This window comes from Dipteris shenzhenensis, chromosome 29 (assembly GCF_047967505.1).
Source record: "Dipteris shenzhenensis isolate YYH24624 ecotype China chromosome 29, Dip_SZ_1.0, whole genome shotgun sequence".
In the NCBI taxonomy this organism is placed as follows: domain Eukaryota; kingdom Viridiplantae; phylum Streptophyta; class Polypodiopsida; order Gleicheniales; family Dipteridaceae; genus Dipteris; species Dipteris shenzhenensis.
The window spans coordinates 49,438,255-49,510,343 of record NC_141624.1 but is presented as its reverse complement, the minus strand read 5'-3'; the positions used below and the strand labels follow the sequence as shown (position 1 = coordinate 49,510,343).

General features: G+C 44.5%; 1 protein-coding gene across 5 annotated transcripts; it reads right to left on the bottom strand.

Annotated features, from left to right (window-relative positions):
- Positions 1-12,542: 12,542 nt before the first annotated feature.
- On the bottom strand, positions 12,543-67,116 carry EMB976 (Tetratricopeptide repeat (TPR)-like superfamily protein). Of its 5 annotated transcripts, none has more exons than XM_087400554.1 (12): positions 66,535-67,116; positions 40,017-41,415; positions 39,619-39,933; positions 27,004-27,108; positions 26,815-26,902; positions 26,611-26,732; positions 26,054-26,118; positions 18,927-19,648; positions 18,696-18,757; positions 18,287-18,477; positions 17,983-18,157; positions 12,543-12,822 (listed from the first exon to the last, which is right to left on the bottom strand). In XM_087400554.1, exons 1-8 carry the CDS (start codon positions 67,105-67,107, stop codon positions 19,040-19,042), a joined length of 3,276 nt encoding a protein of 1,091 aa, XP_087256680.1. In that variant the 5' UTR covers positions 67,108-67,116; the 3' UTR covers positions 12,543-12,822; positions 17,983-18,157; positions 18,287-18,477; positions 18,696-18,757; positions 18,927-19,039. The 5 variants fall into 5 exon arrangements, with proteins under 5 accessions (XP_087256680.1, XP_087256679.1, XP_087256681.1 ...); XM_087400553.1 differs by having other exon boundaries at positions 18,287-18,471; XM_087400555.1 differs by having other exon boundaries at positions 18,287-18,471; positions 18,696-18,728.
- Between the last annotated feature and the right edge of the window lie 4,973 nt (positions 67,117-72,089).

The following is a 72,089-nucleotide window of genomic DNA, read 5'->3' as shown; positions in this document are numbered from 1 at the left end:
GTGTTAGAGAAGGTTCTCAATGGAGGGAGGGAGAATACATTGGGGATGAGCTAGCTTGCCCAAAAAAGAAAATCAAAATAAGGAATGGAATAGTGTTCTAATATGTGCATAGAGCAACATGTGTTGAAGATAGAAGATGCACACGCTTGAGCATTTCCATCAATTTGAAGAACATGAGCTATCTCAAAACTGGTGGGAGCATTGTTGGTAGCAATAGTAGGGCATTTGAGTGACTACTAAGCTTGTATCCTCCAAACTTTAGATTGAACTAGAGAGTGAAAACTCTCCTTATGTCCCTAGGAGTAATACACCCAAGATAGTATACTTTGTAACTTGAGCGATGGCTTGAGCAATGTGAAATGGATACACAACTTATATCAGCTAGATGCACAAAGAGGGCATCATTAGCTATATTGCTTTCCTCTTAAAAAAATAGAATAGGGCTTGGATGCACAACATTGAAAATGTTATCGATTACAAGGAACTCCAATGATTGACAATGATTATTTTGGTACAATAATATTAGGTTTCCTTCATATAAGAAAGGCTTCTATAGGCTATGGATAGAATGTGCTTAGTAGCACAATCATACACATGCTTAACACAACACAAATCAAGCGTCCAGTTCAAGTTCCCTACTGCTTCTTTTTTTTGTCCTCCAAAACATTGTTAGTTTCTCTTTTGTTTTCATTATTGTGAACCTAGAGAGAGAGAGAGAGAGAGGCCCGCAGGCAGGGGGGCATAGGGAGCAATTGCACATTGTTAAGGTAATGCAACAAATGCTAAAAACAATATGACTCTAATAATAAAGCCCATTAGGAACCATTTGAGCATAAAAAGGACCGCATAAGGATCCCTAATTTCATGGGATTAAGACTAATTATCATACGATTAGCCTGACAAAGCTCATAAAGAGGCCCACCTGTGGGCCTTAAGGAGAGGTCCCCACAGCTTCAAAGCTCAAATTTCTTCCTAGTATTCTCTTTCTTGCTTTTAAAACCATTGTCAGCATTAACATCCTCGAAATATATAAAGATTTGCTATCTCTTGTTTTCTCTCATTATCTCCTCTCTTTTCACCAAGCTCTTTACTCCCATTGCAAAATTCCTGCCATTTTTTCGATTTCATTAAAATTTTTCAAAAAATCTGCCCTCATCTCCTCTCCCATTAGGGAAAAAGGGAACTCATTTTGGGGCCCTGTAAGAAATTCACTATTTTTTGATTTATTTCTCTCCTAAAAGACCTCAAAAATAGTAAAATACGAAAACGTGGCTCAGAACTGTCAGTAAGGACTACAAAACTGTCAATTCAAAAAGGAATAAGATAATCTTTTGTTTGACTAACACGATTTTGCATTAAATATCTCCTTAGATTTTTTTTTATATACCAAAGATTCCGCATCTCTTTTGCCGACATGTGCAGGCCTTTCATAAAGAATCCATCACTGAACTTGGTGATTGCAAGTTTTCAAAATATTCACATGGATACCACCACACTTCCACGATTCATGTTACAAAATGACTATGAGATTGACAAACAAACTTCGCAACCTCAGAAGCATAAAAAATGGCCGATACTAGTGAGTCACTATCTTAGAAGAAGCGATTACACCATCTTCACATCGACTTAGAAGAACAATATGCTCCAGCACAAAAAAGACGAAAGGATACGGTGCTGAATGCTCAACAGCGGGAAAATATGAGAAGAGAAGGGCTTCAACATATTGACTTATCCCACCACATTACTGAGGTTTGCCGGCAATGGACAAAATGGACTTCTTGGTTATATTTCAGCGCAGTCTACATTTGCGGAAACGTATAAAATGATGTACCTACATGAAATTGGAGCCAAGATGGAGGAGATAGCCATTCGTGCAAAATTGGAGTAGCAGTTGCAGAATGAAATTGAGGAGCATTCAAAGAGTAAAAAAGAGTTGACAAGAGCAAGAAAGAAGAGAACCGTGCTTGGAGATAGACTACGTAGTAGGAAGATTAAAAACATTGCAAATTTGAAGGCTCGGACTGGTGGATGCACGCAACGAATTCAGGAAGCAAGGTTAGATTGAAATTTATCATTTTGTATACTCAAAAAGGCTCTCAAATGACTATCTATTTCGTCCCTTACCACAAAACAAGAATGGAGGTGCTGAATGATATAGGCATATTGTGTTGTTACTATAGGAAATTATTGGAGCCTACAAAAGAAAATATGGATCCGAACCTTCTTCCTATTAAACAAATGAAAGGATTGCTTTCTTGTGGTGTAGCAAAAGGTTTGATTGAGGAAAAAAAATACAAAACAGTCAAACGCAATGTTGTAGAGGACTTTGTATCCAGTAATCAAGTTGATGGCACTATAATCCAAGAGGCTCTTGATGTTAGTGGAGTTAGCAGGAAGGGATATAATTCGATTTTCCATGCGATATCCTCAACTTTGAAAGGTCAAAGGATTAAACAAGTTTTACTGCCAAATCCAGCAACCATGTGGAGGATAAGAGGTCATTTGAATGAAAGTATAGATGAATTTATTGGGCAATATATCCATATTGAGGAAATATTTCATGGTGGTAAAGGAACCACTGTGTATGATCCTTGGAACAATATATTTGTAGATCTACAACAACTTCAAAGAAGAATGGTTGAGTTTTATGGAATAACACTTGAGGAGTGCAAAGGCATTTTGAAATTTGTTATCAAACTGGATGAGTGTGAGGTTGTAAAGGAAAAGAAAATGGAAAGAGTTATATTACATTGATGAATGGAGCAATTGATGTCAGAGAAACACATATGGTGGTTAGGCTCGTTCCAGGTATGATCATTTTTTGTTTTGTACTTGATCTTGGTCATTGTTTTCAAATCTGTTATAGTAAGACCTTTGTTTTCTATAATCTGGCAGGTGAAGACAGAAGACCATGAAACACTAGATTGGGTGTTTCACCACACGGAAATACCAAGAATAATCAAAAGACAAGTGCAAGGCGAGAATCTCCATGTTGCAGGAAAAGGTGATTTTCAAGTAGAGTGGCACATGGCCGGGGATCTTAAAACACTTAAGTGCATGTATAACCTTAGTAAAGGAGGCAACTCAAAGTCTCCTTGTCTTTACTGCAAAGAATCAGCTCAAGTAATGGATTCAAAATGGTGGAAGAGAGCACCTAATAGAGATAAAGTTGACCCTAACTTCAAGGCCATTCTGGACATTCCACTATGTAATGTTCACATCTGCACATTGCATGGTCTATGTCGAATTATTGAGAAATTGGTATTTTTATATATTGGATTTGCTTGGAAACTCCATCCCGAAAAAAATAGAAAGGATGCTCTTCAAGCATTGGAAAAAAGTGTTATCCGATATAGGTCTGCATGGAGGAGATGTTCAAATCACAAAGGACTTTAAAAAGTCTACCAATGGCAAGGAGGTACCAATCAAGCCCTCTATTGGTGGTGTTAAGGCAAGAAGATTCTTGTCTCGACCCAAACACAGTAAGCAAGTAAGGCAAGGTAGAACAATTTCAAAGATTAATTATGGATTGTGGAAGCAAGTCCATAATGCTGTGAAAGATCATGAGGCAGATGGGGAAGCACGAAATAGGAAGGCAGAGGTGTGGAGGTCTCTTGATCAACTCTTCATGTTCTGTGACAAAGCAACATGGACAAAGAGTGATTACAAGAACTGAGGAGGCAATTAAACATTTTGGGAAGTCAATGAAAGACGTGTGGACAGCCTGCAATATAACTCACTACATGGTAAGGTTCTATCTTCTTCTTTTACTTAAGTGTGATCCTCTTTTTTTTATTACTTACTATGCATTCTTATGTCTTACAGCATATCATCTACAACCACCTTCCCTATTTTGTCAAAAAATATGGATGCCCAGCAATTTGGTCTACCCAAGGCATGGAGAAGTCTCACTACATGGCACGTAATGCATTTTTCAGACACACACAACACTATGGAGGGAGTCAGAAGGCAAATAGTCTGAAGGAAGTCTTCCAATGGTTTTACCAAGGCATACTATAGAGGCTGCATGCTAAAAGAAAAGTTGCTAGCTCCAAAATCAAGCTTGCTTTTCTTTAAGCCCAAAAGCAAAGACGAAGACAAACTCTAGACAATTCAATGGCAGCAGAGAGACATAGACAATGGAGGGAATCGAAGATATTTAGAAACCATAAATGGACAAGTAAACATGAATAGAACTCATTTGTAACTTATTGGTGTTATGTCCACATGTTTTCAAACTCAATTAATAGAATTTTTTTTTGTGGAACAAGTGACTCTTGGTGTTATGCATCAATAGTATTTCTTTTGTGAAACATATGATCTAAACGTAATACAATTTGTTCACAATTTCAATATATTATTTGTTTAATATTTAATGACACCACTCTATCTAAATGTACAAATCATTTCATCTTCAACTTATTGTTCATTTATACAAGATCATACCAGACATCAAAGACTTTGTACAAATCAGTTCAACTTCAATATATTGTTTGTGCTATATTTGATGACTAAATCCTCTTTCTCCTAGGGCCTGCTGATTGGAACTCTCTTTTTGATCTTGATTGGAGTCTTTTTCTTCTTTATTGGCTTGATGTCGACTGTCTGTTTATCAATGCTTGCCTCTGTTGCTTGTCTGGGAGGGGTATCCTTTTCTTCAGCTGTCTCCACCTGTTCTTCTTCTTGGATTGTGTGGCCTGATGCAATCATGGGTGGCTCTCGAAACCTTATGAGCTTGTGTTTTCCATAGCCCTCCAGACATTTGGGCTCCTTAACACCACATGCTAATGCATAAGAAGTGTAAGATAAAAAGTAAGCGGCCCTAGAAGCCTGCTTATTCACATAATCTCCAAATATATCTATGGCAGACAACCTCTCTATCAAAATGATCTTTTCCTTTTGCCATGAAAGATCATGTCCACCTAAAACCCTGGACAAACATTTTAAGAAGTAAACAATGGCTTCTCCATTGTTGCTCAATTGCCTATGGTAAATCAAGATCTTAGCACTGCCTAGATCATGAATATAATGAGCTAGGCCTGACATTTTGCAAAACCCAACCGGCCTGCTTCCACTTGATCTCTGGAGGAATGTGTCATCCTCAATTTGTAGCTGCCACATATCAAAAGATTGGAGTGAGACAATACACAACCTACAAAACAAAGTTAAGCAGAAGACAAAGTATTTGATTTGAAGTACCTTCTCATTTTCATCAGCAACAAGCAGTTCATCTTTCCAAAGATTTATTCCTCTCCCCTCTTGTCCAGCCTCTTCTTTAAGCTTTTCTGTGTATAGTGCTGAGAGATTCATAGCTTCCTGTGTGAGCTGGAAGGCAGCTTCATCTGGCTCTTGGAACTTTTCAGCCTCTTTGAAACAAAAAGTAAGGGCCTCTGCAAGATCAAAAATTGTTTCCAAAGCCAGTAGTGAATGGTCATCCTCTATGCCAACCTCCTTGTCAAGCCTTGAAGCCTGGGCAATAAGGGAAATGGCATAGTCCTCCCTCAAATTGAACATACACTCTATATCATGGAGGAAAACATAATCTTTTCCACCAATCAAGACACCTGGAAGCATGGGCACTGCATAGTTGCTGCTCTGAACATCAAAATCTTCAACTGGCTCTGCTCCCCTAAGAGTTTTTGTCCTCAGTTGAACAAGGTCAAGAGCAGCCACTTGCAGCCCCTCATCCTTAAGGTTGATATCTTCTTCTTGCTCTTCCATTTCTGTTACCAAAGAAACATCCTCTTTTTCCTCTGCTTCAGATGTGTCTTCTTCTTCAGTCTCCTGCCCTTGTTCATCCAAAGACTCCTGACTGAAGACAATGTACATAAGGAATGCCATGGTTTCCTCAAGCACTCTGCACTTTCTGGTGTGCAAGTTATAGTTGAATTTAGGATCAGGCAGGCTGTCAAATCTTCTGTTCACATGGTACCTCAGCCTGTCAATGGAGACAATATGATTTATATGCACAAAAACCTTTTCTTCTTCCACAATTCTTCCTGCCTCTGTCAGTTCTTTGAAGGTATCCCAATGGTTTAAAAGAAAATCTTTGTGATGCTCCAGTATAGAGCTCATTGTGAACTCCATGTTGAAAATACTGTGGTATATGTGGAAGTTACTCTGAGCCTTGCATTTGTGAAGAAACTCAAATAGGAGCAAATCTGGAGACTTGTCCTCTTCTAGTTCCTTTTGTTTTGTGATGGAAGAATCAACATTCTGCTCCAGTCTCTTCCTTTTGCCTGTTCAAAAATTTATATACTTTGAATTCTATATGCTGACATATGCAATCAGTGAATGCATAGGATATCACCAGATAATTCCTTCATGAGCTCTCATGACTCACCTGGTCATTGCTGTGGTCCACCTCCCCCCCTCCCTCCCTCGCAAATTGTAGTTGCTCACCTGGAATTCGCATCTCTCTCACACCTTCAGTTGTCGCACCTTGATCAACGAATCCAAGACCCCTCTTCTTGACGATGACAGACTTCGCGAGGACGGTACCCCTTCTTGGTCTCTATTGGGGCACCTTTTATGCTCCCTTGTCCCCGTCGAAGCTGGTGCTTCTCAGGTTGATTCTGCAAGCTTACAACTTTGGGTCCCTGCCTGGGTTTGCAATTCGGAGGATTTGGTTGATTATGGTCTGCTTCCTCACAATTACACTTTCAGTGCGGCTATACAGTCCACTCCATCGCCCAGGCAAAAGCAAGAAGATCCAAAGAAAAAGGATTATTATGTCAATGTAGGATACATGATACGAACTTTGAGAGAGGAATTGCCCACCATGTTTTACAAGGAACTCACCTACGATATTTATTGGTGCATCTCCATATTGCACATCTTCATTTTTTATTGCATCCACTCTTCCTCTTCCATCTCCCTCTTCCTCGTCCCTCTTCCATCTCCCTCTTCCTCAGCCTTGGCCTCGCTCGCTCTGCACCCCCCCTCCCACTGCTTCCACGTCATCGCTTGCGACCGTTTCGACCTCTCTCCTCGCCCCCTCTCGTCTTCGAGCTCTATGATTTTAGCCTCCGCAGCTGGGTCCCCTTGCCATAGCCTCCTCCATCCTCACTGCATCAGACAAAACTTCATTAGGTGGAGTGCACAAATCGAATGGCCGTGGAAGAATGTAAGCATAGCTCTAGCCATAGGCATGATAATGTTATTCCCAAGAGCTTAATCCTCCTCTAATTCTAATCCTCACCTTTCGTCGGTTTGTGAACTTAGATGCTGGGCTGGACGGAACATTGGACCGGATGGAACATTGATAGGGGATCCTTACGTAAGCCTTAGCAATAGTTTCAACTGATCTGTAGGTGCCAATTGCGAAAGGATTGTATGTAACGGTTGTCATCTATGGCTACTTTGACTAGGGTCCTGTCTCTCTAAGATGCATCTACAACTGTCCCTGGGCACTCCCCAAGATGTGCAGTGGATGGCAGATCGCTACGGCAAGGAGCAGTTCTTACGAACCCCCATTATTATAACAGAAAATGGTAACATCTTAGCCGGCGCTATAGAGATCCTTACCTCTGATCTGATTTTTATTCTTCCTTTTGCAGTTATATCTCGCGATGCTATCTAAATTTTTGGCCTATCGGCAATCTTGTTACAGGAATTATGGATATGGAAGTTGATTTACCCTTGGAGGAATCCTTGAATGATTTGTCGCGCATCTAATATCAAGATGACACAATGTCACATTTATCTACGGCTATAAGGTCGTGTCTCATTTTCCTGTAGCAGATGGTGTAAGCACTCAATTTATCTACGGCTATAAGGTCGTGTCTCATTTTCCTTCACATGAGTGTCTCGCAAGGAGAGATTAATTACACCCAAAAAAATCTATTGTATTACATGCTTTCTAAGACGCCTTCAGCTTATAGATAAGATAGAGAATCTCCTAACATCTAGTTTTCCTTTTATTACAAATCATCGTGTGGTTTCTTCTTCATTACAGTTCAATCTATATCAATTTCTATTGATTACAATATGCGATTTGCAAAATACATTATGCGATTTGTAAAATACATTATGCAATTTGCAAAATACACAATGTAAGATCCCAAGGAATGCACATACATTATGCAATTTGCAAAATACACGATACAACATCCCAAGGAAAGGCACATTCCTTGGTCTTATAAATTTTTGAGAGAAAGTGTGCCAACTCTCCCCCCACATGAACGTGTAGTTACACAAACATGTGGTTATATATAATGTGAAATTTGTGCCCAAATGATCATGTTTTCACATCATTATATGATTATATATACTGCCAACTTTCTATCCACATGCCAACTCTCTATCCACATCAATGTGTGGATATATACAAGATGTGAACAATGCTATGTAATTATGCATAACAATAAAACAAAGATTTGTCATGCGAATAAGAAAGCATTTCAAGTGTGGTTCATTTCTTGTATACCTTCATGACACATCTTTTTACATTTGCAATACTTCTCGAGTTCTTCACTATCACAATCTCGGATCTAGTTAGATTATGTCGTCTGAAGTATGGTGTCATTCACAAAGGGTCATATATACAAGATGTGAACAATGCTATGTAATTATGCATAACAATAAAACAAAGATTTGTCATGCGAATAAGAAAGCATTTCAAGTGTGGTTCATTTCTTGTATACCTTCATGACACATCTTTTTACATTTGCAATACTTCTCGAGTTCTTCACTATCACAATCTCGGATCTAGTTAGATCATGTCGTCTGAAATATGCTGTCATTCACAAAGGGTCAAATGAGCTGTAGCAACCGATGTTGGGTTCAAACTACTTTTTGTCAACAAGAAAGGATATACCGCCACACCCGTCGCTCTCCAAAGAAGTCTTACACAGGACATCTTTCCATTTCATAATCCGGTCTCTTGAGGGAAATTCATAGACAGAAATTAAGCCTGTTAGACACAGTAAAAGTCGCAAGCGCATCTCGCAAACCGAATCTGGGACAGAAAATAGAGAAGTGTGTCAAGATAACCGGGACCTATCCTTACCCGCAGAGGTGCACCAACCGAAATCCTTCCTGGTGCACATACATTGAGGTGATAAGCCTTGTGTGTCGCATCCGGGGCAAAGTTGCTACAAGAAAATTATGTTCTCGTGTTGAGAGTTGGAAGCGAGTTTTCAATTCATCAAGATTACGCCAACGGACGTTGACGCGGGGACCTATCTGGACAGGCCATATTGTTGACAAAGGGCCACCTATTAATCCAGGTATTAAGACCTAGCGAGCCCTCACGTCCAATTCTCCGAGCGCCGACAATCAATTTAGAGAACCGGTTCAGAGTGTTGAATCTTAAGAGGAAATTGAGATAAGAGAATCTCTTGCCACTTCGCGCTACCTCGGGAAATTCAAACACCTCGCCTTGAATGATGCATTGAAGAATAATCCATCTGCCTTGATTGTCATTTAAAGCAATAACTGGCTGAAGCTCATGCTTGATCAGAAAGACTACACCTGAGAAAGAGTGCTCCCCAGCATAGAAGATATCATATCCACAGTAATGAGAAATAAAAGAACCCTATATGTGGGTCTCAAACCAAACTCAACTAACTAAGGTGGCATACTAACTGAGCCACAAACTAGAGTAGATAAGGATAGCTGTCATCCGGCTATTATTCGTGGGCGGTGTACCAACCGCATCTCCAGCTAACAAGTCAGTGACATAAATGCATTTCCCGAGGTAGCGCGAAGTGGCAAGAGATTCTCTTATCTCAATTTCCTCTTAAGATTCAACCGGTTCTCTAAATTGATTTGCCCACATAAATCTCCAAATCATGCAGAGGCAATTCTGATAAATTGGTCGAATGGACGACACATAGACTAATATAGGCACTAAAATGTGCTCGAGTACAGTGAACCTTCCATGGATTTTTTGCAAACCCCACGGTAAGTTTTGTTTCATGGTGATTTCCAAGCCGTGAGGCCACCAAAATACCTGAACGTATATGCTTGAACTAAAAATGAGAGCGCCGTTCCGAAGGCGATCCCCAGCCCGAATAGAAGGCTGTTGTCTTAAAGACATTAATGCAGTAACCAAAAACGCTAGCAAAGGCAGACACTATTTCCATAAAGTGATCAATGTTGTTGCGTTGTGCTAGCAAAGTGCTAGTGTTGTTATCTGCGGAAATTGGGAAGCGCAATGAGAAGCGTTGGGGAGTAAAAGAACCCATAAAGAACCCCACGCACAAGCCATTCAGTGAATATGGAAGAGAACCAACGTGCCAACGAGCACCCTTGTCGTACTAATCTCTGCAAAGGAAAACTTTCATGGAAGGAACCATTTATTGAAATGGTCACTATGCATTAGAAAATAATGCCTTAGTCATGTTGAGAAGCCTTGGCCAAATCCCAGCTTAAGCATGACCTTAATTATGAACGCCCAGCTAACTCTACTATCATTGGGAAGGTTGAGATGTAAAAAGCGTTGATTTTGGGTTAAAAACAAAACAATCAGCCCAATCCATTCAAATACCAACTTTGCCATTGTCAAGCGGTAAGCTCTATTGATTGGATGCATTGCAACAAGTGGACAAATTTCAAGGCTTCTAATTTGAACTTTATTTGTGATTAGAACTATAGGCATCCACTCTCTTTGGACTAAGGCCTCATACTAAAGATACATTTATATAATGAGTTCTTTCTTTGTTTGTAAAATATAGATCAAGAAACTTGTGATGATTCTCTCAAACCTACAAATTCAGCCAAACATTTAACTAATGTATGCACATTATTTATCAATCTATTTAGTATCTCCAAGAACATCGAATTGCTATGTTGCATATTTTGGCCCAATTCAAAGCATCTCAATCTTGTGTGCCAACATGTGTTTATAAAGGCTCCAATGTTTCATTGTGAACGTTGAATATCCAAGTTTCTTGCACTATCCCCAATTGATTATTGTCCATATATTTTATGATGTTGATAAATTTGAAAAATCAATGGATATGTACTATAGCCGCAATCTTCAACAGTGAAGTCTACAATTTGTTTCACCAATTTAACGTGAAACTTTTAATATATCATAGCTTTGCATACCATTGAGAAAACACATCTAGTTTTTCTTTTGAGGTACTCATAAAAAGTTATGTGAAAATAAGCATACAAAGTACAAAAAAATTGTGTGTCGATAATGTTATGTGCCTCTTTGTCAATAACGTCCATGAGTAGGGCGGATGTTTTCTTTGGGTTGAGAGCACTTTAATGTTTGATAGAATAAATGCGTGCCAATCCTTATACTATCTAGAGAAGCAAGAAAACTTTACATGAGCAAACACCACCTGCTCTTTTTTTAAAAAATAAAAAAATAGAAAAGTACAAAAAGTTCACACACACACTACTTGAATGAAATTAGTGTGTTTCTTATAATTGGTGGCATCAAATAGCAACCATTGCACTGAAACAAGTTTCAAAGTCTTTCAAAGTAAATATCGATTTGTTTGTGGGTGTGCTAATTGGATATGGAAGTCTGGCCACTTTGCAAATGGCATATCTTTGCCCTCAATGTGTCATTCTCAATGGCTGCAAATTATGCAATTGGGTTGTCTACTCATGTACGTTCTTCCAATCAAATTTCAACTTAGCACGTTTTTTTCTAAATCTATTTTTTCAAATATGCTTGTCGCCATGTTGAATTTTGGAACACTAGAAAGGTAGGTTTGAGAGTGGTGGATCCCTTGTGAATTATAGAATTTTTTTGTTGCATTGATGAACTTTATTGTTTTAAACGTTATGAGCTCTTGCGAACTCCATTGAGCATGAGTCGATTGTGGAGGGCTTTTGGTACAAAGGATTCAGTGAATTGTACAAAGGAGATCCTGAAGTCCAATAAGTTATAGCAGACTCATACCATGTTAGCAAGTGTTTAATTGATGGAGTTTCACTAATTTCAATAGCATAAGGGCATCCGAGGGCAGATAGAAACAATGTAAACAAATCCAAGCATAGCAAGGGAAACATCATAAATCACATCATATCAATAATGAAAGTTATCATCTCATGGGCATCCAACCGTTGCATGACACACATATTCGTACGATAAGCTAGTTTCATTGAGCATCAATATGGTTATATCCAAGAAAGATAAATACAGTTAGCACCTGCAAGGTGAAGGCAAAAGCAGATACCATTTTTGGTAAAATGAAGTTTGAGCATATCTAGAGTTTGCCTCAAGAATTGTCTGCATTGGTCTTGACAATCACAATAGCAAATGAGATTAATACGTTGGTAGGGAATGCCATTTACAAAAACTCCCTCAATAGTCTTTGTAAAAACAAAAGCAACATGAAAACATTAAGAATTGCAAAGCATCTTAAGAAACAATCCAGTAAATCTGTCATCAGCACGAAACCATAGCCTTTCAACTATGAATTAAACAGGGGCAAAAGTCTAGTTCATTGATATTTTCTAGCAATTTGTACAATTGACAATGAGCATGAGAATTGATTCAATGTGGAAGGGAAATTTTCATTATCAATATTTAATACCACTAAAGACACATAAATCTTAAAAAAGTGCAACCACCAAGATTGTATAGAACAAGCTGAAAGGAATCACAGAATTCAAAACAATGACAATAGTGTAAAAGGATTGATCCCATTTATTGCAATGCCAGCACCTGCCGCCTAATTCTGCAAAAGTTGCAGAAATGCACCAATTGCAGGCTTCCGGGGATCTGCTTCTTCTTGAACTCCCAAGATTTGTGGTCTGTAGAACAATCATATATTTGGCATTCGTAAGATCACCCCCAAAAAGTAGATACCTCTCTTATGCAAATATAAAACAGACTTTGTCCAGGCTAGTCATCTGCAGGATGAAACACATTTAGAAAGGAAGTTAGCAAATGGTGTCTTCATTGACTAAGAATGTCAGAACAAGCTCGACTTGAGACACTCGGAAAACAATTTTGATGTCAAACGTTTCTCTGTCCATGTTTGCAGATCCTCGGGACAAAAAGGGTAGACACCACATATCATTAAAAACTACTTCATCCAAGAGCAGGAAACTTCTCTATGGGCAGCTTTTCTGCCTCCGGGGTTGATGAGAAATCCACAAAATAATAAGAATCAATGATGATTTTACGACATTCGCATGCAAATATGAAGTGTTCTTGCTCCGCCACCATGTTGCCACCACAGAACTTAGCAGACTGAGGTCTACACCAGGACCTCAAGACTTCCTAGTGCTCATAACCCAAGTTGCAAGTAGCAGCGGCAGTTAATGAAAAAGAGAAGGTCCAAAACATAAGAAGCTCAGCATCTGAGTAAATGCCAAGGTTTGGTCCTTCTCAATGGACACAGTGACCAAGTGTCTTTATTCTTATAAAATTTAAAAAGGTTGGTGACCTTAAATTAAGCTACCTTGAAGTCCCAAACAGGACAAAACATGACCAAAAAATGTTGTTATTGGCATACTTGCGACCACCTTTGATAATCTTATTGATATCATAGATTTTGACATCTTGGGTAGTAGCACTGCTGAGAATTAAACAGCAAGAAGAGCCTCTAACTCAGATCAATTTCGCTGCAAACTGTATCAATCATACAAAGCTTCATTACCTAAATGGCAAAGCAGGCACATTCAGAGAAAACAATGCGAGGCCCACCATTGACACCAATAATGTACACTGATCGACCTGAGAAAGCTCAATTCTTGATTCCACTTGCTCATTTTGAGCGACCAACTTCCAAGCGACTTTACAAAACCTTCTTTCTTTCTCCATTTTTTCACCATCCATAGCTTCTTGAGCTTTAAATGAGATTTCGCGATCTGAAATAGACACCTTTACACGACTCTAACTGGTAAGGTGTTGGAGATATCATCGTCAAAGAGTGTGTTGGTGTGGAGTGTTGGTGTGTAGTATTAGGTGATCTAGTACTAGTCTATGTATGTGAGTCTTGTGTGAGTGCCACGTGTCATCATGGGACTTATCCCATATGCACTAGGTGCTAGTGTGTGAGTGAGTATCCTATATAAGGCTTGTACTTCACTTATCTTGATATACTTGATTAATGAATGAAAGCCTTCTTCATGTCTTCATTTGAGCATTATTTCCGCACACCCTAACCTTTTCCCTCTCTCTCTCTCTCTCTCTCTCTCTCTCTCTCTCTCTCTTCACCATGTTTCTAACATGGTATCACAGCCACCTTCCATATCTGCCACGTCACCCTAGCCCCAACCCTAATTCTACTTCAGCCCTTCTTCCTGCAGCCTGCAGCTGCCTCAGCCCTGCTCCATTTCGCCCTGTTTTTACCTCCATTTTCTTGCTGTTTTCACCTGATTAGACCCCTTCTTCATTTCCGCTTCTAGCTATCTCTTCCTTTCAGCTTATCTCGCCTCTATTTACCTTCTCCTTGCACCCGTTTGCATCAGCTTAGAGTCTTCACAGCCTGCCGCCTCCATCCGGATTGCCTAGGAGCTGTCTCGCGTGCTCTACATTGTCTAGGCGGCCTCCTTACTTACTGGTCGGTTCATTGTGCCTGCACGGGTGGACCTTCAGGGCCGTTTTGGAGCTTTCCATCGCCAAAATCGACACCTTATGTGCTGCTCCTGCATAGCCGTCTTCAATCTCAGGGCTGCTTCTTGGCTTCTAGATCACCTACAACAGCCATTTCTCATTGTGGTGGCCTGCTACAGTATCTCAGTGTGCTTTGGAGCAGTCTTGCTGAGCCACTTTACAAATTTCAAGACCTATCTTTGCACTGGGAGCACCTACAGCTATCTCTTTGCTGATTTCGGACCTACTACAGCAGTTCCAGCTTCTCTTCTGGTTCAGTTCTCATCTCTGTGAATATTCGTGCTGCTTTTCCATTAGGATTTGAATTTTGGAGCCCCCGAAGGCATCCATCAGCTGCTGAGCACCTTTATTCACGCCTTTCTTAAGCTGCTGATTCATTTCAAAGGCCTAGACCAGCTCCTCTATTGGCTGGTTATCTATTTCAGCGTGCTGCCTTTGCTACCTTACTTTGACACTATGGAGCCTTGTCCTCATGGTGAAGACTCATCAGCACCACTTTCTGCTAGGGATGAGCAGCATGACAAAGCACTGGCTTTTATTGGTGTGAGGTTGGTCAACAAATTGCTTCATCAACTTGACCTCACTACTTCACCCAAGGCAAACCTGGACAAACTCAGGAATATTTATGCTACATCTACTGAACTTGAGCAGGAAGCTTCATCGGTTGTGTTGCATGATCTATTCCTCTTTGAGGAAGATGATGCTTAGTTCTGTGTGTGTTTGTGTTGAGTCAAATAAAGGTTCTCAGCCTTGAGTTGTCCCTCTAAATTGAATGTATTTGGAGTCAATAATAGGTACTTTGCCCTGGGTTGTCCCCCAAAAATGAATGTATTGTCTTGTACTTTGGTTGATGGTATTGACCACCCAGTTCACAGCAAGGGGGGATGACGAGTGATGGCTTGCCCTTGCTAGTCGCAAGCTGACTGAGAAGTCACTATCACAGGGACGTGTTGGATAGTTGGACTTGCTCTTTGCAGTATTGCAGTGGAGGGGGAATCGGTCTACTCTTTGCGTGTTGGGTCTCACACTCTTTGCTCTGAAGGGGGGTGTTGGAGGTATCATAGTCAAAGAGTGTGTTGGTGTGAAGTATTGATGTGTAGTACTAGTCTATGTGTGTGAGTCTTGTGTGAGTGCCACGTGTCATCATGGGACTTATCCCATATGCACTAGGTGCTAGTGTGTGAGTGAGTAACCTATATAACGCTTGTACTTCACTTACCTTGATATACTTGATGAATGAATGAAAGCCTTCTTCATGTCTTCATTTGAGCATTATTTCCTCACACCCTAACCTTCTCTCTCTCTCTCTCTCTCTCTCTCTCTCTCTCTCTCTCTCTCTCTCTTCACCATGTTTCTAACATAAGGTGCAAATCCTTCGCCTGAGCACAAAACCCTCATGAGGCATGTACCAGCCTATTGAGTAGTAGATTTTAAAAGATGGTAAAGATTTTCGCTAGAGTTGGGGGCAATACATAGTTGAAATTTGAAAGCCACACCAAGGCAGACCTGGCCATAGAAAAGGTTTTCACCAGAGTTAAGGGCAATACATAGTTGAAATTTGAAAGCCACACCAGGGCAGACCTGGCCATAGAAATGTGGACACAAACCTTATTCACTAGGTAGGAGTGCCTTAAACAGCTCCCTCTACTCAGATAGTCACTAGGCATTATGCACGCTAGCTACTGGTTACAACAACAATTATTCTAATTTCACGTTTTACTGAGCCCAAACCCTAGATTATTACCAACTTGGGTTCATCTAGGGTCAATCTTAAGTTGTTACGAGCTTGGGTTAGACCATGGCAAGTCCTATTGGATGTCTAATATTAGTTCATCCTCAAAATATTCTCATCATAAATCAAGGAAGAAATTTTATTTAGCTTCTTCTAACAGGGCAGAATAATTTTCTAACTATAATCTCTCTTCGACCTTGCCTTCCACAATAATTTGAGCCCAAGAGAATTCACTATTCTATCATACTCTCATAAATCAAAGAATCGAATGAGTCCCTTCGGAAATAACAGGCTTTAGAGTCCCCTTTAAAGGAGAGAGTACTTGAATAAAGGGAATATAACCATACCCAGCCCTAGAATGGCGGCTCTAAATAGCCTATAAGCTAATTGAAGGCTACACAAATAGCATAAAGAGTCTAGGTATTGGCGTTAGGAAGATCAGATGCACACTCATCCATAAGAGATTTTGAGATCATCTCTCTTATCGTAATTTAGGCTGCGCGGGTACTGGGATTCAACAGCTGAATCCAAGATGAAGTGCAATCAATGTCATATCCACATGATGAAGAATGGCATTCTCCCATGCATTGATTAATCAATCCCATTCCACATTCAACTTGGGGATCATATCAATATTACCTAGAATTCCCCATATCCTTTTTCCCATCAAGTGAAATTGGACCTTAACTTGCCATGTGTAGAACCCCGTTCTAGTGAACTTTGGAATAGTAGATGACGGCAACATTCATTCCACCTGGGACAAGCTTGCTTTAAAAATGAGTGCACCTTGATCTCACAAAAGGGTTCCCTCGCTAATTTCTCTATAAGGAAGTATCTCATCTATTCATGAAGGCCTGCATTTATAAATCACCACCTCAAACAGCTCACCCATCGTGGGATTCCACTATTTGCACACCAATTTATCACCACTTGACCACTTGCTCCTACCGAGAGATCATGCCAACTTACTAGCTCTTAGTAGCCCCCACTTGCTTGCATACACGCTTGTCCATCTTGCGCCAGCCCAAGCATTGCCTTAATTACTATCGTGACAAGCTCATATCATAACACTCTAGAGATCTGATCTGATGATCTCGTTCCTCTCTTGCCTATAATGGTGAAAGGTCAGAACCTCAAGGCTGAGCTAAAATGGGGTAATCTATCCATCTGTAGACCAAATGTTGCAAACCATCTCTGACTCATGCCTAACAAACCCGTCATTCCCATCTCGGGGGTGCGGGGAGAATAAGGACAAAGAGGAGATATGGAAAGTGAAAGAGCTGTTATGGATCACCCACCATGTGAGTAAAACTTCTTGTAATCTGCAGCTACATCAAAGTCAAGGAAAATATTTGATAAGTTACCTACAAAACCAGGAGTCGAGGTTGGCTTTGAGAATGGTTGGACTTCACAGACAGACAACTGTTTTTTCACAAACCAACTAGACTTGACACAAATATGAGATCCATGGATGGCAATGCCTAGGGCATGTAATAATTTAAGGAACAAAACAAAAATTCAATGTCAAGACTGCCTTAGCCACTAAAGATATTGCACTTTGTGTCGTCCTTGCACATCTGTTGCCAAGTCCCCCCAAGCAGGGACTCCACAAATAGCAGCCCACCCCCTTAATATTTAGAATGAGAACCAGGTACAAATTTTTGATGCAGACCGAGCTACTTTGGACCTTCGAACAACATCATGATAGGAAGACCACCTCAACCAACCAGCTGATTATTTGAGTCAAATCTATGAAATGCATTCTCTCTTATATATATAGCCCCTTTTTAATATCCCAGGGTTCAGTATATCTGCCAAATGTAAGAACAGAAAGTCTTCTTCATCATTGCTGCTTACTAGTAGCAGGTACAAAGTTTTAGCCAAATGATCTCCTGCAACAACGGTCAGAAACACATATGAGTCAGGATTTACTCTATACACAAGTACAACTGTCTTACAAACATGATTAAGGAAAAAACGAAACACATAATGCAACTTGGTTTACAAATTTCACCAGATACCTGTCTATATGTAGTTACCCCATCTTAAGCTCCAGATAAACTGGACTAAAGAAGAAGGGCATTATGTCTATACGCACTTTGCAAAACATCATCGCTCCATGCATCCTTATTATCGTGTCCTATGCAAGCTAGTCCAGAGTTGCCATGATCTTTGATATGCATTGAACGCGAACTGTTGCAATTTCCTGAAACTTCAAACTCAAATGCATTGAAACACCAACTGTTGCAATTTGCTGAAACTTCAAAATGAGATAGCATGAAAAAAACAACTCCTCAAACACATACGAGCAGAATCCAAGACGTCCTATGCATTGGCCCATCTACATAAGTACATAGAGAAGCAAGACCTAAGTCGATGAAAAGAAAGAATTACACTCCAGATATAGAAAGAAACAAGAGTAGCTCTTACATGGAAAGCAGGCGCGTGTCAAGCGGAAGAAATCTGGGCAACACGCAACATGCACAAACTCCCTTCAAAATCAGTTAAGTCCTTAAACATTAGATTCTTTCCAAAATCTGGTTGCTTTCGACATCATATCTCTTGTCATTTCACAAAGCTTCCTTAAACACAGTGCAAGTATCCAAAAGATAGGAAAACTACATCCAGAACAACTTCTCAGCACAACAAAGACTGCCTTACCTTCACCACAGTGCTTATCTTCAGCCTGCTTCAGTAATAATCAAAGATCCAGTTGATATAGTAATGTTTCTGCCAAATCTCCTGCAGCAAGCCACTGCATCTGTCCCAATTTTTCAACAAGCTGATCCACCTCCAACCGGACTGGTGACCTGACTGTATGCAAGGGGAAAACTAGTACCCTGTTTCTGACTGTTCCTCCTGCAAGTATACGCCACACCCTGGATCTGCATTTGCTTCAAAATAGCCCTTGCTTCGGAATACCGTCCAGATCCTTCATACGCATCTACAGCAAGACTTAAATAAACATCATCCCCCTTCATCCTCTGACCTGTCTCTTCATAAAACTGGACACCTTCAATGAAATGTTCGTTGTCAAGAAATATTTTCAACATTGTCTTGTGACAAATTGCATCTGGCAAGAGTTCTGTGTTTTCAATATCCTTGTACACTTTATAGGCTTCCTCAACCATCTTTGAGTTTCCATATGCAATCATTAACTCCTGAAAGTGTTTGATGTTCGGCGTTAACCCTGTTGAATACATACTTTGAAGCAGCATTTCCAATTTCCCATATAGCCCATTCCTTCCGTAGACAAAGAACAAAGGGAGATAGGTAGCAGCATTTGGGATTAAGTTTTGCCCTTGCATCTCCTTGAAAAGTTCTTCGACCTTTGATGCATGCCCTGTTTTTGCATAGATGTTCATCATTGTATGATATGTAACCTACAAGAAACAGAAACTAGTCGGTGATTTTGATAGTGCAAGTTTGAACTCTTCTGTCTATCAGATGTGTTGATCCAATATGTAGAAAACAATTAAATAAATCTCAAGAAGTGATCCCTGCATTTCTAAAATCTTACAATCATGAATGAAATCCTAACGCTCTAGATGTTCCAAACAGGTACTAACATCTTCAGGTTGCATTGTTTGCCCAGTGAATTTCAAAATGTATTCATTAACGGATACGCAAATGATTAGCATTCTTTGTCCATAAACATGCAGATATGTATGACAGCCTGTCACATTCACATGCCTAGATGCAGTGCGGACAGGCTACGTATTTGTTTGTACATGCAGAGCTCTCAAGGCAATCATAAAAGAGGCGCTAGGCTAGAGCATGTAATTGCAACCAATAATACTTTCTGACTCTGAGACAGATCCAAGATCCAGGCAGGCTGTCAAGATTCTGTGTGGCTTTCTCTCTCACAATTGGAATACAACAGTTACCACAACAATTGGATAACAGAGCAGGATATTTTTTATTTTTTATTTTTTATTTTTCAATTTAAGCCAATAGGTTTTTCAGGATGCCCTATCTTGTCAGTAAAAATCCTAGCAAGAACCCCTACAGGTTACACATGGCAGCCCATTCTGCCCCCCTGCATGTGAGACACTTCATCCGACAGGAATGCCAATCTACATGTGACACATGTCAGCCTTTTGAGTGCCACTGCAACCATGTGTCAGAGTCAGCATCTTCCTTGAGGACTTGGGACATTTATAAGCAGCCCTCCCTAATTCCTAGTTCACTTGTTCACTCAGCAGGGCAATTCAGTGGATAAAGGCACCCTACTGCAAATAGGGGTGTCCACATAGAACATACAGTAAGTCCCATGCACATTCTTCAAGATGCATCTGTTAGTTATAAAAGCACTTGTGAATAGAAGGGTGAACTACGAGGTCTACTCAGTCCATTCTCAAGAAATTTTTGGAGTTTCCTCTAAATTTGATATTGTTGTGACTTTCTGACTCGGTGAGGAGGTCTATTTAGCAGTATGCTACAAGGAATCAAATCTATAGTAAGATCCTTCAGTCTCTCAGTAGAAAAAGACTCCTGAACATAATTTAAATATGAGAGTTCTTAAATGAAAGGGTTTTCGAAACAGCAAAAAATGAAATAATTTCGAAACTGCCTACAGAAATGGCACTGACATGCCTAATTAAAAATAAGTCTAGTGTCAAGATAATATACTATCTAGTTACACATTTTTTTAGATCTTAAGGATTGGAGCTATCAACATTCCTTACTTTTAGAATTATGAATCAACATCCCAATTTTCTACGAAAAAATGCCACAAATTTATGAGTTACAAAGCACAAACTTTCAGATATAAAGAGCCCCAATGTCCAAGACAAAAAGGCCCATTTTCTAAGATACAAAAAGCCCCAATTCCAGATGTTTAAAGCTCAAATTTTTTAGACACAATGTCCTGAATTTCTAGGAGAAATGCACCTAATTTTTAATGGAAAAATCATCAGCATCCAGAGAGAGATCTTTCTCAGATGTTCCAATTGGTTGAACTAAAACATTTCAGGCATTTCACTGAAACAGGTTTCAGTCCAACTGAAATCCATATCCTCGCAAACAGATCCTGTAGTGCCATGGATGTCTAATCAGCACATCCACATTTGCAACCTTGCAACCAAGAGGTCCATACAATCCTGATAAACCAACTCTTAATTTGCTGCCCACAGGTACATGAGTTAACTGGAAAATCATGAACGCTCCTATAGCCTTCCTCCCAAAAGCTTATAGATGATGTAAGCTGACGTGATATGATATTATGGGATGAGCCATTGTCAAATACAAATAACTCTGACTTAATCCAACATGACCCTAAGCTTTGAGAGAGTCTGTCTCTGATCCATCTGCAACCTCTTAACGGCCTTAATCTTTCTTGTCTCCGTCTCTCCTATTGGCTGTCCCAATCTCTGCTCTTGGCCCTTCCTGAATGGACACTCCAAAAACTTGTGTGCCCCATCACATCTGATGCTCAAGCCTTGTTTCTTATACTTCAGGGTAGTCTGCTGATCCAAGCGCTTCCTGAATGGTGCTGAATTAATGGGCTGAGTCAATCTAGGACCTCCTCCACTAGTCTTAAACATCCTTGACCAATTACAAACCCTGGTTTATTAACATGAAATTTCTGTCTCTTCCTCCTAAACTCCTGTCCATCCCATTTTGTAGTAAATCTTCCTCCTAAACTCTGGTCTATCCCATCCTGAAGTAAAACCTCCTCCAGCATCCCAATTTTCATTGACAAGGGAATGATTTGTTTCCGACTCTTCAGACAAAAACATTAACCTTAAGTTTCTCCCAACTTGATCTTTTGGACTACTTCATGGCAACTGGCAACGTCCATAAAGCTTTAAGATGGCCAACACTGATGTATAATGTCTCCTCATCTTCCTCACATGCTCCTCTCTTTCTTCAACTTAAACTAATCTTCCGCATCCTCAATATCCTCATATTCTTTCAGCATATTGTCTACCTTTAAATTCAACCAGGCTGCACTGCCTCTCCACTTGGGCTGAATTCTTAATCTCCTTCCCCCTTATCCTGGGCTAGCCACTTCGTCCACTTTTCATGGACTAATTTCTCCGATGAATCCTTAAGAGCTGTGTTCATGGCACCAAATTTCTTCTTTAGGTTGGATTCAATATTAGCTATAAAGTCGAAATGCTGATATATATTCAGTGCCTTCTACTTCTGAGTCAGTTGATTGAATTCGATCGACATCTCACAAACTTTTGTTTCTTTGTGAGACCTATCTTGTTTGGTGCCAGGCCTACCATCTAGGGTTTCTCTCCTTTGGTTCTCATGCTGTTCACCATAATGAAACATTAGTGAAGAACATGGACTTTCAAGCAATCACACAACCATGCCCATAGGAACTCCCTAGGCTGACAAAAGGCTATGTTCTACGTAGTCTAAAATTCCTCAGCTGGAAAAGAAAGCAAGCTCTAATACCAGTCAAAGTCACGCTATTGAGGAAGCACAATTTCCAAGGATTACCCTAGCATGCATAGCCTTTAAACCATATCATTCAAAATCACACGGGAAGTCGGGTTTAGAAAGAAAGTTTGACAGTAACACTATGAATGAGGTACAGCTCCTCCCAACGCTAACCCATCGTATAATTCTTTTGTGGGGCTTTAATTACAACATTAATTCAGATCTCCGGACCGATCAATGGACCTAGAGGTCCTATCACATATATCCAATGTAAATACAATAATTCTCCTCACCAAGACTTCGAAAATTTCCTTCCACAGGTGGAGAATGGATGGATAGTACCAGGTGGCCCTTTACCTCAGCCCATCTCAAGGCTTGCTCCTCCCCTTTTAAGGCTGATATCCTGAAAGCTTGTGCCAGCTTCAGAGGTACTCTTCGAAGTTCAGAGTGCTCTCCTTCCTCTCGGGACAAGATTGATAGGCAGCTTGTCATATGGAATGGCAGTATACTTGATGATCATGGCAAACCACTTGGTACTTCTAAGTTCTCATTATATGTAGTGGTCTAGATGGGAGAGAGCTCTGTGGGTTCTTGGAAGGATTTCCAAATACTTCAAGATGATCATTAGACTCCCAGTACTAAGTCACCTTAGAGGAAGTGTAGGGAGCATTCAACAAACTAATGTAGCCTTGGATTAGGTTCTTGGAGGTGATCGACCTCACTCTAGATCTACTTGGCTTGGGGCCTTTACGAGATCAAGGATCCCACTTTAGGTTATGGGACTACGAGGATCAGATAGGGATGCCTTGGTCTTTGATGTTCATTCTAGGGGTGTTCAGGTCGGCTTTATGGAGGTGTCCCCATAAAGTATTTGCAATGGAACATTGGGAAATGGGAATGGTTTGATGCACCGAACCAAGAGAAGAGCCTGCCCTTCTTAGCTACGGGCAATAATGCCAAGAAAATTTGAGCTCGGGCTAAGAGGCTAGCTCCTTAGTGAAAGAACTTTCAGATCTTTGCTAGCTTGCAGAAATCCTTTTCTAAAAATCCCTAAGGAATAGAGAAATCACTCTTTTCTTTTGGCTTTCTATTCAAGGAAGGATGCAATGAATGAGTGGTGCAGTGAGCGAGTGGAGGTCCATGTTCGGGGTAGATTCTACTCGTCTTCATTGCCTTTCTACTGAGGATTCTATTCAGCCTTGCTTATGGGACTGTAGACAAACAAGGATCATCTAGAAGGGGATTGCTATGTTATTGAGAACCTTTATGCCTTCTCCTTTTTTCATAACCTGGGGCTCGATAGCATGGCTTTCTCTTTCAAGGCCTCGGATGTTTTATGAGAGACATGACCCTTCCTGGGCTCTTTCAATTCAACGATATTTGGTTGACTCATGTTCTCTAAATGAAGTTCCGGGCTCTCCTTACTGACCAGCGCATGCCTTTATGGGTACTTCCTGGGAGATTCCGGAGAGCATATCATCGTGGCATATCTGGAGATCCAATGCACAGAGGCCTTGGATGGTTCTCAAGTCCACTCTACACACATTTTGGCCAGAATTTGGATAGATATTGTACACACCTTGGTGGCCAGTTAGGGGAGCATGCACAGGTCTTCCCACGCAGCCTATACCAACAGATTGTCTTCCTCAGGGAGTGGAATGGCTCCCCGGTCTTCTCGAGTCCTCTATAGGTTGAGGTGGCATTTTTAGCCTCAACCTTGTATTTTTTCTAGCTCTCTTACAAGAGCTTGATTTTGCCTTGATAGGGGTGTTAGTGTTCTCATGCCTTGCATGATGTACTAAGCTTTGCTCCTGCGTTTCTTTCATACTTAATAGAAGTCCTTTTTTTTTTAAATTAAAGAAACTATAGAACCAAAGAAAGTAATCGGTAGCAAGAATCTACAAGTGTCCAAATATAGAGGAAACCCCAAAACTCCACGTAGAAGTTTATCTCGGCAAACCGTCAAGACTAAGATCTAGATAATCAAAGACCTAGTACCAATCTACCTCTTAAGCTCTAACAGAATTATAATTTAGAAAATAACTAAAAATCAATAATCTCAAACCCAACCTAGATAAAAATCTTAGAACTATGCCCCCTAAGAAAGAAAATCAGACCAGCCAATCCAGCCCTTCATTTCCTAAACCTTTCAAAAAGAACCAATTCAAACAATCAATACCATTTTAGTCCTCACCCTATCTCCTCGAAATCCACCACAATTTCGTTGTACTTTTACTCCCTCCAAGCCTATAGGGTTGACTGATGAGGATAAGGAACAAAACATAAAAGAAAACAATGTGGGGAGGTCGGTCATATATGTAGGAATTGTCTGAAGCATTCAACGTCTTCTGAGTCCAAGCCCAACAAATCTAACTCCTAGTTAAAACGCATACTATTGATTACATTCATGAGCATACCATAAAGGACATGGACTCTTGAAGGCTATTTAAGCATGGGGGCACTTACACAATCACTAGGCTCTCATTTTGTTTGATCTTGGAGCCATGGATAATTAATGTTATGGCAATTGACCACGGAATTGGGACTCACATAGGTGAGATGGAGGATCCCCCCTGAAATTCACCAAGCTATTCAACCTCTCCAAGGTGAACAGACTAATACAACGGTTCCATATGTGGGGAAATTGAGAATTAACCTTGCACGAAAGTTTCCTCATTGCACACCCTAAGGGATCAAATGTGATTCTTGGCATCATCAGCACCACTGCGAAGAAGTTGTTTACTCGGTGAGTTTCTCTCACATTGTCCACACCTTCGTCTACTTTCATCTATTCTGTCCTTTCTCTCACTCTCAAATCCGCCTGCTCCTTCCCTTAGCCTTTGCCACATCCCCACTCAGGCCCGCTTCACCTCCACCTCAACTCCATCTCCCACACTCAGGCCTCCAGCCCCCTTGCTGAAACAAAGATGTGTGCATTGCCACATACAAACATAGTGACGTCATCATGACCATCATCCCATGCAAATTTCTGAAAGGCGACATTCGCAGTCTCCAGGTGTGTTCTTTTCATAGAAAGGAAAGCTGAAATTCAATTGTACCCCGCAAAACTATCATTCACCATTATGTCCTAAGTTTTGAAGCTTTTAGGACCTATTTTCTGTGAAAGATATTCTGACTACCAGGACACAGGACCAAACAAAAACAGAACGTGGATGATTGCTGCCAAAGATACCCTACACTTTACAAAGTTGGATATTCTCAACTTATACAAGTAACCATTGCCATCAAGTCACACTGCATAACCAAGGAAGCTTAATTGCACACCCTCAACACAAAGTTGCAGTATCAATTGCATCTATCAGTCTGATCCCTATTTCATGCGTGCCAGTAGGTCGTATGATAGAGCTGAGCATGTGTCTGGGTAGAGCTACCTCATGAGGCTTGATGCCCTCCTTTTGCATTTCTTCGAACAGTAGGACAGCGTCCCTTTGTCTCCCTGTGCAGAACACACAGATAGAACACATGACAAGGTTTTCTCAGAGCTTGAACTTGACAGGACCATGCACCACTTTTAAAAGCATTTGGCCTAAACAATAGCAGTGGTATCAATCCGATTGCAGTAAAAGGGGAAATTGTGCCTTGAGATGCAATGCAGGAAAATTTATTTTTCAGAAAAAGAGAAAAATATATATATTATACTGAATGAGATCGTTTTCTATAATGCAATTTCACAGTATATATTATAACACGCAAGTGTTTTATATCTGCAAAACTTGTTTGTGCTAAAACCATAACATAGAATGTGCGAAGCATCATGATGCAATTTTGAAATTGTACATGGATTAACAAAATGCCTATACATTTTTCCTCTAACCTGGAATCGTCATTGCTTTGACACAATGTCTGTGGATTATACCAATATGGCAATATCACAGTACTATATGACCTAACAAAAAAAAAACAATCAGATAGGTTACACATATACAACCTGCTTTTGCATATTGGTTTATCATGGTACTGTAACATATTTCATCCAAACTGTAACCAGAGTTCTTCAACGACTGAAAAATCTCAACAGCTTTATCTATTTGGCCGGCCTTTCCAAAAACTCTGTATAAGCACATAGAGGATTAGCATACAAGCTTATCACATTCTTTTACACATCAGCGTTTTCATTCGGACACACACAGACCTGATCATTAGGCTATAGGTTTTAAGTGAAGGCAACAAGCCCGTTGACTGCATCTCCAAAAATAACTTGACAGATTCATTGATGTTCCCTGAAACCAAGCCTTGTCATTAAACATGTGTACATGTAACCTCAAGTAGGTAGGACTGCTTGAAAAGCAAAAATTGCCTCAAAGCATACACAATGGCATACCCGCATCAAGATTTGACTTGATAAATGTGTTGTAAGCTACTGTATCCAACTGTAAAAATTGTTCCCTTGCACTGTTCACAAGTCCTGCAGCTTCTGCAAACATACCTGACTCCATAACAAGGAAGTGTAGAGCAACAAAAAATTGTTATCCCATAATCCATTGTGTGAAAAAACAAAATCACACATTGTGAAAGTACAGAGTATTTAGATGAGTTGAGCAACATTCCCAAACTGATAACATCAAAAGCAATATTGCAAATGAAGATGTTAAGCCACCATGCATGGCAGGGACTGGCTACCAAAAAACACCCACCAAATTAAAGCACAGCAATAAGTATAGACTACAATACAAACATATGCATCACAATTGAGTATATTTTCTCTCACATGCACATGCATGTCCACATATTTATACACAGTTTTTTCATTCAAGCTCCAAGATTCATTACAGGAAAAGAGCTTCCCAGAAGATCTCCTTTCGGTATTTAACATGTCCCTACAAGATATATATCCCCTTCTTTTATGAATATCTTCTCTCGTAAAGTTTGTAGATGTGTTAACTAAGGGTTTCTTTTTCCTTGAAATGGGAATTTAGTAAGGGGAAGAAAGCGGTTTGATTAATGAGACACACATAGACAGCTTGAGACAATATAACAATGTCCCCCTTGAAATCTAAATAAGAAACCTGTGTCGTGATAAGCCCAATCGTGTCCAAACTCTCTTGCCTGAATGCTTGCACACGTCTCACTCCATTCAATCCCATGCCTCCTCGATAGGGAGGAGGCACACTTACTGCTTCCTCCAAAATCCTGTACCTTACCCATCTCTGATAGAATTTCCAATGAGGATGAACTCTCCCCTTCATCCCTTGGAATCACTGGATGAATGCCACTTTTGGAACCTTTCTCGCCCTTATCACATGCCTTGTGCAGTAAGACCTCCTGCACTTCTTTCTCAACACCCCAGACCTAGGTCTTCTTTCCTTTACTCTTCCATACAATGATATTCTCCTTGCAGATAGATTTTGAGTCTTCCGTTAAACCCTTTCTACTCCTGTTGGACTCCACTAAGCATGTCCTTGTCATGTCATGGGCTTTCTGCTCTAAAGCTGTATCTTGTCTTGGAGAACCATCTCCATCATGTCGACTCCTCTCTTCATTGCTTTGCTGAAAATCTCCCTTGGGCCCACTTATAGGCATACCCATGTCTTTGGCCGTATTCACATGGCTTGACATCAAGCCCCGTCACTAACCCAACTTTGTTGGAGACATGTTGCTCATATGTTGAATCCCTCTCTCTTCTTGCTCAGTTCCGTCTAGAGCAATAAATGCAGTAGTCTCATTCTCTTCCAACAACGATAGCATTTCCAACCTTTGCCCAAGTTGAACGTTGGATGGACAAAAAGAGTAGAGCCTAACCCGCCTTCACAGCCACCCTCATCCACGTTTAAAACACACGAACAACACAATCACAAAGCAAAAGGCATCCATTCAATATCATTGTCTCTACATATACCTTCAGATACAACTCACACTCTGGCCTCACTTCCTCGGAAGCCAAGGAAACTAAAAAAGAACCTAGTGGACCACACAGCCCAACACAAGCTCCTACTGATGACTGAGCTCAAGCTCACAAGGCCCTCAAATTCTCTGGAAAACAAGCTTCCCTTACAAAGCATACCAACTCATGGCCCTCTTGTATCCAAGGTATTGATCCAAGCCTCTATGGTTGAGACCCTCTCCCATTCGAAAGCTCCCGACAACCATTGCTTCAGCTCAACTATTAAGCATCATTCGAGATAGCCTTTATCTCTATCTCCCTGCATATCTCTTCCCTGCTCACTGAATTCACCTTCCGTCTCAGCTCATGTGTTCTCTTCACCCACTAAACTCCTCGACTTCTGCTCCTCCTACAAGCTCACATACCTCTCCTGCTCTCTCGTAGCCCTTCCACTCTCAAAAGCTTCCACATCCGTCACACACAATAGTCTTCACCGTAGCTTTCATTGCTCACAAAACTCTCCTCATCACCCACAACAAACCGAGATGCCAACTTCTCAAGAACCCATCACCGACCGTCCATCAAGGATCATGGATCCTTTCTCCTCTCCAAGGTCACTGGTATCCCTTCCTCTTTGCCATCTTCGACCTCCAAACCAATCCTCTGGTCTGTAATTGTATCGCCTCTCTAGTCGCTCACTCCATGCACAGATTGCATCTCTACAAGCACCACTTCCCTTCATCGCCCATCTCCTTTCACACGACGATAGCTACTCTATGGCTTCACTCTTGTTCATAGAGCTTACGGACTTTAAATTGCATAGTAGAGACGCTTCACCCATTCAAGCATCTTCCAGCAAGACGACCTCTCCTTCATGACGATAGCTGCTCATAGTCCCTCCGCTGCTCTCAGAGCACCCACAACGCTTTGGTCCCCAGCAATCCATAATCAAGATCCCCTCTCTGTCGAAAGCCTCCCTCCCTCAGCCGGATTCCAGAGCCCTATTGACACTGAAGGTATTCCCTGACTTCACATACTCCTTGCGCCATCCTTCCCAGACCACATTCGAGCCCTCGGCCCTCCGTGTAGGATCTTCGTGCCATCTTCATAGTTGCCCTCCTCGCGTATCACCAGCTCACAGAGCTTACAAAGCTCCCCGCTTATGGCTCTCCTCCTCCTCGCTTGTTACGTGAAGATGGCCAGCAAGCAAAATTCCCGTCGTCACGGCCTTATAGACTCCATGCACTCTAGCCCACGTCTCGCAAGATACTCCCTGGGCTCACGTATCACCCCTACTATCTCCTCGTTACCTCAAAGCTCACCACCTCCTGTGCTGTGAGCCTACGATTCCCTTCTCCAGCTCACAACTGCGCCCACCATCACGACCTCTCCCTGTCTATGGCCTCTGAACCCGAGAGGCTTCCCCCAGGCCACCTTCCAACTCTCAGGACCATTCCCCAGCCTGCCTTCTCTCTGGCCCCCAGAGCTCACGAAACTCTCCCTTCTTCTATGATCCTCCCTCGCGTCCAATCTTCAAGCTCCTTCTGAGCCCTTCCGCCATCCTTCATCCAGAAGCCTCCTCTGCTCCACCGAGCACACCCCCTGTCACCCACGACCCTTCCAGCAGTCCTTCACGTAGTATGCCAGCTCATCGTCGAGAAGCTTGCTCTTCCTCATCACGTAGCCACCTGCATGCATGCTTTTTTGATTATGGCCACGTCACCTTTTACTTTTTCACCACTCTCCCACTCTTTCCTTCAAATTATACCAAGGCAATTAGTGCCTATACTCAACCTTAGGCACTCCACCTTTGCACATATCCTGCTAACCAGCATGTAATGCTCAGTTCCCCACAGACTATCACACAACTATGAAGAGTACATGTCATCCCACAACAAAACCTCATCACACTGCTCTGGATTGTCTGGTGATCATACACTGCACTTCATTATCTCCCAGAAGTCCTTGTAGAAGCGTCTTCCATCTCAAGACAATATGTCATCAGTGTGGAGTCCATCATGAGGCTACCCAGAGCTCATTTCCACAACCAGCTAGCTATGTACATAGCTATGCACTCACCCAGCAACATGCAACAAGTGAAAAATATTTTTTCATTTTTATCCACACAACGTCATCACATGTTTCCACCAGGATTTGCTTTGCAAGTCCCGATAGATGCATGTACAAGGCACATGAACTAGACTTATCTCTCAATATCCTACGTATTCCGTAGGACTATCTCACCAAGCGGAAGCATAACAAAATTGTATTGGGTCATATCTCATATGCTGGCATGCATGTGAGAGATGTGGTGGAGAGAGCCTTACTAGGTACACCTGTCCCCTTCTATAGTATATTCGTTCTACTAAAAAAAATTCAAAGGGTGTAATTACATTTGTGGGTGAAGGCTCCGAGCTTTCTAATGGGATACTATAGAGAAAGGCGATCAATCTCCTAGTAGAAAAGGGGGCTGGGTTGATTTAGAGAGAGGGATAGAACACCAAAAGGGGAGGAAAGAGAGGAAGGGAGAAAGGAAATGTAAGATGAAGGAATGGGGTAGGAGATAGAGAAGAAGAGGTGTGTGTGTGTGGTGGGGGGGGAGGGGTGTGTGTGTGTGTGTGTGTGTGTAACGTGTGTGTGTGTGGTGGGAGATGGTGTGTGTGTGTTTGAAAAGCAGGGTGTGAGAGAGAGATCCCGTGCTAGCCCTCGTGCTCCCACGCTGCAGCTGCTTGTTCTCCCTCAGTTTGACGCCCTCAAGGTTCCCTTTGACACCCGTTTTATGTCCGTATGATCTGTCAAAAAATTCGGGAAAAATAAATCGTACTTTCAAAAATCCGTACGATTTTGTCCGTACAGCCAGAAAAGTCCATACAGTTGGGAAAATCCGTACAATTTTGCTGTCCCAAAAAAAAAAAAAAATCGAACTGTCAAAAATACGTACGCTTTTGTCGGTACAACCAGGAAAACTCCGTACAATTTTATACCTGTTGTGCTTTCCTCCTTGTAAAGCGTTGCTGCTTCCAAGCCTTTTCCTTAACTCGAATGGCGGATTATTCCTATGAGAAAACCTTTCACAAAGACAAGTCGGTTTCCAACAAGAAACAAAAACAGGTGATGGATTCACATGATTCCCTTCATGACTCTGCTGAGGCTCAACTTGTTTATGAGGTTATGCATTAAGGGTTTGAAGACACCCGCAAAAGTTGGAAAGATCCACTTCCCACCACTGGCATTATGGTGGAAGTGGATGATATATTTGATCCAGTTAAGGAGTATGCAAAGCATGCCATTATAATTTTCTTCCCAGGACGGAAGCCTGCTGCAGCAGATGTTGGGAATTGGTTGACTCGAACCCTGGGTGATTCTTATGTCAAAAAAGTTCATTATGCAGCGAGGGGCTTTTTTGAGATCATCATGGCTGATGAGGAGCACCGTCAGGTTTTGCTGGAGCACTCTCCTCTCTTCTATGCCCAGCAGATGGTCCATGTCCTGCCCTGGTCTCCTGATTCGGCATCGTTGCCTTGTTTGGGTAGAACTTGTGGATTTTCCTCAATGCTCGTCTTCTCTTCTACCTAAAATTGCAGCTTCCCTCGGTAAGGTGGTATGTCCACCGCGACCCAATGGAAATTCGAATTGCTTCTGCATTTTGTGGGATACAGATCATCCCACTCCAGCTTCATATTCGGTTAATGTGAATAATGTTTCCATGGGGAGTGCCTTTAACAAGCTCATTACAATACATTGGCCACTACCTAGATTATGATAATAATTCTAACACCACCCCCCCCCAGTGCCAATGTGGTGTACAAGGTAGTGATCAATCACCAAAAGGAGATAAGTTTAGGACACTGCGAAATGCCTCAAACTTCTCACGTGGAAGTGCTTTGGTGAAGATGTTTGCAACATTGTCATGTTTTGACACATAGATCATACTAATCTCCCCTGCATGCAACTTCTCTCTGACATAATGATAATGAACCCCAATGTGCTTCGTGCGAGCATGAAACACAGGATTCTTTGCCAATGCTATAGCACTTTGACTATCAGTGAGAATTGAAGGAGGACCCTCCAATAAGAGACAAAGATCAATGAACAAACGACGCAGTCAAACACATTCAACTGTCGCAGTGAAAGCTGCCCTGTACTCAGCTTCACATGAGGAAGTAGCCACTGTAGATTGCTTCTTGCTCAGCCAAGAAATGCAAGCTCTACCCAAAAAGAAACAATTACTACTAGTGGACTGCCTGGTATCATAGTCTCCAGCCCAATCTGAATCACTGTAAGCATGCATCTGCAAGTCACCCCTCCTGGGAAACATCAAGCCAAAAGACTTTGTGCCTTGCAAATAAAGGAAGATGTGTTTTACAGCCTGCCAATGTGTTGTCTTTAGGCTGTGCATATTCCTGCTCACCTGAGATACTGCATACTGAATATCGGGCCTAGTATTACACAAACAGATGAGGCATCCAACAGCCTGACTGCTGTAAAGTGTAACATCCACTGATTCACCTGCATCATACATAGTAAGCTTCAGCACCGGCTCCATGGGAGTGGCTATAGGCTTACAATCATGCATGTTGAACCTACCCAAGAGTTTCTACACATACTTCGATTGAGACATAACAATGCCACGCTTGTCTTATATAAACTAGATCCCCAAATAAAAATTTAGCATGCTCAAATTTATCATGTCAAATTCAGATTTCAATTGAAATCTGACATTATTTCCTCATTTGACCCTGTGAGCAACATGTCATCTACATAAAGAATGATGACCAAAATATCCCCCCCATCCTTCTTGATGTAGAGGGTGCTTTCCGTGGGACTATTATGTAATCCCTTGCCAAAAATGCATCAATCTTGGCATACCATGCATGTGGAGCTTGTTTTAGTCCATATAAAGCTTCGTTTAGCTTGCAAACCTGAAGTGCATTGCCAGAAAGTTCAAATCCAGAAGGTTGTTTGACATAAATCTCTTCCTGCAAGTCCCCATTAAGGAAAGCTGTTTTTATGTCCAACTGATGGACATTCCAAGCAGCCATGGCAATAACTAACCGTATGGTGGTCATCCGGGATGTAGGAGCAAAAGTCTCCTCATAATCTATGCCAGTCTCCTCATAATCTATGCCCTTCTTCTGTGCATAGCCTTTGGCAACCAGCCTTGCCTCATACCTGTCAATGGACCCATCTAGCTTCCGTTTCACTTTGAAAACCCACTTGGTACCAATGGCATGCTTACCTGGTGGCAAATCCACAACATCTCAAGTCTGATTTTTCTCAATGGACTGCAATTCATTGTGCATGGCATGCATCCAATGCACATTATCCTTTGCTTCTTCAAAAGAGTCAGGTTCTTCTTCATCAAGAAGAGTACCTGCATAAGTTGTCTCAATTGAAAGAGCCCCCCCTGCGTGCCTTACTGCACTACGAGTCCTGCCACGCAAAGGTGCCTCAAGCCTACTCTCCCTCAGAGTCTGTAGCAACCAATTCGGGACTGTTTTGGCTGCACGTATCTCTTGAATCTCTTGCCTGACAACTTCATCCACACCCGGTGGAGGTACAAAATCAGCCTGTGGCTGAATCGGGGCATGTGGATGAGGAGGAGGTTGCTGTAAATTCTGATTTTCAGCATGAGCCTCAGGTGGGGAACCAAATGCTATAGGAAGCATCCCCTCAATAACATCATCTGAAGAAGCAGGAATTGTAAATTCAGCATGTGTATGTGCTGAATTTTCTGAAAATATAACATCTCTACTCACAAAAATCTTGCGAGAAGCAGGATTGTAGAGACGATAGCCTTTGCTTTGTGCATTGTACCCAACAAAAATGCATTTAAGTGCCTTATCTGACAACTTGTGTCGAAACTCCATAGGCACGTGGGCATATGCAACACAACCAAAAACTCCCATGCCATGCCTCGTAGGGAGTGATTGTCTTCAAAGCCTTTGTGGGAGCCCAATTCAAAACATAGTTTGCACACATGAGGCCTTCAAGCCAAAACCTGTGAGGCAACTTTTTACTGGTAATCATGCATCTATCCATCTCCATAAGAGTGCGATTCTTGCGCTCAACTTTGCCATTTTGCTGAGGTGTAAGCCTCACTGTAAGCTGATGCATGATGCCTTTCTCCTTCAAAAATGCCTCAAACTCATGGGACATATACTCCCCCCCTCTATCTGTGCGAAGTCTCTGCACCTTGAGTCCTATCTCATTCTCAACCATAGCCACAAAGTGTTTGAAATGCATAAACACTTCTGATTTTGCCTTACAACCATAGAACCAAGTATAATTGGTGAAGTCATCTATGAATGTAACATAATAGAGATAACCACCAAAAGCAGGTGTCCTCATGGGACCGCAGACATCACTGTGTATGAGCTGTAATTTACGTGTAGCTCATACTGCACCATCCTTCTTAAAAGGAAATCTATGCATCTTGCCAAGGATGCAACCCTCACATGCATGAGGAGGAGGTGACTCCAAAGGAGACAATGCTTCAACCATAGCATGCTTCTGAAGTGTCATTAAGCTGCCATAGCTCATGTGCCCATACCTGGCATGCCATAACTCCACATTCTACATCATAGCAGTGGGAATGCTCACTGAAAGTGCAAGATCTGATCTTTTCTCATATATATCAAGCTGAAAAAGACCCCAATACAAAGTGCCAGACAACATCAAAGCATAGTCGTTCTCTTTCTCTCTAACTGCACACTTAGCATCATCGAATATAACCTGAAATCCTCCTTTATTGAGAGAGGACACTAAAAGCAAATTCTTCTTTATACCTGGCACATAGAGAACATCTGAAATTCTGAAATCTGTGCCATCAGTGGATGTAAGGATGATGTCCCCCACTCCACACACTGAATAAGAAGAATTATTTGAACAAGTCACCTTCTTTTTAGTAGGTGGAGGATGCAAAGATGCAAAAAGGCTCAAGTGATGTGCTTAAAAGCACCACTATCAAAATACCAAGTATTCAGTGTCTCATTGACACTGAGAGAGCATGCATCCTTTGAAGGATCATAACTGCAAGTCAAGAAAGCATATGGATCATCCTCAATAATGGCTGTAGTATCTGAACTACCCACTAAAAAATCTGAAATGCAAGACAAAAAGGCATAGTGCTCTTCCACAAAGTTGGCTGTAACATCTCCCCCATCATGTGCATTAGGAGCTGATGCATCGGACACAGCCATACCTGAATCCCTTTTCTTTTCTTTAGCTATGCGCTTCTTGCATTCACCAGTATAATGACCTGGCTTCTTGTAGTACTAACAAATGCCCTTCTTTTTAGGCTTACCTGCATCACCCTTAGCCCTATAAGAGGGTTGTCCTGAATCAGCTTTATGCTGATGTGCGGGCTGATTGGCATGTTGCTTTTGCTACCCTTTTCCCTTGGGCTTAAACTTAGACAGCATGGCATGCTCGCCAGCCCCTGTTGCCATAATTCTTCATGTCTGCTCTTCCTGCAACAAAAGTCCTACCAACTCGTGAAAAGAGAGAGGATTGCTGCCCCCCCCCCCCCCCCCCCCAAAGACAAATTCAGCGAGGTGTGGAAACCAAGATAGGACTCAGGAAGAGAATTCCAAGTGATGGTAATCATCTCTGAATCCGGAATAACTTCATCAATATTCAGCAACTGCTCCCTCAAATCCTGAAGCTTTGTGAGGTAAGTATTCATGGAATCTCCCTCATCCATATGCGTATGAGATAGCTCTCTCTTCAAGAAGGAAACTCTGGCATCATTTCTTGCTGCAAACATACTCTCTAATATCTCCCAAGCTGTCTTTGAGGTCTTGCATGACTGAATGTGAGGAATAATGAACCTCTTGACAGAAAGAGAAATTATAGATAGAGCTTGTGCATCTCTAGAATCCCATCTTTCCTGCTCTGCTGTGGGAGCCACTAGAGCAGCAACTGCTCCAATTACTTGTGCTACATTTTGATCTCTACCCCTGCCTCCAGCTGTAGGAGTGACAGGTGTAGCCATAGAATCTAGCCTTGCTTCATCTCCATTGACACAATCCCAAAGATGTCTGCCAACCAAGATGTTGCGAACCATAAAACTCCACAAGGAGTAGTTGGTGCCATCCAACTTATCCTCCTGTGTGAGGACTCCAAACACCTCATTGGAATTGCTCTGAGCCATTTTCGCCAGATAAACTAAAAAACACAGCAAACTGAACAAGTAAAATCCCTTCCTCGGATGTAAAATGCACAACCAGAGTCTACCAAAGAAAATTTGCCCTCAGTGACCAATAGTGTCACAGCCTATCAAAGGCTTGAAATGCACCACAATGCTCTACAAATGCCCAAAAAATCTACAAAGAAAATCTGCAAAAAGTGGCAAAAGTCTGCAAATTTACTCGTAACCACACAAAGTATCCACTAGGACGCCCGCCGCATCCGGTGCGCTCCTATGGAGTACTTTGCCATAGTCACACTCGACTAAAAAATAATAATGTCCAAAGCAAGATATATCAAAAATATAATTTCCGTAACAGCCACTGATGGCTTGCCTTGAATCATCCGTGAGAGCGGGAGAATTCGTAGTCGCTCTACTCGAGCCCACTCTGTGTCTGAAAGGTCTGGCCCCCAACAAGGGCTACCATACATGCCAACTGGTCGGACCAAGAAGTCAAAAAGGAGAGCCTTGGTCCAAGGGTCCTAGTTGTGTGAGTGGAAGCACTGTCTCTCTAGTAAGGCAAGTGAGGCATAGCCCCTGCTCAGACAAGGTCTCACCATGAAAATCGATCCAGAGAAGACAACACCCAGATAGGTATATGAGGAGACAATCTCAGCCGGTGATCCGTCAAATGTGAACTGTTGCACCCTATGCATGGCTGCTCAAGATGTGTGGAAGATCATAACCTTGGCCTTGCCAAGGTTGACCTTCAAATCATGTGACTCATTGAAAGCCTGCAATGAATCCAAATGTCTCCAGAGGCCTACGGCATAGGAGGACATCATCTGCGTACAAGAGGATCTAAATCAGAGTATGGGCAAGACAGTAACCAGCCCCCCTTAGTGCCCCCACCCATTAAGGTCTTGAGCTCATCTATGTAGAGGCCAAACACACTTGGTGACAGCAAGCAACCTTGTTTGACCCCGATGGTACTCATAATCTCCTCTGTCCGCTCAGCACATGTCTGAACTCGGCCTGAGACTCTCTCAGAGAACGCCATAACAACCCATGTGATCTCATGGTCATACCCTAGCTCCTACAAAAGCCTAATGAGGCGGGCCCGTGGGACAGTGTCAAAGGCTTTGAGGAGCCACAAAGCAACAGTACACCCTCTGCTTCCATACCCTGGCCTCCTCTATGACACTCCTGAGTGTAAGAACGTGATCTATGGTCCCGTGGTCACACTGGAATCCTGTCTGCCCCTCTGCCCTAAGTCCGTGCATCTCTGCAAACCGACTGACCTCTGTGTCAAGTACTAATGCATAGATCTGGAACATGACATGCCCAATCATAATCGTCATGCAGTTTTCTCGGCTCATGAGAGCCCCTACCTTGTGAATAGGTGTGATGGTATTAACTGTCGAAAGCCAAGGCAAACTGCTTTATTGAATAGCTTTGCTAAGATCGAGGCTAGGATGTCAATCCCGTATGCAATAAGCTCAGTGCAAAGTCCCTCATGATCTTTCACTCGGACATTGTGGAGCTTCAATGCTGCATCCTTGACACCACCTCTAGTGAACAAAGTGCAAGTGGTGGGGCGGAGTGAGTGTGAGAGATCGGGGGCAGGCTGGTGGGGAACATCATACAAGCTACATGCATATGTGTGCCAGAGTTGAGTGTCAGTGAGGGGAGAGGATAATTTTCGCTCAAGGAAATTTCGTCCCTTGGAGTTGTTGAACAAGGTGTTCAGTAGCTACTCCTCGTTTCAATGGACAAATGCCTGTTTTTTCCAGCGTACTAGACAACAGTGTATCATGTCGTGTTCGCTCAGAAGGCTATGTTTGGCCTCGAGTCGCAGCTGTCGGCGAAGAGCCTTACACTCCACATCATACCGACAATTGCACATGATACATTCTTAAGGCCTATCTTTGATGCGCTTTTTTACCCCTTCTTGGCATATATTTTAATTCACTCATCCCCAGGTACATTTCCACAATTAGATGCACCAAGGCTTTTGGTCTTAGATCTATCTAGCCAGTGCGTCACCCCGATGACCTTGGCATTATAACCTTTTTTACCATATACATAAAGCACAACAAAAAACATTATCTAAAATGTCCATCCTCTAAAGGGTAATGCCGACAGACCATTACGAGATCATGCTATCTCGACAAGAGCATAACATAAAATGCCTGGCAACTGAAGGGAGAGACTCTTGCCTTACTTCTCCACGTATACAAATGCAAATGCCTCATAAATAGAAAGCCTACCAAAACATTGCCTTCTGAAGTATACATGTAGATATCACCAGGTAAATTTTTAGTATGCAATTTAATAACATGTAAAATGCTTTAACTTGTCTGTCAATGTTCTATATGTCATCACAAACACTGTTCTTTGCCATCTACCCACCCAACTGAAGTTAAGAAACAATCACAATGATGCTCCAAGCACCGGACAGGCTACACAGGTCTTCCTTAATCCTTGCATTTGACGTTAAAGTTCCTACTACAATTAACATTAAGAAATCAAAGATAGTTGATGTATCCAGAAAGCAAAGCCAGTCAATTTTCTAAACATGCCAGAGAAAAGGACACCCAGTGCCTTGAGACTTACTTCAAAGGAGCAATAGCTTCTGAAGGTCTGCCAAGCAAAAGAAGCAGCCCATATTACACATTTAAAATTGGCTTTACAAAAGCAACATGGAGAAACACTGCAAGGCCTGCAGAAGTTAATATGATAGTGGTCTGGATGTAGCACTCAGTGATGTCCGTAAGCCTATCCTCACAACGCAAAAAAATTGTGCACTTGTATCTTCTCTCCTCCACTTGTGTCAAAAATGTTTTCAGATTATGAACAGGCTTAGCAATAAAATCACAAAAACAATTCAGCAACCTGAATTAAAAAAATGCACATGCATGATGCATCAGCATGTAGCAACAAGTATGACAACATGGACTATAGAATGTAAAGAGTATACTAACCAGCTTTGCTGTAGGCATTGACCATCATGGTGATAGTCACGTTATCAAGGGCCAGACGCAAGTCCCCCATTTTTTCAAACAAAGAATGAGCCTCTTTCAACTCACCACATTTGATGCAAGCATCAAGCACTGAATTAAGAATACGTGGGCTTCGAGATGAACCGCACATGGACATTTCCTGGAATAAGTCTATAGCTTTTTGACATTGTCTTTTCCTTCCATACATAGCTATCATGGATATAATAGCTTCCTCATTTGGCTTGATGCCACCCTCCATCATCTGGAGATATAAATGATCCACTTTGTCTAGTGCACCTGAAAAACCTCAAAAGAATCATGAAATTGCTAATACAACAATTTCAATATTTTTACAGTATTGCAGATCCAATATTCCTCACCTTTTCTTCCAAGGTCTATAATGAGATTGCAGTAGGCTGACACATCAGACCCCATTAAAATTCTTGACAAAGCCATAGCCTTTTCCCTTTTCCCAAGAGAGTCATAAATATTGAGCATAACCAATACTGCTGCAGCATCAGGATGGTCAAGACTATTGAACAGATGTTCTGCATCCCCATATCTTTCTGTCTTCCCATAAGCCTGCAATAGCATGGTTTTGATAACTGCAGTGGGAATCAAACCTTGCTTTTGCATCTCATTATAAAAATATTCTGCCTGTTCAAGTACACCCGCACTGCAAAAGAGGTTAATGATTGCACCATAAAGCTCTTCATCATATTTAACATGGGATCTTTCTAGATTAGACAGTAATTTTTTGCCCTCATCAAAGAGGCCCATGTTTCTGTACAAAGTAAACATGCATGTGAATGCAACAGTATCTCCAAACCCCTTATTAAGCATGGCTTGAAATGCAGATTCAGCTTGATGCAATTTTTGTAATTTTATGAAGCATTGCAGTACAATAATCCATGCAAATTTAGTCATGGGTAATCCTCGAGACTGCATCTCTTCCAGGAGCTCTATTGCCTGAGAATATTTTCCAGCTTTCATCCGTACGTTAGCCACTAAAATGAATAATCTATCTGTGACCATGAGTCCAGACTCATGCATTTCTTTGAAAGCATATTCAGCATCTTCAAACATGTCCAACTTGCTGTAGATAGAAATAATTGTACCATAGATAACAGCATCTGCTGGATAACCCTGACTCTGCATTTCCGACAAAAATGTAGTTGCAAGTTGATAGTTGCCTGCTTCACTGAAGAGATGCACCAAATATGTATATGTGTACTTACTTGGAACCAAGCCTTGTGCTTTCATTCTTTCAAACAATGTCAGCACATCATCCTGTCTTCCTAGTTTACCCATCATGTTGATTACAATGTTGTAAAGAATCTCATCTGGCAGATGGCCTGCCTTTACCATATCTTCAAAAACCTGCAAAGCATCTCCAAACCTACATTCCTTTCTATATGCATTCACAGCTATTGCGTAAGTGTAATCGTTTGGTCTGACACCCGAATCAAGTACATCTTCCCACAGATGGATTGCGTCAACATATGAACAAGCTTTATACAATGCAGAAAGCATGGAGTTCAATACTACAACAGGCGGAACTTGGCATTGACCTCGCATCATGTTATAAAATCCCATCATACGCTCGATTTGACCCAACCTAGCATATACACAGATCATGCTACAGGTCATCGTTTCATCTGGCTCACAACCTTCTTCGTCCATCTCTGTGTACAGATCTTCTGCCAGATCAAGTCTACCTGCCTGACCATATATCCTCAGCAGAATTGTATATGGAATTACACTTGGTCTGTAGCGCGTCTGCACTTTAACAGAATCAATTTCAAAACCAGTTGCATTTCTCAGAAAAATTAATTCCGCAACACTTGCTGATGTTACAGGTACAGTGCGATGAACCAGAACACACAATTAACATAAACTTTAGTGAAAGATGTAGCCAACCCGCTTTAACTTTAGTTGCTTCACCAAATTCAATAGGAAAGTTGTCAATCTTGTGAGTTGTGAAAAATATATCTACGGATACTGTTAAGAGTTCCAAATAACTTGCCCTCAAAAGAGAATTATGAATCATAGAACATAGCGTAAACCACAGTCCCCATACCCTCTAGACTAGCCACCCGACTGAGCAAACCACTTCTGTAGAGTCATGTACAAAGAGGCTCGTCAAATTTTTGAATGGTCTTTATGCAGCTTCACACTCAGCTCAACTCCTGCATTTTGAAAAAATCATGATTTGTGAAAGAGTGTGCAGTCCCAGGTTCTTGAGTCTGAGGTATTCAGTTAATAGCATGATCCTAAGGGCTTTTTTGTAAGAAAAAAAAAAACATCTATTAGAAAGCTTTGAAAAAAAAATGATTCAAATCAGCAATCCATGGCACACTTGACCGATCAGAAAAGACAGCTATCTGCCTCTTTCACAAGATCCCAGCTCAGTACATAGAGTATCCCGGAAACAAGTGCCAACAACTAAAGAGAAGCACTTTACACAGTGGATCCCTCAATCCTTGACAATGTTAAAAGTGTCTACAGGCCATACCTTGCAGAACTGCTCCTGCATTTCAGCGGTCTTCCTAGACCCCTCCATACCCTGCTCCCACGTGGCTCGCAAGGTATAGATGATATCTGATAGGCTCCTGTCAAAGGCTCCTGTCAAGCCTAGGAATTTTGTCATCAACATATCGGGCTATGGCACACTGATTTTCTCCCAGCCAAAAACTCACGTACGTTTTCAGTGTAGTTTCTATTAAGCTGTAAAGTTCCATATCCCTAGATAGATCTCGATGCCACATGCCACATCTTTAAGGCTTATCTTTGATGCACCAGCTCGACCCCCATATACATAGAGCACAACACAAAATACTATAAATGTCAGTAGTTCAGGGCTTATGTTGGACCTCACCGCCAAGGCCTTTTACTTCTCCATAGGCCCCAACAATGCAACATTTCTATGCTTCTTCACTATTGTTTTATTCTTCCTTCATTTCAACCCTTCCTATATAGTGGATGCTATTCATCGCTCTACTATTTTATCCGTCATTTATCTGCTGCATCAGTAAATATGTGTGTGGCCTTGCAGATTTTCTTGATGTCATGCCTCATTTCACAACTGGCGAATGCCTCATCCCATTTTTGTAACCAACTCTCGAGCTACAGTGTGCCATCTGATCAGAATACTTTCTGTGTCTATAATTTGCAGTGTTCGTCACTTTAAACTTCACAGGTTCAATGGTATATATGCCAGATTCTTGCTTTATCAGAGCATTTCCTTTCTCCTCTCTGGATGGTCTCGTAGATGTTAGAAAATACCCAACAGAGGGTACACGTAGCGGAAGACTTATAGTAATGCCCAGGAGCTCACACAGTGTGCGGTGTGGGTGTGGAATCACAAACTTCTTTACTTATGTGCATTCAATAGGTGTGCAGACTCATCAATAGACAATGAACCAAACTAGATAGAGAAACCACCAAATAATATATTTCCGTCCACAAATATGGACACAATACAAAATAGACAGATCCAGAGTCCCACCAATGGTGTGGTCCTCTGATCTTACCACAAAGTCCTTCTCCTATCTGCTGGCTATCTCTAGACTAGAGTCCGCATGCTCCACCTCGAGCGTAAGTAGACTTTCCGTCTAGGATGATCCTCTCCACCTTGCTGTCTGGGAACCAGCCTAGGTGGGCAGCTTCCTGGCTAAGTCTGCAGCCCTGCTAGCACCTCTCTATCCTCCTAAAAGTAGGTCCAGAGGGTGGCTACCTGCTGCTCCTTTCTGCTCTGGATCTGCTGCTGCAAGTGATACTGAAATGAGGCTAAATGGCCTCTTTATATAGGCCCCAAGGCCTGTACCAAAAAACCGACTCAGTCTGTAAAAACCGACTCAGTCTGTAAAAACCGACTCAGTCTGTAAAAACAGCCCTTAAAGGGCTCACAAGTCAGGCCTTTTATGGCCCAAACTTCCAGGGCTTTTGGCCCTCCATTCAAGGCAAATATGCAGCCTATAAAAGGCCTGCCACCTGCCCACTGACAGTCACATTCCTTGCTGCAGATCTGAGCCTGTCTCAGGTGTTAAGAGATTGGAAGGAATTGGCCATCTTCGAAGGCAGAAGGGGCAGTATGGGTGCTTCTTCAAATCTCGGACGCAGATTGCTAGAAGGTGGTGGACAAAGAGTACTGAAGCCAGAAGAGTACCTGCTTGAGAACTCAGCGAGAGTTCATGGTCCAGGTTATCTGGATAAATTCATTGGTTGCAGACCTTGCCAAAGGAAGGACGGGTTGAAACAGACCCTCAGAGCATGGTGCCTGGAAGACTCCAGGTTGTTCACTCATTATGAGGGGGACGACTGGAAGATCGTGACGGCTGGGTTGCTCAAGTTCAGAGGCGGGAATGTGACTGAAGGAGGTGGTACCAGGAGGTGCTACCAGAGACGGACCTGTGTACCAGGATGGTGTGCGGAAGCAAAACCGGACCTGGTGGAGCAGGAGCCACTGGATGAAAAGCCAGGAAAAGATTTCGACACCGAAAGGTTCCAGAGGACTACGACCAGGGAGTTACTGGAGCATCTTCATCGACGTGTTGGCATTGGGCTGAGATGTGTCGGTGAGAGGGGGTGTTGGAAAGGTCGCCGCCCCATCTGTAAGCCCCCATATGAGGAGAGCATGGGGGGAGTGAACCTAAGCACAAAAGCGTGGCACCCAGGTGCTAGTGAAGGGACTGGCAGAGGCAGCTCAAGGCGTCTTCATGGCAGGATGCAGTCACGGAAGAAGCGACCTGGATGGCAAGGGTTGCGGGCAGGATCCCGACCTGCAGCAAGCCCTGAACAAGGCGCATTGACAGCAGCAGGAATAGCAGTACTTTGGGGCCTGGATACAAACCTGGCAGGCCAGCACAGCAGGCTGGAACAGACCTCACATGGAGGCAGACAGTGGCGCAGGGTCACGCAGCAAAGAGGGGGATCAGAGGCTGGACTGGACCCTATATTTATAGGCCCTTGAAAGATGGGCCAAGGGCCCTTATAATGTGTGCCCCAAAAGGGCAGCCCACAGTCCCATAAATGGGGAACTGTGGGTTCGGTTTTTTGTACAGACTCAGTCGGTTTTTGTATAGACTGAGTCAGTTGGCTGGCCAGGCCCTTGAGGGCTATATAAGGAGACCATTCAGGCCTCATTTCAACATCACTTGCAGCAGCAGATCCAGAGCAGAAAGGAGCAGCAGGTAGCCACCCTCTGGACCTACTTTCAGGAGGATAGAGAGGTGCTAGCAGGGCTGCAGACTTAGCCAGGAAGCTGCCCACCTAGGCTGGTTCCCAGACAGCAAGGTGGAGAGGATCATCCTAGACGGAAAGTCTACTTACGCTCGAGGTGGAGCACGCGGACTCTAGTCTAGAGATAGCCAGCAGATAGGAGAAGGACTTTTGTGGTAAGATCAGAGGACCACACCATTGGTGGGACTCTGGATCTGTCTCTCTTGTATTGTGTCCATAGTTGTGGACGGAAATATATATTTTGGTGGTTTCTCTATCTGATTGGTTCATTGTCTATTAATGAGTCTGCACACCTATTGAATGCACATAAGTAAAGAAGTTTGTGATTCCACACCCACACCGCACACTGTGTGAGCTCCTGGGCATTACTATAAGTCTTCCGCTACGTGTACCCTCTGTTGGGTATTTTCTAACACCTTCCTCCACCTTATTGCTATCCAGTCCTTTGTCACAACTGAACACTCGGTAGACTGTGAAGACCACAAGGATCAGTTAAAGGCAAACATCCCTTTGATCGCAGAGCTGCACCTAGGTCCCTAGATGCATTTTGGTGATACGTCACTCAAATAATAGGCAGATCATGCGCAGCATCGGCCGCTTTAGCAAAGCATCACTCTGACCATTTGGCAACTATGTGCAACATCAGGCGATAAGGAACAATACCTATTGACTTGCATAAACACACACCATACATCTATCGTCGCTCAGCCCTCACATGCTATCACCTCTTCACAGAAATACGAACAACAGTGCTTACTGCTCCAACAACACAAGGGTACATCTGTTCTGAAGTCTAGTCACTGACAATCGCCCATCCAATTGGCTTTCTCATGTCAATATTCAATTCACCATCTTGTGTAGCCCATCATCTCCTCAAACTTTTCCACAAACGGTCGGTCAACACCTTAAATCATTGAGCAAATGATTCTCAGCATAGATGTTCAGCGTCACCAATTAATACTCATCCATTGCACAATCATTGCCTATATTCACTCAACAACATGATCCATCGACAAACGAAGCCTGTACGCAAGCGTGTCTAAATATCACCACTACAAACCCCCTTCTACGTTGTCGACCGATCCCAAGCCAAACAAACCAACCAGCCAAGGATGAGTACAACATCAAAGGAAATTCTTTCAAGCAATTCGACACCCCAATTGTAGCAATTTACATTTGTCATCAACATTGATCGCCGATTTCATTTTTATTTATCTTGTAGATTCACCTCTGGGATCTCACATCGCTTCCCTTATCGATGCCCACAAGCCCTCTTCGCGCCACGCATTGCGCTTTGATACCAAAATGCTAGGCTCTGACAAGCGTGGGCAGGAGCAGGGGCGCGTCATACAAGAGCAGGCTCGTGCTGTTCAAGACCAGGCTGATCTCATTTAGGGACTCAGATAGGACATCTCGCAGCTCCGACAGGAGGTCACCGCCATACGCACAGTCCCAGAGAGCACTCCAGTTGTTGAGGCACAAATTGCGAGCATGCAATTTGCAATTGAGGAGACTTCCAGATGGGTCGACGTGACCAAACGGGAACCCGCAAGGGCAATCATTTCAGCTACCCTCATGGAGCAACAGTAGCAAGCCAATAAGGCTCTCAACATCATAATACGTGGGATCCTGTGCACTGAGGCTACACCGATGACAGATGCGACGGCCTTCGTGGCCACTAGTAGCTGAGCACAGGATCGAGAGGACATGGCGGATGGATAAAGACCCCAACCGAGAGCATCCCCTAATCATACGGTTCCATGATGCTCAGGCACGACTTTTGGCTTTACGACGTAGGTCAGCCCTACGAGACCAGCCAGCGATCTCCATGGATGAAGACCTCATCCCACTACAGGTTGAGGAGAGGCGCTCCCTGTTGCAACAACGGGATCAAACCCACAAGGAGGGGAAGTGGGCAGTAGTATGAGATGGACTACTTCTTACAGCGGACATCCAACCCCCCTCCCACATAGGGAGGCAGGGTCTATCAGACTCAGATCTCCAAGACCCTATCCTGCACCATTTGGAGCTATAATTCTACCTTATGGTCAGAACCAGGGAGCTTCTCGGAATCCTACACAGGTCGCGACATAGTCTTTTACACAGAGACACGTCAAAGTCCAAAGCGCCCACTACCAGTTGTCAACGGGTACACATGGGAGTCTGCTTACAAAGATGAGACTAGAGACACAGGGAGAGTACGTGGATCAGGAGTAGCAGTTCTTTACAAATCCACCCTTTTGGGGACCATTTCAGTAGAGTAGAGGGATACACATTCCAAGTTTCTTTGGATCTGGATCCGACACATGGACAGTCGGGATCTGTTTGTTGCAGTATGCTACTTCTCTCTCGAGACATCCCACTTTGCTAGAGATATTCGAGATGAGGCTGAGACATCTCCATTTGCAACCCTTTATCAGTCCATTGCTGACTTCTCGAACCGCGGAGAAGTCCTCCTAGTTGGGGACTTCAATGTGAGGACAGGTGCCCGTCAAGTACCACTCCTCAACTTCACGGATGATTCCATTCCACTGCCAGATATTGACCTTGAGGGTGCAGGTATACTACAAGTTTCGGCTAACAGACGAGGTCCGGTCACATCTTATGGGCAGGCCCTATTGGACCTCGGCAAGATGCATGATCTCATTATTTATAATGGTCTTGACAGATGGACCGCCTCAGGTGGTCTCACATGCTTTCCACATGGGGGAGGTTCTAGCGTTGTTGATTACATCATGGGATCCCCTACCTTCAAATCTCGCATCACTGATTTTATTGTAGCACCTCTTCCTCCACGGGCTGATCATACCTACCTATTCTTTAGCATTTCCACTCCCCGTCGCACAACACCCTCCACCCTACTGAGTTCTTACTCCACCTATCATGATTTGCGCTTCAACCGCGACCACTCACCTATTTACTCAAGCTGTTTGTACATACTTCTCGCTTATATTGACTTCATACCCCTATTAGAGGACCGCGCTGCCCTGATCACCCCCTCACTACACGAAGCTGCCCTTCCCGCTTTCTCTCTCACCACTCGCTCCACCCGCCCACCACCACCTGGGACCATACCCTATATTAGTTGGTATGATGATGAGTGTAAGGCTTTACATCCTCAGCTCAGATAAGAAACCAAAAATAGTCTTTCGAGCGAACCAGAGACGCTACGCGAGTACCACCGACTGGTACGTAGAAAGAAACTAGATTTCCTTCGCCGGAATGAGGAGGAACTACTAAACATTTTGTTGAGTAAAACTCTAAGGACTTTTGGTAGAGATTTCTAGAGGGACGGTCCCCCTCACCACTCACTAACACTCAAGTCTGGTATAATTACACACGCACACTATATGCCCAAATCAGCCAGTCCTTGACCTCACATTTGCGACGCCCCACTTCTTGTACCCTCTTCACTAAGAGGGAAGTGAAGGATGCCATAATGAAACTTCATAATGACCGGAGCGAAGGATCATGAGGGACTATGCGCTGATTTCATTGCATATGGGATTAACCTCCTAGCCCCGATCTTAGCAAAGCGTTTTAATGAAGCTGTTTGTTTAGGGTTTCCACGCACCTGGACCATTAACACTATTTCACCCATCCACAAGGCAGGGGATCCCATGAGCCCGAAGAATTACAGGACCATTATGATTGGACATGTCATGTCCAAGATTTATGCATCAGTGCTTGATTCTGAGGTCAGCCGATTTGCAGAGTGTCAAGGACTTAGAGCAACAGGACACACTGGATTCTGGCGTGATCATGGAACCATGGATCACATTCTCACACTCAGATGTATCATCGAGGAGGCGAGGACACGGAAGCAGAGGGTTTTTGTTGCTTTGTGGATTTTTGCAAAGCATTTGATACGGTTCCGAGAGCCCGCCTCATCCAACGCCTACAGGATTTGGGTTATGACCAGGAGATCATTTGGGCTGTCATGGCACTTTACGAGAGAGTCTCGCGCAGAGTCCGGGCAAGGTCTAGGTGGACAGACGAGATCATAAGCACTATTGGGGTCAAACAAGGGTGTCCTTTTATCACATACCTTGTTTGGCCTCTACATAGACAAGCTCGAGACAGTGATGCAGACACAAGGGGGGGATGGATACTCTCTTGCTGGCACATTGATCCGGATATTACTGTACGCAAATGACGTGGCTCTTTTGTCTTCCTTAGTAGAGGGGCTCTAGAGACACCTTGACGCACTACAGTCCTTTTGTGAGTCTCATGATTTGAAGGTCAACCTAGGTAAAACCAAGGTTATGATCTTCAACACATCGCAAGCCGTCATGCACCGGGAGCAGTTCACGTTTGATGGGTAACTTGTTGAGTTAGTTTCATCATACACATATCTTGGGGCTGTCTTCTCCGGACCCATCTTCACTCTAAGACCTGCGATGCATGCCCGTTTGGGCAGAGAATAAGCTTCAAGAGGGGCAGTGCTTCCGCTCGCACTGGTCTCTTCACATAGACTTCGTATCGAGAGCGGCAGAGCAGAGGGCCTACCCAGGGAGAGGCACATTGTGTGACATACAGGAGGTTGAGACGAAGGAGCACTTTATCTTCAAATGTCCTATTTACTATGAGATCCGAGGGCGTTTCTACTACCTCTTCAGAGCTAGCTCTAGGGTTTTGTCCCGATTCCTCTCCCATCCAGACCAGAGATCATAATTCACAGCCACATTGCACCATTTTCCAACCACTTAACTTTAAACAATACCACTTAGAAACAATTTGAGAAATAACTGAATGGAAGCTAGAGTGCCCCTGCTCAATGAAACCAAGTACAAGACACCACACTGGCCCCAAACTCTTGGCGCCCCTTCCGGTATTTATTTATTTCTTTAAGAATGAGATTTGTACATGCGACAAGGGCTCACCCTTGTGCTATGCCCCACAGGCAATTACACTGTCCAAGCCAAACCTTGGCTATAACCTGTATTCCATCCTAGTGCACACACTAGTATCCAATTGCCAAGGCAAGGCTAAGGCATTCACCATTGTCCATGACCAACTGTAAAGGTGTCCAAGCATTCCACAAAGCATCAACTTACTCAACCAGGACTAGCAATCCACAACCCACTGACCAGCCTCTCAGGATGATCAAGCTTCAACACAGATCTCAAACTGAACAAGTGACCACAATACAGGAAGAAAATCCACACACTGGCCCTTTGATTACACCCTCTGTAACTAGGTGCCCAATCACTGCCTGAATGGCCAAGAGGGGCTTCCAACAACAAATGGAGCAATAACAAGCTTCCAAAATCAACAAATGCAATCAACATGAAAGAAATAGCGGCGACAAGAAAACTCAAACCAGCTTCAACTGACTTCAATCCAGCTCCGAAACACCTCCAGAAGCAACAGATCCAATGTGGACACTAGCAGGAGGAACTGGCAACTAGGAGAGGGGAAGGAAGAGAGAAAGGAAAACTAGGAGCTGAGAAATGTGACAAGAGCAAGGCTCACTGGTGAAGAGGCAAGGGCAAGAGAGAAAGAGCTAGTCTGCCATGGCAAGGTCCACCCGCAACATGCAGCCTTTCCTTGAAATGCGTGAACAAGCCTTTGAAGAGTGCCCAAGCTGTCCGTACAGCCAGCAGCATTAATGGCGTCCGTACAGCCAGCCTTGGAAAACGTGCCAGCAACATAGAACAACCTCTCAGCCAGCAAGACCACCCGTACCAGCAGAAAATCAATCCATACAGCAGGCTAGCAATCCGAACAGCTTGTACTACGTGCCTTGGAGCCATGAAACCGCCCATGCAATAGGCCCATTCCGTACAGCAGCGATTAAAGCTTATCTACAGCAGTACGGAAGCCTAGGGAAGCAAACATTAGAGGGAAGGGTAAGGATAGAAGACCTCGAGATGCGTGAAAAAATGAGAGAGAGAAATCCAACGTGCAAAAATCACGTACCTTTTGCCTTGAAAGGAGAGGAAGAGGGTAGGTGTGCATGAGGGGCTGCCACGTGGCCCCCTCATTAATGCTCTAACCCACACAAACCAATGAAACATTGGTTTGCCCCTCACACTTAAGTCCTAACCCTTCTAACCAATGAAACACTGGTTTCCTTGGGGCTAACTTTAAGACCCCTCTAAACCTTGCCTTGCCCCTAGCAAGTAGGCCTAGTGTGTGCACCTAGGGACTTCTGGGAAGTGTCGCTTCCCCTGGGCTAGCCCCCTAAGCCAAAGTTAGTCACGGTTCATAACTTCATGTCCCCATGACAATGTGTCCAATAATGTGATCACACGCTACTTCCCAAAGTGAAGCCAGTCCCCCCAATCCAAGATCATGAAAATCTAGCCTCAAGCAAGCGCCTAGGCAAGTCAGAGTTAAAGATCTCTTGAAAAGCAAACGCAAGAGATTGCCAATGTGCTCTTGAAAAGACTGAAAAGAACATCAGGGGCAAGCTGCCCTCGTCCTAGTATTTTTGAACTAGGAGAGACTTGAGGGCTTCCAAAAGCTCATCCATGAAAGAGGCCTCAATCTGTGCCATAATGCTCGGGGTGGCCTAGACCTTATCCCACGTTACCAGCACCTACGAGATCTCATCCTCTGCCTAAAATAACTGCCGATACAAGGAGGTAGTCATCTCTAGGATGTCATGTGGATCCAAGTACATCTCACCTCCCTCATCTTTAAACCACAGTAACTGAGACACTGCCAACTTGTGATGTGTGGTTTGAAAGAACTGCAATGCCATCCTATCTCCTTGTTGCACCCACCTTGCTCTAGAGGAGTGATAAGAGTACTTTGCATACCGGATCTCTATTGCCTTGCAGGTCAAGTCTAGCGCTCTCATATCGATCTACTAACCAATAAGAGGCTGAATCCTGATTGAGCCTCTCAATAGAGGCTAGGTGCCTCCAAAGTGCCCTCTCTCTCTCATGGAGGTCCTATTGCGCTGGAGCGCATGGGACTAAAGTCCTCTAAATGACATCGGCCATGCATGTAGCCCTACTATAGGACATTCTCCAATGCCAGTGCCTTGACCTCAAGTTTGGGAAGGACAGAGCCTCTTTCTTGGAGATGCCGGCAGTCGAGAGGAGCATGTGGGAGCAGTTAATCTTCATGATCTGTGGCACGGATCCTTAGTGGGAGACAGAGTTCTCCAAACTCCATAGTAGCCTCCACTTCTCCTTTGGGCACAGTCAACATGATGGTCTTCTAGAGAGGCTAGACAAGTTCTATGTGGGTGATTGGGCAATGCATAGGAAAGGAGCCACTTCCATTCTGGCAAGTACCACTATGTTTGACTGTTCGCCAATTTTGTCTACACCTCGAGCAGCCCCATCATGGGCTCCCTCAAAAAAATCCGTATTCTAGATGCCTTGTTCCAGGAGTGAGGAGGTACAGCAAGCAGTCATAGAGATTTGGCGACAGCCCGGGACCCCACTGGAGGGAGAGTGGGCCCTGTGGGTGTAATGAAGGGGAAAAAGGGCCTAGTTAGAGGTCCTTTAGGTGGAAAATGTGGAGGGACTATATATATCCCCATCCACCCCCTACTATGTATTTTTTATGTGACATCTAATCCTATCTACTCCCACCACCTTCCTCCTACGTGCTCCCTACACTCTCTCCCAATCTCTCTCTATCGCTCTCTCTTTCTTTCTCCCTTCTCTCCCAATCTCTCTCTTCCTCTCCCTCTTCCCCCTTTCCACACTTCTCTCTCCTTCTCCCTCTTCCTATCTCTCCCTCCTCCTATCTGCCCCTTGTCCCTTTCATTGCATTGGTATCAAAGCCTCCGACCCTAGCACCCTTGCTTTTCCTTTCACTACACCAATCTGCTGGTGAACCCGACGTGACAAATATGCCTCTCTCTACTCACAAATAGCGAGGGAAAGCACTTCACCAAGCAACTCTCCTAATCTGGAATCAGTGCTGCCTTGTTCTGCGTTCACCCACATAGCAGACGAAGTTGTTCGAGAATGGACCACCGAGGACCACGGTACAAGCTTGAGCTGTGATCCAGAATCAGCTGTGAGCAGCGCGCAAACTCTTTGCCACAAAAATCAGCGAATCAGCATCCCGAATCAGCGAATCCAGTTGCTCCTTCCTCGTCCTTCCCCGATGCCAAACCAACCAGTCACGACCAGCTCTTCCATCCCTCTAGTGAGCTCTTGCTCCTCTAGGTGGGCTACTCCGTTCCGTCCATTTGCCTGACCGTCACCCACTCCTGCTGCGTGATCACCACAAGAGCCTGTCCGTCGCCTGTTGCGTGATGGTGGCCGTTGCATGATGGTGTCCATTGCCCATTGTGTGATGGTGATCAGAAGCTCTACCCCGCCTGCGCCGCCCCGCCTCGCCCGTCGCCACCTGCAAACCTTAGCCTACAAGGTCCTAATCCTTAGGTTAGACTTTAACCAGGGTTAGTTTAGTTAGGGGTTAGGTTTGTTTGGTTAGTTTGGACCTAGCTTAGGTTAGTACTAACTAGGGTTAAAAGGAGGGTTAGGCTAGCCTAAGGTCTTATCAGTCCTAATAGTCCTAGGGTAGTGTTGTTCTAATTGTCCTAGGTGACTTTGGGCCCCCCGCAAAAAAAACAAAAAAAACAACAAAAAATCATAATTTTCCAGCCTCTTTTAGGGGCTTTCCACAGCCTTATTTTGGCTCGATTGGGCCCTGTTTCACAATTCTTCAACGACTGTTCTCCCGAGCCTCTCCATCAACATTTTTTGTGTTTCCACACATTATCTCAGGTGCTCATTGTTAGAAATGACCCAACAGAGGGTACGCACAGCGGAAGACTGATAGTAATGCCCAGGAGCTCACACAGTGTGCATGTGGAGTGTGGAATCACAAACTTCTTAACTTATATGGATAGATATGCAAGCCAGTAAATAAACAATGCTCAGAGACAAATATAGAAGCAACACTTCATATTTCCGTTCATATTTCCGTCCGTCCACAAACTAGGACAGGATACAATACCAAAAGGTCCTTCTACTACAAGCCTAGCACTTCTAGATCTCTGAGCCCACATGCTCCACCTCGAGCATATGTAGACTCTCTGTCTAGATCCCTTCCACCTTGCTGTCCGGAAGCCAGCCTAGGTGGGCAGCACCTTGAGCTCAGTCTGCACCCCTATGTCAGCCTCCTTATCCTCCTGTGTGTAGGTCCAAGGGTGGGCCTGTGGTTGCTGCTGTCTACTCCCCAACTGCTGCTTCAAGTGATGATCTTATGAGGCCAACTGCCTCTCCTTTTATAGGCCCCAAGGGGGCTGGCAAAAACCGACCAGCCTGCACCAAACTGGCCAACCAGTCTGTGGCTGGTCCAGCCCTATTAGGGCTCACAAACCGGGGCCTTTTGGGCCCACTCTTCTAGGGCCTTGGCCCTCCAATCAAGGCAAGGGCCCAGCCTATATAAAGGCAGGTCCCTGCCTCATGGCAGCCTCCTTTGATGTTCCAACAGGGCTCATCCAGCCCCATACTGCTCCGTACAGTTGCGCGCCACCTGTCCCGGGTCTGCACACCCTCCGTACTTCTCCGTGCCACCTGTCCTGCCTCTATTCAGGGCATGTTCCAGCCCGTACAAACAGCCCTTGAAGCGCCTTTAAAAGGCTGCTGTGCTGCCCACATGACAGCTCATGTGCTGCCTATGTGGCAGCCCCTTATGGCTGTCCTTTCCCTATGAGGTGCTGCCCATGTCGCAGCCCCCTCCCTTATCTTTTCTGCCTAGGTTCACCCCCCCCCCCCATGCTCTCCTCTTATGGGGTCTTATAGATGGGGAGGTGACCATTCCAACACCCCCTCTCACCGACACATCTAGGCCCAATGCCAACACGTCGATGACGATGCTCCAGTAACTCCCTGGTTGTAGTCCTCTAGAACATTTCGATGTCAAAATCTTTTCCTGGATTTTCATCCTGTGGCTCCTACTCCACCAGGTCCGGTTCCGCTTCTACACACCATCCTGGTACACAGGTCCATCTCTGGTAGCACCTCCTGGCACCATCTTCAGTCACGTTCCTGCCTTCGAACTCAAGCAATCCAGCCGTCACGATCTTCCAATTGTCCCCCTCATAATGAGTGAGCAACCTGGAGTCTTCCAAGCACCATGCTCTGAGGGTTTGTTTCAACCCGTCCTTCCTTTGGCAAGGTCTGCAACCAATGAATATTTCCAGATAACCTGGACCATGAACTCTCGCTGAGTTCTCAAGCAGGTACTCTTCTGGCTTTAGTACTCTTTGTCCATCACCTTCTAGCAATCTACGTCCGAGATCTGAAGAAGCACCAATATCCTTCCAATCTCATATCACCTGAGATAAATGAAGAGTAGAGTCTCTGCATAGCATGCTATAAAGGCTCAAATGCAGAATATCAAGTACATACCAGACTGTTGTACTGCCTGTGTGTTTGCTCTAAAAGCAAACCCTATACCTCACCGAGGCACCCACCAAAAGCCTGTGTAATCCTGTACTATCCTCTTCTGAAGTACAGGATCCATCTGACCATGAGATCACAGGGCTCTCCATGGAATCCACCCTCGTGTCAGTGTCGATAGCCACGCACCTGGAAGGTACCAAGCGCTCCATGCTGTCCTTCACCTTCACAAAGGCATCTAACTACTCATCGACCCACATCTCTATGTCAGACATCCTCACTGTGATTTCTTGGTCAACATATCTGACCTCGGTAACACTCCGTGATGTCACCAGGAACAACTCTTCGATTACCACATTTGCTTTGGCCTCTCCCTCTGAATGTGAGTCAGACTCCTTCCTTTTGTTTTTCAGATCCGCCTTTTTCTTTCTGCAATCCTTTGCAAAATGTCTTGGCGTATAACAGTAGAAGCACTTCTTCTTCTGCTTCCTCTTGCAAGTCTCCTCATCATCAGAGTCTTATTTCTTGGACTTGCCACCGTTAGGCTTGCCCTTTCATTTGCAAGCGTAATCCTTTGCCAGCATCGCCTTGTCGTCTTTCTCATCGTTGTAGAGCTTCTCCCGAGCTTCCTCCTGTAGTAGTAATGGACCCAACTCCTCAAACGTCAGAGGTTTTGTCCTCTGTCCTGCTGTCACACTCGTAACAAAGCTCTTGAAACTCCAAGGTAGTCTCCTCAGTACCATCAAGGCCAAATGGCATGAGTCTGTCTTCTGACCAACTGCTACCAACTGATCCCTCACCACCTTGACCTTCATCAAGTGGCTATGTACCGTTATCTCCTTCTTCCATATCAAGATTGTAGAGTTAATGCTAAAGAAGCGAAATCCGGGAGGTGTTGTCCGTCTCGTATAGATCATTCAGAGTGACCCACGCCTCTACTGACGTCTCGGCCATCTGGATATGTGGAAGAACAGAGTCCACCGTAGTCCCTATGATTAATGCCACGAAATGGGCATCTCTGTCTTCCCAAGCTTCGAGCTCCTCTCTATCTATTGCCATGACTATCTTCCCTTGCCTGTCCACCATGTCCTCCGGCTTCACCTCCACTCCCGTTGTCAGCTTCCACAACTTCCGAGCCACTAAACGGCTCTAGATTTTCACCTTCCAGATCAAGTAGTTGGTCCCGTCTAGTTTCCCAGACTCTCCGAAGTTAGGGATAGTGAATGAGAGATAACTGGGGGAGGAGGAAGGGAGAGCAGGGGCTGAAGAGGCTGTAGAGGTCGACATCTCTGCTGTTATATCACACAACAAAGTCAACCAAACTCAATTTTTAGTACACCAGAACTCTGAACGCACCTGACTAAACCTGAGTCACCGTCCTTCTCGCAAGGGCACAATCCTCCAATCGTGGACATTGATTCCCAAGAGCGTCTGAATCAGGGTCATCCTTCAGCAAGGTCCCTGCCTTCAGGCTCCCACACCTGTGAGCCTCCTACTTGGGCTCTGATACCATGTTAGAAATGACCCAACAGAGGGTACGCACAGCGGAAGACTGATAGTAATGCCCAGGAGCTCACACAGTGTGCGTGTGGAGTGTGGAATCACAAACTTTATATTTCCATCCGTCCACAAACTAGGACAGGATACAATACCAAAAGGTCCTTCTACTACAAGCCTAGCACTTCTAGATCTCTGAGCTTGCATGCTCCACCTCGAGCATATGTAGACTCTCTGTGTAGATCCCTTCCACCTTGCTGTCCGGAAGCCAGCCTAGGTGGGCAGCACCTCCTACTTGGGCTCTAATACCATGTTAGAAATGACCCAACAGAGGGTACGCACAGCGGAAGACTGATAGTAATGCCCAGGAGCTCACACAGTGTGCGTGTGGAGTGTGGAATCACAAACTTTATATTTCCATCCGTCCACAAACTAGGACAGGATACAATACCAAAAGGTCCTTCTACTACAAGCCTAGCACTTCTAGATCTCTGAGCCTCAATGCTCCACCTCGAGCATATGTAGACTCTCTGTCTAGATCCCTTCCACCTTGCTGTCCGGAAGCCAGCCTAGGTGGGCAGCACCTTGAGCTCAGTCTGCAGCCCCATGTCAGCCTCTTTCTCCTCCTGTGTGTAGGTCCAAGGGTGGGCCTGTGGCTGCTGCTGCCTGCTCCCCAACTGCTGCTTCAAGTGATGATCTTATGAGGCCAACTGCCTCTCCTTTTATAGGCCCCAAGGGGGCTGGCAAAAACCGACCAGCCTGCACCAAACTGGCCGACCAGTCTGTGGCTGGTCCAGCCCTATTAGGGCTCACAAACCGGGGCCTTTTGGGCCCACTCTTCTAGGGCCTTGGCCCTACAATCAAGGCAAGGGCCCAGCCTATAAAAAGGCAGGTCCCTGCCTCATGGCAGCCTCCTTTTGCTGCTCCAACAGGCTCATCCAGCCCCGTACTGCTCCGTACAGTTGCGTGCCACCTGTCCCGGGTCTGCACACCCTCCGTACTTTTCCGTACAGGTGCATCACCTATCCCGCCTCTATTTGGGGCCTGTTCCAGCCCGTACAGACAGCCCTTGAAGTGCCTCTGAAAGGCTGCTGTGCTGCTCACATGACAGCTCATGTGCTGCCCATGTGGCAGCCCCTTATGGCTGTCCTTTCCCTGTGAGGTGCTGCCCATGTGGCAGCCCCCTCCCTTATCTTTTCTGCCCAGGTTCACCCCCCCCATGCTCTCCTCATATGGGGGCTTACAGATGGGGAGGTGACCATTCCAACGCTCATTATGCAGGGATTTGCTATCCATTTCTCCTTGCCTACATTTGAGTTCCCCTCTCCAGGGCCAGTCACCATGCCACCGAAGCGTGCCCCTCGTGATATATTGCATATCCACACACCCCTTTGATTGGCCTTCCAAGAGATTTTCAACTTCGGTTCTCTTCCACAGTGTCTGAGTCGTGGTTGGCTTTGTTTGATCCTGAAACAGAGGGAGGAAAGGGGGGGGACGGGGGGGTTGCTGATCTCCGCCAATGGAAACCGATCACTCTGTTGGACACCAGGTGCAAGATCTTAGCCAAGGTCTTGAGTTTGCGGTTGCGGCCCACCTTGCAGATATTAGGCTGGTCCAAAGACACTACCAAAAGCGAGAGATGACCTCCGTGGGAACCTCCTCTACTAATGCCGCTCCCTTGAAGGGGTTACCTCTAGCTGAAGACGTCGATTGATGTGGGTGGTGTATGAAAAGAAGGGCAACTTCTCAGCCCTGCTTGAGTGTCCTACCCAAGTGGACCAAAACCCCTCGCTTGGGTCCAACTAGATCTCTCGAAGAGACTGGCCCTCCCATAACCAGAGCCGCCATTGTGGGCCCTCTTGTCGTGCCAAGAGTGTGTTGGGCTCTATAGTTCACACTATTCTTAGATAACCCTGACTCTCTACCACTCTAGCAAATGCAAAGCCTCGTTTGTCTTGGAGGTCTCCCCCCATCTTTTGCTGAAGGAATCCCCCATGCCCCACTCTGTAGTATCTGCGGCAGAAGGAACCAAGTGATTGTAGTAAGAACTGAATCTTGAGAGGCACCCCAATCGTTGAGAACTGTCCATACCAACGATGAGGAGCCAGGAACTCTTTGAACATAATTTGATGAATGAAGAACTCAATAATTATGATCAATAGATGGTCAACTTGAACTTTGACTTTGAGTTGTACAGCCCCTCCCACCACGAGACAGGGGTCACCACATCAATCTCTGCTATCCATATACTTGTCCCTCTCAAATGCGAGAGTGCTTGCACCTCCCCCTTCCTCCAAGGGGAGACGTCTCCAAGTCCCAAATGACCTAGCCAAAGTTCAAACCACTATCTCAACTGTGACCAAGTGATGTGAATCCGCTATCCCAACATGAGACCATCGTGATTCCAAACCTCCGGTTTCCAAATGAGACGTGCAAACTCGTCAGAGCATCTAGTGTTGGCTTGCATGAGTGCCCCAACCAAGCGTTGCCAACCCTGTGGATACTCCTCATCAGGGGGAGCCCTTCCTTATAAGAGAGCCTTTGGAAAGATCGACTTGTGAGACTGTTGCCACTGTCCTTCTGTACAAGGTGTGTTCTGAAGACACCCCCTCCTAAACAAGAGCTTTCAGGGCTTTGAACCTGGGTGAGATACGAACTACCAACTTTCCCAAGAGGGCTAATGATCCCCAACCCTCCCTGTGCCTATGGCAAGATCATTGACTGCCAAGTGACCCTAGCTGTGGTGTTCCATGTACCATCGGAGGCTGCCCATGAGAAGTTGCTCACCAAGTGCCTAAGCCGACCCATGCATCCCTCGTGAAAGCACCTTGTGGCGATGGAGGATATGGTTAGCCACCAAGGCCCTACCTACTAAGGAGAGTTTGGCCAAGCTCCAATATAGAAGCTTGCGCTGCACACTCTCTGAAACTAGGGCTATCTGCTTCTCTGTTGAAATGTCTAGGCTCTATACCCACCATCTGCCCCAGTAGGATCCACCGAAGGCCAAGGGCTGCCCATAGTCACGAATCTCTTGGACCTCCTTTGTTACGGTGAGGAGGCTGATGGATTTGATGATTGGTCCAGTTGGTCTTGGCTCCAGAAGTCACGCAGTATAAATCCAAGCGTCCCCTAATCGCTTTGAGGCTCCCTGTTTGAACCCTCACATAAAGGGCCATGTATATGCAAACTCCAAATTGAACAGCTCATCCTCTTGTCGAATTGGGAGCCTCATCTTGGTGAGGCCAACAGTCTAAGAGCGCAAAAAGTAACCCGGCGCCTTAGCTACGAAGAGGAAAAGAAAGGGGGCAAGGGGACAACCCTATTGAACCGAGCGAGAGAGAGAAAAGGCCTTGCTCGTGTGGCCACCATAAGCATCTAGCTAGAGCTTCTTGCATATAAGGCCGAGACCCCTCTGGTCTATCTGTCTGAGGAGCCTAGTCTCTGCATAGTGCCCTCTAAAAAGGACCACTCCACCTATCATAAGCCTCCTCAAAATCCAAGTGAAGGATAGCAAGAGGTTGAGACTCCTTGTCCCAATCCAATGCCTCTCAAAAGGCAAAGATATTGTGCGGGATACTACGCTCTTGGCTGGAGCAAATGAGGGTGGACAAGGAATACCACTGCTGTGCAGACAAAGTGCTGGAGACAATCCCCCACTGTCTATGGGGATGCTCAACAGCAAAGAGGATCTAGTCAGGGGCTCTCAGGATTGTGCCAGGACGCAGCAGATGCAGCGGGACTCTACCTGGGGCATGGTCGCGTCGCTCACAGAGGGGGGCCATGCATTCTCCATTGATCCAGCCTCTCCAACCTATCGAATTCAGAGTCAGAATGTGGTTAGGATCGAGGCATATGAACTATTGTCTCCTTCCCGCCATGCTTCTGCAAATGATAGTGTATGGGAGATGGTGTCCAGCATCACTGCTTGGAACACAGGTTACACGTAGTGGTTTGGTGATGGGAGGCCATCAAGTCTCCCCAGCAACCACTCTTGCCACCATCTGGTAGGATATTATTTACAGATTGCACGCCATTTGGGACCGCGAGACGTCGGGTTCTAGAGTGATCACCAAAAAGCGGGAGCGGTTCTGCAAGGCTTGACCCACAGGCATTTTTTATGCCTCATCGCAAGAGACATTCGCTGGATGTATAGTCCGCCACCTTGGTTGTTAGCCCCTATTCCAGAGATTTCCAAGGCAATGAGCTGGGTTCTCTAGAAACATGTTGGTTTCTTTCTAACGACCAAGTTTTGTTTTGCTGTATTTTCCCACGACCAGCACCTTTCGGTTAGCTGATTTGTATGGTTGCTTTTTCAAGCATTAATAGAAGTTCCTTTTTCTTAGAGAAAAAAGAAAGAAATGAATATAGTTCTGGTCAATGTAACTGACTGACCCAGTCGGTATTGCAGCAGACCCAGTCAACTATTCCAGGGGAGTTTCCAGCCCATATAAAGCCAGCTGCCTATGAGTGACTTCCAGCACCACATGAGATCAAGAAAGAGAGGGTTCAGCAAGCTGAAATAGATCCGCCATGATTGCAACCACCAGAATGGTGATTCCAGCCCACCAGCACCTCTGTTTTCACTGCGCCTTGCACCAAGCAGCAGCAGGAAGAGAGGCGTCCAAGAATATGGCCTCAAAATCAAGAAAGGGAGACTTTTGTCGCGAAGAAAGTTGAGAAAAGCTCCAAAAATGGCTCAAAATGGAGGCGTCCAGGTCCAGGAAGCATGCCAACAGCTGAGAGCACCAATGGGAGGAGAACTGTCACGAAGAAAGCTCGAAAAAAACGACTTCAGCCAGCAAGAGGGAGGCTCCAAAAATCCGCCATCTTCAGAATGAGGCTCCTCTGGTAGGGGAGAAGACTCAAAACAGCAAGGAAGGGAAAAAGAGGACTCCAGGGGCTTCCAGGGGTGGCACCTAGGTGCCACAAGGCAAGCAGAGAGGCCACACACAGACACATGGCAAAATGAGGCGTGGGATTTTAATGCCCCTAGGGGGGTCAGATGGCACACCATGACCCTAATGCTTGGGATCCAATGACCCTAGTTTGTAGGATCTCTAGGGAGTCAATTTTTAAAGGATGACCCCACTGAACAAAACCAATGACCTTAGAGATTGAAACCACTCTAATAGCACTAGGAGTCGCACTTATTGCACATGAAATCATAGGTACCTCAAGGCCCTAGCCTGGTACCCTAGGCTAAATTCAGTGACAGTTAGTTTGGGCACTTCACCATCACCACCACGTCCCCGTGACAGTGATCATAGTAGGAGGGGCGAGGGGAGGGGGTGGGGGGGAACCAGGAGAAAGGGTGGGTAGTGGAGAGGGAGCGAGATTTGGAGGGGGAGGGGGGCGGGCAGAGTAGGGGTAGCCACAGGCCCCCCTTGCTGATCAGGCTCGCCGGGCTCTAGACTCACTCCTCCTCAACCGCTGAAGGGGGCTAACGTCCGTAGCTTCCGCCGCATCATGAGCTCCTGGGGCTCACTACTAATGCAAGGGTGGGTGCGGGCGCTAAACCTCCATAACGGGAGGATCCTCTGGCTGGGCAGTGCCCCTTCCGCTGGGGGAGGTGGATCTCCACGTACGGGCTCCTGCTGCTGCTCCTCCTCAAGTGCCTCTCGAAATGCCCCGTCTCTCTCTCTCTCTCTGCATCTAGCCCTCTACCTGCGACGCTTGCGGGCCTGTTTGCTTGGTTTCTTTTTCTTTTTAACCTAGGTCCAGTCCCCTTCTAAGGGGGTCACCAAGGGGGTCTGAGACTCCTGTTGCTCCTGTCTGGGGGGGTGTTGGGCTCTAGCTTGCTGACTCTGTCTGCTCTGCGGGGGTGGGGGAGGAGGGACTTGGCCTTGGCCGCAGGGGCAATCTCTGGCTAGGTGACCCATTTATCTACAACGAAGACATTGGCCTGGTAGTCCAAAAATCTCCACTGGCTGGCGAAGTGTGCCCCCTTCGAGGGTCTCTAGGAGGATCAACTCTAGGAGGGACTCTGGGCTCTCAACCACCACTCTAATCCTCCCTCATCTGCTACAACTGAGGCAGCCGACTCCGGCGGAGACTTGAGCACGGTGCCAAATGCCTGACCAATGGAGGGGAGGATGGCTCGATACTCCTTTGGGATCCCTGGGAAACAGAACGTAACCGAAAAACGGGGAACATGGTGTGTTGTGTCCATGTCCTCCACTGTAAAGCCATGGTACCAAGGAAAGAGGTACACTACATGTGGGCCAAGGAGGATGGGGCTCTACTCCACGAGTGTCGAGGAAGCTCAGCTGGATGAGGAACACGCCTCTTCCACCGCCTAAATGTGGTCACCCTCTAATGCCAAGCTCGCCTGGATCCACTCTCGCAACTATCTCCTTGTAGGAGTGAGGCCTACAATTCTACCCACGATCGCCTTGTCCTGGAGGGACTGAATTGCATGTTGCTTGTCAGTTGGGAAAAGAAGAACCTTGACGGCTGTGGGATTCGAGAGTGCTGCCATAGAGCCCCTCTGGCCAAACCAAGGGCCACCACCAAGATTTTATTTTGCCTTAACAAGCACAAATGCTCCCGCTACAGGGAGAAAGAAGAAAAGAAGGGGGGGGGGGGGGGGGGGGGGAGGAAGAAAGATATCAAAGGGGGAGGCCGAGATGAGGTGAGGCGGGGGGCGGACGAGGACAGGATGGGTGAAGGAGGAAGAGGGCAAGGAAGGAAGTGGAAGAAGGAAGAGGGGAGGCAGGGAGGGCGGGTAAGAGAAGGTGAAGAGACAGGGGAGAGAGGTGGAGAGAGCGGGAGGGGAGGCAAGGAAGGCGCAGGGGGGACGACGGAAGGCGGAAGAGGAGAGGGGGCGAGAAGGAGAGAAGGTGGAAGAAGTGGTGGGGCGACGGAAGAGAAGTGGCGGGGCGGCGAAAGAGGAGGAGGGAGCGGAGGAGATGGCAAAGGAGAGGAGGAGGGAGGAGAGGAGGAGAGGAGGACGGAGCGGAGGAGATGGCGAAGGAGCGGAGAGGAGGCGGAGGAGGAGAGCCGACGAAGGAGAGAAGGCGGGGGAGAAGGCGGAAGGGGCCGAGGAGGCGGAGGAGCGGAGATGATGGGGGGGAGGCGAGATGGCACGGGGCGGAGATGACGGAGGGGGAGGCAGATGAGGCGGAGTGCGGAGGGGAGGCGATGGGGCTGCAGAAGGGGCGGGGCAGCGGGGCAGCCAGAACTCACCATTCTTAAAACCAGACATCCTTTTTGAAAAAAGGCGACCCACCACTTTCTTGACAGAACAAAGAACTCACATAAACCCTCACAACCTCCGTAGAAACCGATGAAAATCATGAGCATACCACTACTCCCAAACACCGCGCAACACCAGCGCAACTCTTACGAAGCTCGCAAGATACCACTCACAGTGGACGTAGAGGGAAAGGGCAAGATCTACATCAAAAGTACAAGAGAATTGAAGAAGGTGCATGTAGAAGCTGCAAAGGCCTTTACTCCCCTACCTTTAGAGATGAATTCACTCAGCAGCCTTTATGGCTTTGAGAGAATCACCCATTCCAAGAAATTCAATTGGACTCCATGAGTGGCTCTAACCATCTGTGCTTCAGCACTCAGACAAGATTGCAGAGGTGGAGGTCTCCTACACCACCCATATCAGCAAACTGCTGCAGTTGGATGTCTCGCCTTGGAGCCCTTCACAATAGCACCATTGGTTGGAGCAGCCGAATTCCCATGGAGATCACTACTAGATTGTGGTCCTGTCTTTAGACCAGCCTCTGCCTGAGGGAGATCTCATAGTTCTTCTAGCTAATGGCCCACATGGTCTACCCTTGATTAGAGCAGACGAGGAGAGAAGGGACCTGTCACTGTTGTGCAGCAAGAGACCTAGATATGATAGGAAGACTCAACTTGCAGCCAATCTCGTTAAGTATATGGCACAATGTCATCTAGACTCTGCGAGCTATCAAAGAGCAGGGTACATAGGGTTCCAGGAAGATCACCCAAAGGAATAAGTGTTTCTGCAAGGCCTAGCCTGTAATATTTTCACATATCTGCATGACCTCTTTGGCGAATGCTCCAAGCAGTGAGCTGAGACACTTGTCTGTTTGGCTCATTTACGTTCAGCTTCATGTTCAGACTCCCTCCGTTCTTTCTTTAGTAAGATTTGATCTCTATGCCTTTCCGCCCGCCGGTTTCTTTCCTCATCAGAAGATAGGTTACAGCTATTTAGAGGCAGACTGCAAGACAGCCAGCAAATCTTTTTTCAGCACCTTACAAATTGCTGATTTTGTACTTTCAAAGCTTCTAATAGACAGTTCTTTTCACCAGGGCGGGGGGAATGACATGGGTTGCGGGTGCGGGCATCCCACCATCCTAACTGCGACAATCAAATTGATATAGCCATTGCAAAGAACCTATTACTCTATGCTCGAACAAAGCAAACTGTTCATTACCATTTTGCTTCAGAAAATATCAAGACCAAGGAGATTGTCTCCTAGACCGTCCAACCTGTGGTAAAGATGTGCACTCTCACACATACATGCAGTACGCATCAAAATAGATTTTACAAAGGTCGAGCCAAAGTCCAGTAAGCATTTTCAATGCCTTCCTTCTCTCCCTCATGAGGCTGTATGACACATTGCTTAGGGCACATAGACAAGATCAGGGTGCTCAGCCAGATCCCACCCAAGAGTATGATCACTGACTTTTCCAACCGGATAGCATGGACCAGCAAGCACGGCGTAGCTGCATAGCCGAGGCCCAGATTGGTAGGTACATCAGATCCGTCAGTATGTCAATGCACAGAACATGCTTAGGGATCCCCCCATCATGTTCTCCAAACCAGAGGCATGGCCAACAGGTGTGAGAGTGGCACTTGTCCATTCTTGCAAAGCCATGGCTAGGAGACCACAATGGACCACACACATTGACTGACGTCAGCACTCTCACAAATTTCATGCTGCCACAGCCCCGTACATCAATGGAGCCTCTCTCTTCTGAGACATGGAGTTCTTTTCCTATTTTTGTAGGAGCTCATTGGAGGTGTGGTAGACACCTCTAGTTTCCCCATGGGGGTGTACTCTCATGTTGATTTCAGTTCTTCTTGATCTCATAAGCTTTTTTGGCCTTCTATAGATGTTCATAAGGCTTCCTTTCTTTCTTTCTCTCAAACCAATCTTCCTCTTTCTAGGTTGGTTATACTTTCCAAAGTTCCATTGCATAAAGGGTCCCTTAGGGTCCTTGGTCCTTAAAGCACTGGAAAGGATCTTTAATGCTCGCCCACACATACTTGTCGACTAGCATCAACAAAAACTATCATTGAGATAATCTATCAACAAAAACTATTCCTGAGATAATGTTGTCTTAATTCTACACGTACCATGCTCGTTCATTAATAGCTTGCACTAAGGTAAACTTTTTGTCGTTAACCTTATTAATGGAAATCTGGCTTTCCAAGTATGCACACTGTCTAGGTTATTGGCACTAGAGGAGTAGGCATAGTAGGGAAAAGGTCAACCTGGGTAGAGAGGACCGCAAAGTCTATGCAGTCTACCAATGCCATACACTGTTGCATTGTGTGCAGCCTTTCATGAATGATGCAAAAGATTCATGCGTAGTGTGACTCGCTGACGTGGATAATAAACCCCTGTAGGTAAACTCAGTCGTGGAGAACATCTTAACCCGTAGCTTCAGCTATAGGTGATTATGTTCTTTAAAAATTAGACTCCATTGTTATTTGATCAACGATCAGCTGTATTACAAGTCTCTTAGGCGGCCTTAGTAAGCTTCAATTCTCTAACAACAGAAATCTGCTTGCATTTTTAGAAATCAAGTATTTGAGACCACCTCAGACGTATACACGCCAAAGAGTCACCTGCAGCTTCATCCATGCGAAAAAATCACGTGCTTGGACCCAGTCTCTCTGTTCTTTTAGAACGGTGCACATTTCCCTGAAGGAGAGCCGCCCAAACCAAGGTTTCATTACAACGCTGAATTTGTAAGAGCCCTTTCGCTTCGAAGCCAGCTTCCTAACGCACTGAATTGCACTTTCCACATGCTTCTCATAACGATAGTTCATTCGTCCGTCTGCCAAAAACTGAGCCATTTGCTCGGGGGTGCGTCGGATCCACTTTTGGCCTTTCGCCTGCGGTCCTTGATTTTTTCGAAGTTGGCTTTCCCATATTGCTCGCTCTCGGATGACCCGTCGAGCCCCATCGTCCGTAAGAGGCCGTCGCTTATTTACTGGCCGCCGGTGAATCACGTAGTCCTTGCTGTCACTCAACTTCCGCGTCTGTGATTCATCGTCTTGAGACTGACAATATACTGTAAAGGATTGAGCGGCACGTCTCCTGGGAGTTCCGCGCAGCAACTGCTCGCTAGCTCGATTACCGATGCAGCTCCTGCAGATGTGGTTGTTGTTGGAAGGCCATATGCCTTCGCAAGCCATGAGCACGAGTTCAACGCTCTACAGAATCAGGCCCTTGTTAATCTGCGTTGTCGATTTTTTTTATTTTTTATTTTTTTTTAACGATCATATCTGCGTTCATACCGGTTGCCGGATGAGCCCCTCGGAGGAGGAGGAAACGGGACCTACTAATGTGCACACATGTCACCGTTTCGGATTATAGAATCTTGCATACAAACATGTGTACATGTGAATGAAACAAGTGAGTGAGCAGTGCCTTAGCTTCCGCCAAACACACGATTGAATGGATTATTAATTTGCAACACTTGTGATGGAAGCCAACCATTGGAAAGTTGGAATGCTATAATGCAACTGTTTGCAAATGCAAATAGATTTAACTCTTGTGTGTGTGTGCAGGAGAGAGAGAGAGAGAGAGTTCTTTAAAAAACAAAATGAATTCTATTCATTAGGGCTGCTCGAGATGAAGGCAAGAAACAAGAAGGAAAGAATAAGACAAACGGGCAAGCGAGATGGAAGTTGAAACCTCAACTTGCTCTTGCAAAGGCGACTATCTGCACGAGGGGATGCACGGGTTGTTGCATCAAATAGAACCCGCCTCTCCTAGACCCTTAAAGCAAGTCCCTGCAATCTGAAAAGAAGTTCCTTTCTCATATGCATGCATTTCACCACCTGTGAAACGTACAAAATTGTTAACTGGTATTGAGCAGTAAATCTATGAGGTTGCGCGAGTCTGACATCTACACTCAAGAGAAAAACATCACTACCTTTATGGCAAAGCTAAAGAGAGAAATGGAGGGCCGATGTTCTGGACTGTGGACAAGACGAAGCAAGACCTACGCTATTTAGCACTGCCAGGAAATAGGAATCGAAAATGGGAGCCCTAGTGAAAGACGTCCATTACAAATTTATCCTTACACTTTTGAGGCAGGGATGTTTGTTTAACAAATCCTGAGATACAAAAAACAGTGAAAATCCAAGAGCGTTTATTCAACATCGTGCTACAAGAATTCTTGTTGTCCCACGGCACTTATGGGTCCATCTCCTTGATCTAGCAATAGATGGTGAAGTCTATTGCAAAAAGATTGGGGGAAACCAAAAGCGGTAGGGATTAATCGTGGGTGCCAAATCGAAGAGACCAGATACTGTAGCGCTTGGAGGCTCACAAGCATGTCGGAGCTCGGCAGACTAATGTAGTTGCTAAGATTCCGTCCATGCTGGAGTTAGGAATTGAGAGGAAGCAAGAGGAAGAGTAAAAGTGGGCTGAAATGGAGAACGAGGCTATATGCTCGCTAAGCAGCCTGAGAAATCCCATCCATCTTGCTGCAAAGGACACCAAAGACGAACACTCGTGTAGCAATTAAAATATTTACAAAGTTTTGAATTATAAATTTTCAAAATTCTGAAATTTTCTCTTTCACATTCAATCGATTACTAAGCCCTATCCCTTTGGGGGTAGAAAAAAATGTGCGCGCGCGCGCGTGTGTGTGTGTGTGTGTGTGTGTGTGTGTGTGTGTGTGAGAGAGAGAGAGAGAACCAAAATAGAAGGGAACCACTTGGCAAAAAATGGTGTGGGACACTTTTTTTACAAAAATGTTAGTACACCGCTGCTTGGAAGGCAGTGCTAACAAACATTGCAACGTAGTTTTCTTATTGAACTCAAAATTTCCAACCGGCCCCTATGCATGGTTTGGGTCTACTTGCCCTTACCAAACCCCCTTGGTCTCTTGGAGGTGTTGTAAGAGCACCTCCTCGCGTTGACGCTGGCGTTAGGGAGTGCGTTGAGCCACCAGTGGACATTGCTGGGGATTGTGTCCCCCCGTGTCAAGTCATCCACCAGCTCCATCGGTTGCCTGCAGATAGTCACCTTCTCAACCAATAGTTTTTCGCATTTGAAGCGTGGCAACGAGGGGTGCCTATAGCATCATGATGGCTAAAACTATCTTCCAAACCGGTTCAACCAGTCCAATATTCGATTGCTGGGCTGGAATTGCCAAAATTCACTTTTCCAGGCTACCCACTACCAAGCCAACAGGCGAGATGGATCATAGGGATGCTGATTCCCCCTACAAGTGGAGATGGTCCAGCGCCAGTAGTAGCCGACGTGCGGAAGTGCTCTAAACAATTGAGGACCTTCCCTCTATTTATCAAGGAAGGGCCACTTTGTTGAAGTTAATCCCTTTGACCTTAGCTAATTGGACTATCTCCATCTTTGAACCTAACAACCATTTGAACTTTTCCATTGAAAAACAAGACTACAAACTCAATGCCTCTTAGTATAGTGGTAAAGTGGGCATTTTAGGATGCAAAGGAGAAAGCACATGATTTTTTTGTGCATTGGGCTACAATTTTTAGCCTTCCCCATAAAAAGTAGTTTGAGACTCACAAGCTCAGTAACTCTTTTAAGAATTACACATGGGAATTCACAAAGGAGAGTCAAACTCTCCACCATAGCACTATCTCTAAGGAGGCAGTGCTCATAAAATCCTTAAAACTTAGGTCAACTTATAGCGTTGCATGCGAGATCCTCACTCCATCCCCTTCTGCAATGACTGTAGTTTTTCTTCTAGATTATTATTGATTTTGGCCTACCACCTTTGTTGTGAGAGGACGTGGCCAAACTTTACTTTCAAAAGACGAGCTTGCATTTATCGAGAAATACATTTACCAATTTTCTCCCATATGAGAGTAACCGAGATTCAGGTGGAAAGTGTTGAAGTTTTCCAAGCAAGGACAGGTCAAACTAATGAGCCAATTATTGCAAAAGTCTAAGGTTGATATAGTCATGTGCCAAGGGTGACAAAGACGTAGTTAATCAAAAGGGAAATATTGCTAAAGTCTAATGTCGATATACTCGTGTCATTGCCAAGGGTGACAAGAAGGGTTACAAGAATGGAGCAAATCAAGTTATTCTAATTGAGAAGCAATACAAAGCTTGGGACCATGGAGCTTGTGGGAAAGCTGGGGGAGCTGTATAGTCTAAACATCTATAAAAAGTACCTAAATTTAGCTGTGATGGAACCAATCATCCAAATAGTCAAAGACAGCTCAAATCTATGAGAAAAGTGTAGTTAATTTATAACTAGTGAGGTTTTGCACTAGGTAAAGGACTTGGAGGTTGGTAAACCCAACGCCTTCTCATAGGCTCCAAGCTAGGTGAGCGAGTTGTTGTGCAAGTGACAAGGGAAGGGGGGATCACTCCAATGAGGAGGTTATTTAATAGAGTGAGGTTTGTGAGGGTATACAATTAAGTAAGGTTTGTGAGATAATATTTGAGTGTTCCAAGCTAGGGCATGTTTTCTCGTAAAATGGAGCCGGTGAGTTGATAGTGGTTGAGAAAGATTTCATAAAGGGTTGTACACTTGACAAGGTAGGGCCACAAAGGCTATTGATGCAGAGTCTAAGGATGCAAAGACAAGGAAGGAGGCTATGTTGTGAGGGGATCGAGTCCTAGAAGCAGATGCAAATTATGTAATTGGAAGTTGCAATACATCAAGAGGAGGGGGAGGGAAGTAAATATTGGGTACATATAATTTCTAATAATTCATGAAATGCCATTAAGGAATATTGAAAGTGGATGATCGAGGAAGAGTGGTTGCAAGAATGAGGGCCTTGGGGGGGCTCTTATTAGGAGAGGAAGGGAGGTGAGGTGGAGCAAGCACATGACAAGCCCATATTACAAAGCACATGCAAGCGTAAGGGACATTCACATCACCAAAGCATCTCCCGATTGCACGAGGAGGGAAAGATGCACCAAAGTGTCTACATAGACATAGGCAAATTAGACTTTTGAGTTTCTATTGATTCCTGAGAGGTGATAGCTCGAAATTGCATCAGTAAAGCACTATACCCCCCCTATGGCTATACCACGGCACTATATGCTAGTACTAATAAGTGAATTTTAAACGTTGCAAACTAGGGGGACATAAATGCAATCCCTCAATAAAATGATGAGCATTTCCTTTATAGAGACATGTTATAGGTCAGGCTTGGATGGTCAATTTTTTTATTTTTCTTAAATATTTAATGTGCTATTTTCTATGCTCTCTGCTCTCTCTCTCTCTCTCTCTCTCTCTCTCTCTCTCTCTTTCTCTCTCTCTATGTGGCCTGATTTGAGAGATAGTGCTTCTAGGCACACTTTCATGATCCACCCACGAATAGCTAGCTCTTCAATATGCTAGTGCGACCGACCGCCATCTATGCAGCACCTTCTGGGGATGTGATCTACGATAGCAGTGTGGAGGAGATTTGAGCGGCTACAGGTGACCATGGGATCTAGGATGATTTAGAGCACTTAGTCCCGCATGCGATAATAAGTACAAGCAGAGTTTGCCATGGCACCACTACAGATTGACGCCATCTTTCAAACATTGACTTTCATTCATAGAGCCTGGGACTTACCTCACTGGAGACTACCAAGGTTGGCTCTGGAGTCATCCAAATGACTAGCTAAGGGTGGGATAGACACATGGCATGCACGTATATCCACATGGTTTGCCAGACATAGGATTTAGATGGACAGGCTCCCTCCCTTTTAGTATAGTATGGATGCACCCCCTAAGTCGATCTCGGAAGATCTTTTCCACTCCACACCTCTCGGACTTAGGGGGGAGATCAAGAGCTCCCCACCAAGACCCAGTTCTATCACGACCATTTCTTGCATTTCTCAGAGGAGGGATTCATCATCATACCCCTATATCTCGAGGACAAAAGAGTCTCACATGCACTAAGGATCACCATTGGGTAGATGCGAGTTTCATCCCATCAGTCGAGCATTGAGACACGGAGAGCAACACATATACCCAGAGAGTAGTGGACCTGCACATATACCCAGAGAGTAGCACATATACTCAGAGAGTAGCGAACCTACATGCTATGCACACTGGGAGTGTTTGAGACAAAGGAACACTATCTATGCGCTTGCCCAAACTACTATGAGATTCAGGGGCAATACCATTGTCTCTATAAGGATGGGAGTGGCTTCGGCCCACTATCATGATTGATCC

Excerpts from the sequence above, each read along its gene's own strand:
- EMB976 (XM_087400554.1), bottom strand. The coding sequence starts at position 67,107 with ATGGCTTGCGAAGGCATATGGCCTTCCAACAACAACCACATCTGCAGG. Across the intron at positions 26,903-27,003 it reads CAAGTCAAATCTTGATGCGG|GGAACATCAATGAATCTGTC; the intron begins GTATGCCATTGT and ends GCTTGGTTTCAG. Across the intron at positions 26,119-26,610 it reads AAACCAATATGCAAAAGCAG|GGAGACAAAGGGACGCTGTC; the intron begins GTTGTATATGTG and ends TGTTCTGCACAG.